Source organism: Anomaloglossus baeobatrachus, chromosome 2, assembly GCF_048569485.1.
Source record: "Anomaloglossus baeobatrachus isolate aAnoBae1 chromosome 2, aAnoBae1.hap1, whole genome shotgun sequence".
Classification (NCBI taxonomy): domain Eukaryota; kingdom Metazoa; phylum Chordata; class Amphibia; order Anura; family Aromobatidae; genus Anomaloglossus; species Anomaloglossus baeobatrachus.
Window position 1 is genome coordinate 695622925 of NC_134354.1, and position 72089 is coordinate 695695013.

General features: G+C 45.6%; 1 protein-coding gene across 1 annotated transcript; it reads left to right on the forward strand.

Moving 5' to 3' along the window:
* The first annotated feature begins 4834 nt into the window (after positions 1–4834).
* On the forward strand, positions 4835–57327 carry LOC142292125 (aquaporin-2-like). The gene is made up of 4 exons (XM_075337251.1): positions 4835–5245; positions 33428–33592; positions 51942–52022; positions 55372–57327. Exons 1-4 carry the CDS (start codon positions 4883–4885, stop codon positions 55570–55572), a joined length of 810 nt encoding a protein of 269 aa, XP_075193366.1. The 5' UTR covers positions 4835–4882; the 3' UTR covers positions 55573–57327.
* Positions 57328–72089: the final 14762 nt, after the last annotated feature.

The following is a 72089-nucleotide window of genomic DNA, read 5'->3' on the forward strand; positions in this document are numbered from 1 at the left end:
CCAGCACAGTAAGTAGGTGTGCAGGATTCCTTGTTCGCAGTTGCAACGCTGGTGGCCTGACCAGGCAGGCTTGGGTCGGAGGTGGACGACCCAGACGAGGTTGAGGAGGCAGAAGCAGTGGAGGAACTTCGAGATACAGAGGATTGACGCCCAAGTCGTGGGGAGGGCAAGACTTGTTTAGCAGACTCTTCTCCATCTATCACCATAGTTACCCAGTGCCCAGTCAGCGACATGTAACGCCCCTGTCCATGCTTACTTGTCCAAGTATCGGTGGTGAACTGCACCCGATCACACACAGAGTTTCTCAAGGAAGCGGTGATGTTGTGTGCGACATGCTGGTGTAGCGCAGGAACACCTTTCTTGGAGAAGTAGTGGTGACTGGGCATCTGGTACTGGGGCACTGCGACGGACATAAGGTCTCAAAAATCCGCTGTGTCCACTAGGTGGAAATGCAACGTTTCGGTAGCCAAGAGCTTACAGAGGGATAAAGTCAACCTCTTAGCTTTGTCATGGCTCGGAGGAAATGACATTTGTCCACATCTGAGGGACCGAGATCTGGCTGCTGTGTGGAGACGGTGGTGAGTAGGGTGTCCCTGAAAAACTGCAGGTCTGTGAGGAAACTGCTGGTGGAGACATGATGTTGCCTTCATCCAAAGTTGGTGCTCTCAGTGTCTGAGAGAGCTGTACACCAGCACTTGTTTCCCCTTCCAAACCAACTGACGACCTACCAAGCAAACTGCCTGTTGAGGTTAAAGTGGTGGAAGGTCTGCGTGGAAGAACAGGTCTGACAGCTGTCCCCACAGGCATATAAGATGAAGAGCGTGCGGATGCACTGGAAGGGGCAGGCGGTGTATGGCCCGCTCCGCTAGGACACATTGCAGCACGGTGAGCTTCCCACTGGGACATATGATATTTATTCATGTGACGATTCATGGAAGAAGTTGTTAAACTGCTGAGGTTTTGGCCTCTACTTATAGATTGCTGACAAATTTTACAGATCACATGATTTGGGAGATCCTTTGCAAGGTCAAGAAAGGACCAGGCTAGGCAAGGCTTAGAGGACATGTGACCTGCAGAGCCACCCCGACTTGTGCTCAGAGGCAGATTGGTGGCTGAGGATGCACTTGTTGACGTGCTTCTAGTACTCCGACTCTGTCCATGAAGGCAAAAGGTTACTTCGTCGTCAGTTGCATCCTCCTCCACTGCCTCTGGTGACCTCCTCCAGTGCTCGACTGAGGGTTGACAGTATGTGGGATCTAGAACTTCATCATCAAGTGTTGTGTTTGCACTCCCCTCGCACTCAGACCTAACCTCTTCCTGCCCTGACTGAATAGTTAAATTGTCATCCCAATCTGGTATCTGCGTCTCATTGTCATCAGTATGTTCCTCATTGTCTCCACCAACAGGTGTTACAGTTTGGGAATGAGGCTCTACATTATGCTCAGAAACTTGGTGATCAGGGCCTGAATCTGACTCACAAAGCTTCTGGGCATCACTGCAGACCATTTCTTGGTCTGTACTCACTGTAGCTTGGGAGCAGACCTCTGATCCCCAGCCTATAGTGTGACTGAACAGCTCTGCAGACTCAGCCATCTCTGTTACACCATACTCTGCAGGGTGGGTGGAGACTTGAGAGCTGGGAGAAAGCAAGTGTGATTGGGATGACAACTCAGAGGACTGTTGTTTTTTGGATTTTGAAGTTGAGCTGGAGGAGAGGCCACTCGTTGGAGCACTTGAGATCCATTCAAGCATGTGTTTTTTGTGTGCATTGTGTACCTTTGTTCCAGTTGTTTCGTTCCGTAAAAAAGGGAGCACATCGGATTGTCCATGGAAAGTAGTAGACATCTTACTTTTGCTGGAAGATGGCATATTTTCAGCAGATGTTAATGTACCTTTCCCACCTTCCCCACGGACACAAACTTTTTTTCCTTTTCCAACACGCCTGTTCCCCTTTCCACCAGCATCTGTCCTTTTGCCACTCATTTTGTTAGCGACAAGATTGGCCACTTAAAATGTGGTAGCAAATATTAAGAGGTAGTGTAGATTGCAGAGGTGGTCTAGCTTTATTGTCAGCTGAAGAACCAACACTGACTATCCCTGACAATGCAACTATGGCCCTAAAACTGGAAGAACTGTTTGCTATAAAAATAGCATAGCAAAATGTGCTGGAGGGTAGAATGCAGAGGTGGTGGAACTTGCTTGCGACTAGTGGGACACAAAATTAGTATAGCAGACACTTTGTGGATGCCACTTATGTTCAGCACTGTTTGCTATAAAATAGCATAGCAAAATGTGCTGGAGGGTAGAATGCAGAGGTGGTGGAACTTGCTTGCCACTAGTGGGACACAAAATTAGTATACCAGACACTTTTTGGATGCCACTAAGTGTCAGCACTGTTTGCTATAAAAATAGCGTAGCAAAATGTGCTGTAGGGTAGAATGCACAGGTGGTGGAACTTGCTTGCCACTAGTGGGACACAAAATTAGTACAGCAGACATTTTTTGGATGCCACTAAAGGGGGCTTTACACGCTGTGACATCGCTAATGCGAACTCGTTGGGGTCATGGAATTGGTGACGCACATCCGGCCGCATTAGCGATGCCATTGCGTGTGACACCTATGAGCGATTTTGCATCGTTGCAAAAACGTGCAAAATCGCTCATCGGTAACATGGGGGTCCATTCTCAAAAATCGTTACTGCAGCAGTAACAAAGTTGTTCCTCGTTCTTGCGGCAGCACACATCGCTCCGTGTGACACCGCAGGAATGAGGAAGCTCTCCTTACCTGCCTCCCGGCCGCTTTGCGGAAGGAAGGAGGTGGGCGGGATGTTACGTCCCGCTCATCTCTGCCCCTCTGCTTCTATTGGGCGGCAGTTCAGTGACGCAGCTGTGACGTCGCTGTGACGCTGAACGAACTGCCCCCTTAGAAAGGAGGCAGTCCGCCAGTCACAGCGACGTCGCTGGGCAGGTAAAGTATGTGTGACGGGTCTGGGCGATGTTGTGCGGCATGGGCAGCGATTTGCCTGTGTCGCACAACAGATGGGGGCGGGTACCCACGCTAGCGATATTGGTACCGATATCGCAGCGTGTAAAGCGGCCTTAAGTGTCAGCACTGTTTGCTATAAAAATAGCGTAGTAAAATGTGCTGGAGGGTAGAATGCAGAGGTGGTGGAACTTGCTTGTCACTAGTGGGACACAAAATTAGTATAGCAGACACTTTTTGGATGCCACTAAGTGTCAGCACTGTTTGCTATAAAAATAGCTTGACAAAAATGGGCAGGTGGGTACAGTGGGCTTCTGTGGGTACCAGGACAGGAAAGGAAGCCTCACTTTCTATCCCTCCTAATGATGAAATGCAGCAAGGAATTCCCTGAGCTGAGGTACACAGACGCTGTTATCTGAAGCTGTACACAGCGTTTGCACGGACCAGCCTGTCAGCTATGGCTCTGAGCACCTGGAAAGGGCTGAAGAAAACTGTAGTCCCCAATCTGTACAGTGCTGTGTGTATAGCGTACACAGCAGAAGCGGCGGCAGGAGGAGCGTGAGCGGTGACTGTCACCCACACGCAGAAAGCATATAATGGCGGCGTGAGGGAAAATGGCCGTATTTATAAGGCAAGGACATGTGACATTCACCACAGCCTATGACACATGCCCTTGCTTGTCTGGCAAAAAGTACACTTAGCTGTGTGTGTATCTGTGATTGGCTGACATCCTGGCCCACCCCACTGCACGCACGCTTAGGAAAAAATAAAAATGGCGATCAGCATTATCTTAGCACTCAGCTGCAGCACAGATCTAATCCCCGTCCCCTCCGCACACTATACGCTGAAATTTGGTAATAGTGTGAATCACAGTGACTCACACTATTACAGTGAAAAGCCAGCTAGTAAATAGCTAGGCTTTTTGCTGATCGAACCGTTCTCGAACGTAACTCAAGCTATCGAGCTTTTAGCAAAAAGCTCGAGTTCGATCTCGAGCACCCCTCAAAATCTCTCGAACATAAAATTGGCGAACCTCGAACATCGCTCATCTCTAATCACGATGCATTTTAGCTGAATGTGTGGCCTCCGACACACATCCAGGTAGAGCAGGGGCTGGGGCTGACGGGGCCCCTGTACCCCCGGATCCGGTTGCTGTCGAGATCCCTGTGACCACGATCGTTCTGCCCCTGTACAGTACCTAGTGAGGGAAAAATATAGTGAGCAAACCTCAATGGCCTAATGGCTTTATAACTGAACCATTTAATTAACAGACAGCACTGAGCTGTCTTCCAATTATAGTTATATAAGTCATCTCCAAACGCAGACAGCATAGGAATATCTTGGTAGTGTGTATATGTTTCGGTACTTCCTTACTGGACATTTTATTAGTCAGATCCATTTTCTAATTGTCTGTAATTGTCGAGCTCGTGCTCTCACTCAGCTCGTGTCTCAGCTGATGTACAATAGAAAATACAATGGTTAACATGGATGAATCACATAACAACATTCACTGTGTGGATAATGGCATGTGCTGAGAAATCTGCTTTTGGGACTTAGTGTAACCATAGTCATCGTCACAAAGTGTAAGGAGAGGATGTAGTTATATCACAAGGATGCAAATACTCATTTCTGTACCTAGGAGAGGAAGCGGTGAGTTATTAGAGCCATATATAAGAGGAGTGACTACTACAGCCTGAAGCTGGAAACTTTTCTGCCTGCAATAGATGGCAGCTATCATTTTCTGAGGACTGGGTGCCACCCCTTGTAACTCTGCAATCTTCCTGCCTTGTATATAATTTGTGCTGGATTCACGCACCTATCATTTATTGAAATCACAAGAAGGCAAACATTTGATAAAGGAACAACCAGGTTATCTTCCCTGTTTGTACATTAAGCACCCATGATGAAGGAGATGTGCACTGGGCCCTTTACAAGGGCATTTGCCGGGGAACTCATTGGTACTTCAATATTTGTCTTTTTTGGCTTGGGGTCTGCGATGAATTGGCAGTCCGCACTTCCATCAGTTCTGCAGATCGCCTTCACCTTTGGCTTAGGAATAGGAACTCTTGTTCAAACCTTAGGGCACATCAGTGGTGCCCATCTTAATCCAGCTGTGACTGTGGCTTTCCTAGTATCATCTCAAATCTCGCTCTTCCGTGCCGTTTGCTATGTTATTGCCCAAATGTTGGGAGCAGTGATTGGAGCTGCATTACTGTATGAATTCACCCCTGAAGAAGTTCATGGCAGCTTTGGCGTCAACATGGTAAGTTTTATGTTTATTTGTAACAATAAGGTGAACAAGGTTGGATAATTATAGCATCATGAAACCTAACATTGGCTTAAGTCATTATTATTATTATTATTATTATTATTATTATCATCATCTTGTCATCGTTGGTAAACCTTAACTGTATATTTAGGGGATCTTGGTAGATTTGTAGATAATGGATTTGCCTAGTATATTAAATTAATACAACATATTAATATGTAGATCATTTGGCCTAAATGTAGCTCCAGGAGCATTGGAAACTATTTTTTGTGAAAATATGATTCTTATTTTATTCCTCATTTCACCTCCTATTTTGGCCAAAGGTTTGTAGCTCCATCAGGTGTTTCATCTGAATCTCTGAAAAAAAACAGCAAACAGCATTTGGCAATACCCTTGACAGAGCCTTAGACTCCAAATGTCATATGGTGTCCAAAACATGCAACTCCATTTGAGCATTTTTGGATCTGTCTTTGAAGACAGAAACAATGTTGTAGAGTGGTCTACTGCTCTATTGTTTCCGACTTCAAAGATGGAAGCTGCAAAAAATGGCTCAGAGTCCAAAGCTGCATGTTTGGGACCCAGTGTGGTGAATGAAGGTGATGACTCTGTCATGGACATGTCCAGTTTTCGTCATGGACACGTTCAAATTCCGTTTTTTTTCAGAGGGACAAATTAAACCCTCAGGAATATGTGCCTAAGACGTAATATAGTAGAATGGATACACATGGCACTTCTAGTTTAGATTGAGCACAACTAGGTTCTAAAAAAAAGAAAATGTAGAAACTTGGCACTCAAGTGAATGAAATATATTGGCTTTATTGTAAATAAGTAGTAGGACAAGCATAAACACACGTTTTGGTCATACAACACCTTCATTAGTGTGCATAGCCTAGGTCCCAATGTGAGTCTGATAGCGTGAAGTGCAGTGCTGTGGGGTATCCGGTGGTCTTCACCGCTGTGAGATATCTTACACTGATGAAGGTCTTGTATAACCGAAACGTGTATGCTTATGCTGGTCCTACAATTTATCTACAATAAAGTCACTATTTTTCCTCCATTTGAGTGCCAAGTTTCTACATTTTCTTAAAACATAATATAAACTTGGGCTAAGGTTGCCCCATGGATGAGATACATGCATTGTATAATAACCTACGTAGATGACATTTTAGAACATATAATCCACCATTCAGCAGCAGATTGAGATTGAGGATCAGATTAATGCATTTTAGGAAGAGCACTTGTGGTCAATTAATCCTATCTGTATATTTTAGGCAGGTGTTGGCTCAAGGCTTGTATGGGTGAAAGCTATTTCTTCTAATCCTCATACACGTTTTCTTGGTTTGGTCAAGAATGCCAGTGTTTAGACTGGGAAGAATGGAGAAAAACACTTCCAGACACTTTCATTTTCTGAAAGCAAAAATATCTGGCATGCTGAAAATCTACAGGTTAATTCTCCCCCTCCATGTTTATAGCAAAATTACCAGTTTGACTACCATTAATTTAATGTGTATGGCCAGTTTTACATACAAACTGGCAGGCAAAAGTTAGTTCCAGAGAGGCTGCATGGGCGTTGGGTCCTATTTAGGTAACATATGGCTTATCTATGAAGATCACTCATGGACCAGATTTTACATCGAATTATATCTAGAACAACCTATATAGCTGGCAAATAAGTAAACATCCAAAAAGCACTGTCACCACAATTCCAAGAACGAGCAGCCTATTAGTGAATATGACATACTTGATTAATTATTAGAAAAACTAGAACAATTCTTGAGATAGTAAAATTTTAGGGCTACGTAGATCTTGTAACTATTGGGATCTGAGTCAAAGGAATTAGTGAAGTTGTGAAGAATGACTTTACTGCAACTCTGCTGATGGGCAAATCACTTTCTTTCATTTTCATTAGATATGGAGTCTGATAAGTTAATAGAGATCCCTATTTCAGTCTCCATTGCTCTATATGAGGGGAAACATGACACAATAAGGGCTCAGGGAGATGACCATGTTTACGGTTTAATAGAGATCAGATAAAACATCGGACCAGTGTTGTTCTATGGGGTTGTGCCCAAATCTGATTTTTTTCCCAGAGCCCATTAAAGGAAATTTCGCAGCATACCCAAGATATCTGTGTAAATTGGATCACACTCGGCCATGCAAGTTAATGGGTTCATGGAAAAAAAAAATCGGACTGCACTCAGATGACATCCAAGTGCAGTCCAATATTTATGGACCAACAGAATGGAGAAGATAGAGAAATGTATGTTTTCTATCTTCTGCATATCAGATCACACTCAGATCAAAGTAGATCAAAATGTGTTTAGCATAATTGATCTGATTTTTTCGGATGAGAAAAACATGGTCCTTGCACCGAGCCTAAAGGCCCATTTACACACAACGATATCACCAACGAGATATCGTTGGGGTCATGGTGTTGGTGACGCACATCTGGCCTCGTTAGCGATGTCGTTGTGTGTGACACCTTTTTGCGATCAGTAACGATCGCAAAAAGGTGTCAAATCATTCGTCGTCTACATCTCATTCATTTTTAAAAAATCGTTCCTCGTTTAGAACGCAGGCTGTTTGTCGTTCCTGCGGTAGCACACATCGCTATGTCTGACACCGCAGGAACGAGGAACAACATCGTACCTGCAGCCGCTGGCAATGAGGAAAGAAGGAGGTGGGCGGGATATTCCGGCCGCTTATCTCTGCCCCTCCGCTTCTATAGAGCGGCCGCTGTGACGCCGAACGAACCTCCCCCTTAAAGGAGAGATTGTTCGGCGGCCACAGTGACGTCGGTGAACAGGTAATTGCGTGTGACGCTGCCGTAACGTTATTGTTCGCTATGGCAGCGGTCACCCCGTGACACGCCATCGATGTGGGTGGGTGCTATCGCTTGCGACATCGCTAGCGATGTCACAGCGTGTAAAGCCCGCTTAAGAGAGGCTGATATTTGTAGAAATACCGGTGACCAGGGTTCAATAATCTGCTTCTCCCCTCTGGAGTCTCACTGATTATTAGTGATGAGCGAGTACTAAAAAGCTCGGGTGCTCGAAGCTCGGGCCGAGCCTCCCAAGATACTCGTGTACTCGGCCCGAGCAACGAGCCCAATGTTATCCTATGGGAGACCCGAGTATTTTTGTGAAATGACCCCCCGGCAGCATGGAGAAACCCTAAAAATGTCACAAAAGTCTCAGAAGAGTGCTCAAATGACATGGCAACAGCATGGGGAAGACCCCTTGAAGCATTTATCACTCAAAAGTCACAGCTGTGAACAATTTTGTCCGTGTTTCACGCCATTTTTACGGACTCACCAGAAAACCTTCCAAAATGACCCCAAAATGATTTTTCATGGCAGAAATGTTAAGGGCACATACCCTATAGTGAGATAGAGCTGGTGTATGTTACTTTTTGAGATTAATACATGAAAGATTTTACGTGAAAACATTGTGTGGCACTCCGATGTCCCTGAGAAGAGACGTACATGAAGGCCTCTTGAGTCTAATGTGCCCATTTTGAGGAAGTGAGTCTTTGTAGTATTTTCCTTTGCCAGGGCAGTCCAAAATTGTGAGGTTCACCAATGCCCCTGCATACAGACGTGCATGATGGCCTGTAAACCTGAAGTGCCCATTGTAAGGAAGTGGGTCTATTTCAGTATAGCCCTTTGCCAGGGCAGCCACAAATTGGGAGGCTCCACATTGTCCCTGGATAGAGACGTGCATGATGGCCTGTAAACCTGAAGTGCCCATTGTAAGGAAGTGGGTCTATTTCAGTATAGCCCTTTGCCAGGGCAGCCAAAAATTGGGAGGCTCCACATTGTCCCTGGATAGAGACGTGCATGATGGCCTGTAAACCTGAAGTGCCCATTGTAAGGAAGTGGGTCTATTTCAGTATAGCCCTTTGCCAGGGCAGCCAAAAATTGGGAGGCTCCACATTGTCCCTGGATAGAGACGTGCATGATGGCCTGTAAACCTGAAGTGCCCATTGTAAGGAAGTGGGTCTATTTCAGTATAGCCCTTTGCCAGGGCAGCCAAAAATTGGGAGGCTCCACATTGTCCCTGGATAGAGACGTGCATGATGGCCTGTAAACCTGAAGTGCCCATTGTAAGGAAGTGGGTCTATTTCAGTATAGCCCTTTGCCAGGGCAGCCAAAAATTGGGAGGCTCCACATTGTCCCTGGATAGAGAGGTGCATGATGGCCTGTAAACCTGAAGTGCCCATTGTAAGGAAGTGGGTCTATTTCAGTATAGCCCTTTGCCAGGGCAGCCAAAAATTGGGAGGCTCCACATTGTCCCTGGATAGAGACGTGCATGATGGCCTGTAAACCTGAAGTGCCCATTGTAAGGAAGTGGGTCTATTTCAGTATAGCCCTTTGCCAGGGCAGCCAAAAATTGGGAGGCTCCACATTGTCCCTGGATAGAGACGTGCATGATGGCCTGTAAACCTGAAGTGCCCATTGTAAGGAAGTGGGTCTATTTCAGTATAGCCCTTTGCCAGGGCAGCCAAAAATTGGGAGGCTCCACATTGTCCCTGGATAGAGACGTGCATGATGGCCTGTAAACCTGAAGTGCCCATTGTAAGGAAGTGGGTCTATTTCAGTATAGCCCTTTGCCAGGGCAGCCAAAAATTGGGAGGCTCCACATTGTCCCTGGATAGAGACGTGCATGATGGCCTGTAAACCTGAAGTGCCCATTGTAAGGAAGTGGGTCTATTTCAGTATAGCCCTTTGCCAGGGCAGCCAAAAATTGGGAGGCTCCACGTTGTCCCTGGGTAGAGACGTGCATGAGGGCCTCAAAACATTAAGTGTCCATTTTAAGGAAGTGGGTGTATTATAGTATAGCCCTTAGGCAGGGCAGCCAAAAATTGGGAGGCTCCACGTTGTCCCTGGGTAGAGACGTGCATGAGGGCCTCAAAACATTAAGTGTCCATTTTAAGGAAGTGGGTGTATTATAGTATAGCCCTTAGGCAGGGCAGCCAAAAATTGGGAGGCTCCACGTTGTCCCTGGGTAGAGACGTGCATGAGGGCCTCAAAACATTGTTCCCATTGCAAAGGAGCGGGTCTCCTGTCGTTGTAATGTCCATTCTGCAAAGAATGGGCGAAAAAATTTACCACTGGGGGTATACCTGAAACAAAGGCCTAAGTATTGCAATTTGTAACGGTTATCATCATGGTGGCGCATGAGGAGAAGGAGGAGCAGTCCAGCGATTATCCAAAGTCCAGAAGTGTGTACCCATGGGTGAGTGGAGGTACATGGCAAACTTTAAATTCCGCTCTCATTTGCTGGTGGTGTGGTGAAGTCTGGCCCAATCCAACCCTTGTTCATCTTGATCAGAGTCAGCCTGTCAGCATTTTCAGTTGACAGGCGGGTGCGTTTATCTGTAATGATTCCACCTGCGGCACTAAAAACACGCTCTGACAAAACGCTAGCAGCAGGGCAGGCCAGGACTTCCAAGGCGTAGAGAGCCAATTCATGCCACGTGTCCAGCTTGGATACCCAATAATTGTAAGGCACAGAGGAATGTCGGAGTACAGTTGTTCGATCTGCAAGGTACTCCTTCAGCATCTGGGCAAACTTAGGATTTCTTGTGGCACTACCCCGCACCTCAGGGGCTGTGGTACGTGAGGGGCTGAGAAAACTGTCCCACATCTTAAAGACTGTTCCCCTACCTCTGGCGGATTGGACTTGTGCCTCTCTCGGCTGTACGCCTCGGTTGTCCACTGATTCCTGACCTATGCCGCTAGCGTTTTGTGAGGGGAATGCTTTGCCTACTTCCGTGAGTATGGCCTTCCGGAACTGCTGCATTTTGGTTGACCTCTCCTCCACGGGAATAAGAGACAAAAAGTTCTCCTTGTAGCGTGGGTCTAACAGTGTTACCAACCAGTAATGATTGTCGGCCAAGATGTTCTTAACGCGAGGGTCACGAGACAGGCAGCTTACCATAAAGTCAGCCATGTGCGCCAGACTCTTAACAGCCAGGACTTCAGTAGCCTGACCAACAAGATGACTGAACATGCTGTCCTCCTCCTCCTCCTCCTCCTCCTCCTCATCTACCCTGTCCTCTGGCCAGCCACGCTGAACCGAGGATATGACTGGTGTGCATGTCATATCCTCAATTTGGCCGGAGAGTTGCTCCATGTCTTCATCCTCCTCCTCGTCATAGTCCTCCACTGCACGTTGTGATGAGACGAGGCTGGGCTGTGTGTTATCACCCACACCCACTACTGTTTCTTGCTGCAACTCATCGCGCTCCGCCTGCAATGCATCATGTTTGTTTTTCAGCAGAGACCGTTTTAGAAGGCAGAGTAGCGGTATGGTGACGCTAATAATGGCGTCATCACCACTCACCATCTTGGTGGAGTCCTCAAAGTTTTGGAGGATGGTACATAGGTCTGACATCCATCTCCACTCCTCAGGTGTTATGTGTGGAGTTTGACCCATTTCCCGACGGCTTAGGTGATGCAGGTACTCAACAACTGCCCTCTTCTGCTCACATATCCTGACCAACATGTGCAGAGTTGAATTCCAACGCGTGGGGACATCACACACCAGTCTGTGAGCCGGAAGATGCAAACGGCGCTGAAAGCCGGCAAGGCCGGCTGAAGCAGTAGGTGACTTTCGAAAATGTGCAGACAGGCGGCGAACTTTTACCAGCAGATCAGACAGCTCTGGGTATGACTTTATAAACCGCTGAACCACGAGGTTGAGCACATGGGCCACGCATGGAACATGTGTCAGCTGGCCTCGCCTCAAAGCCGCCACCAGGTTCCGGCCATTGTCACACACGACCTTTCCTGGCTTTAGGTTCAGAGGTGTGAGCCAGTGATCTGCCTGCTGTTTCAGAGCTGTCCACAGCTCTTCTGCATTGTGGGGTTTGTCACCTATGCAGATTAGCTTCAGCACAGCCTGTTGCCGCTTCGCCGAGGCAGTGCTGCAGTGCTTCCAGCTTGTGACTGGTGTGGAGGGCACAGTGGATGAGGATGTGCAGGAGGAGGAGGAGGCTGAAGAGCATGACATTCCGGAGCTGTAGAGTGTGGGTGAAACACTGACTGAGGTAGGGCCTGCAAACCTTGGTGTGGGAAGGACGTGTTCCGTCCCTCGCTCAGACTGGGTCCCAGCTTCCACAATATTAACCCAGTGTGCCATCAACGAGATGTAGCGGCCTTGCCCACAAGCACTTGTCCACGTGTCTGTGGTTAGGTGGACCTTGGGTGAAACAGCGTTGTTCAGGGCACGTGTGATGTTTTGTGACACGTGGTTATGCAACGCGGGGACGGCACACCGGGAGAAATAGTGGCGGCTGGGGACCGAGTAACGTGGGACAGCTGCCGCCATCAGGTCACGGAATGCTTCTGTCTCCACCAGCCTAAAAGGCAACATTTCCAGCGCAAGCAGTCACGAAATGTTAGCATTTAGAACTGTGGCATGTGGGGTGTTGGCAGTGTATTTGCGCCTGCGTTCAAAGGTTTGCTGAATGGATAACTGAACGCTGCGCTGGGACAAGGACGTGCTTGATGTTGGTGTTCTTTCTGCGTAGGCAACTGCAGGTGCAGGAGTGGAGGAGGCTTGTTCGCAGGCAGCATGGACAGGGGATTGGCTCGCATGCACAACCAGCGAAGACGTAGCAGTGACATCAGCAAGCACTGCTCCTCGACTCTGTTGTACTTCCCACAAAGTCGGGTGCTTGGCTGACATGTGCCTGATCATGCTGGTGGTGGTCAGGCTGCTAGTTTTGGTACCCCTGCTGATGCTGGCACGGCAGGTGTTGCAAATGTCCTTTTTTGAATCATCTGGATCCAACTTAAAAAACTGCCAGACTCGGGAAGACCTAACATTTGTACAGGCACCTTGTGTCGTCGTGTTGTTCCGGGGAACGGTTGCCTGACTTCTGCCTGGGGCCACCACCCTGCTTCTTACTGCCTGTTGTGATGCTACGCCTCCCTCCCCCTGTGCACTGCTGTCCTCGCTCTGCATATCCTCCTGCCAGGTTGGGTCAGTTACTGGATCATCCACCACGTCGTCTTCCTCTTCCGCACCCTGCTCCTCCTCCTGACTTCCTGACAATTGTGTCTCATCATCGTCCACCACTTGTTGAGACACGTTGCCAACTTCGTGAGAACGTGGCTGCTCAAATATTTGGCCATCTGTACAGACGATCTCCTCATGACCCACTTCAATATGAGCTGGCGAGAGGCCAGAATGTGTGAATGGAAACGTGAACAGCTCTTCCGAGTGTCCAAGTGTGGGATCATTAATGTCCGAGGAGGACGTGTACTCAGCCTGGTGGTAGGAAGGAGGATCAGGTTCAGAAATGTGCGGTGCAGTATCACGGCTACTGACACTTGACCGTGTGGAAGACAGAGTGTTTGTGGTGGTGCCAATCTGACTGGAAGCATTATCTGCTATCCAACTAACAACCTGTTGACACTGGTCTTGGTTCAAGAGCGGTGTACTGCTGCGGTCCCCAAGAATTTGGGACAGGACGTGCGAGCGACTAGATGTGGCCCTTTGTTGTGGCGAAATTAGAGCTTGCCCACGACCTCGGCCTCTGCCTGCACCACCATCACGTCCACTTCCTTGTTCCTTGCCAATGCCCTTGCGCATTTTGCAATGCTGTGCACTGCTGACGTGTATATTCACTACTTGTGCGTTATATCAAAGTTTCTGGAAATTGCACACAAGTGCACCTGTACGCTGCCACCAACAGGCACACACGTGCGGTTTTAAAAACCAAGCACGGACGCAATAAGAACCTAACAGGTTTTTTTGGGGAGCGACAATTACAGACAAGTCAGACACTATCTGGACTGTTTTACACTGTGTACACCAGCCCCAGATATGATGAAGGCTGGTATACGGTCACCACTACCCTGCCTGCCTGCCTGCCTGTATACTGGTACAATAGTCCTGACAAGGACTCTTTTGGTCACTAGCCTGTATTCAGACCTGGCTATACCCTGCCTGTATATAGCAACAGTAGTCCTGAGAAGGACTCTGCTACTGTACTCCGACCTGGCTATACCCTGCCTGCCTGTATACAACTAGAATAGTCCTGAGAAGGACTTTTGGTCACACTGTTTGCAGCCCTGCAACTGAAAAAGCTATAAAGGGCCGCAAAGCTTTCCCCTGAATCAGCGACACTCTCCCTGCACTGACAGTCTGGATAGCTGTGAGCAGAGCACAGCGCGCCGGCCGATATAAAGGCTCGGTCACGCTGTGCAGGCCGGCCAATCACTGCAATTCCACAACTAACAGGGCTGTGGCATTGCAGTGGTCTGCCAGCCAATCCCTGCATGAGGGCTGGCTCTCAAAAGAGCGCCAACATGCAGAAATGAAGACCACGAGTACAGCACGAGTATCGCGAGATTACTCGGTCCCCGCCGAGCAGCCCGAGTACAGCGATACTCGTGCGAGTACCGAGTAGTGACAAGCATGCTCGCTCATCACTACTGATTATGTAAAGGAGAAATTTACAATATATTTCCAATTATAAAATAGTGGTGAATTCTTATAGTCGTAAACCTGTGTCTAGAGGAATATATTATGGTGTGCTCTTACTGGAATATTACAAATGTATTTTTGACCTAGTTAATAAACTCAGCCCATGTACCTCTGATGTGTGTCTGGAGGTTGGAAATAATGTGATTTACTTCATAACTTAATGTCTGTGAAAATATTGTTAAACTAAGAAGAAATAATAAAAAGCTTCACTATAAAAGATGGAAAAGAAACATTGCCAGGAGCGCAGTCTGATTATATCTCACAGTTTGTAAGACAACACAATGAAATCTTATATTGCTGCGAGGATGAAAGACCGTTCTTAAATGCGGAAATAAAATGTGAATTATTTAACCACTTTTTACAGAAAAGAAGCAAAAATTTCTCTATACTTAGAAAGTCATTCATATTTATCCAGAGCAAAGTCCTACTTAAGGAAAATTAAGAATTAACTGATTGAATGAATTAAAGGGGTTTTCTGGTTTTAGAGTTTGTTTAAAGAAATAAATGCCTTACTCACCTTTCCCTGGTCCAGGGCTAAGTCACAGATGCTGCTCACTGCTTATTATGGTCTGCAGTGGTGACATCACATGGACAGTGCTGCAGCCAATCACTGAGCTCACAGACTCTTAGCAGCTTGTGCTGTCTACTGGAGCAGAGCTGCTGAGCTCACTGATTGGTTGTAGCACTGTCAAAGTGACATCAGCGCTGCAAACAATAATAGAGAACAGGAGCAGTGGCTGAGACTCAGTGCTGGACCCAGGGAGGGGGTGAAAAGCACATTTTGATTTTTTTAATTTGAACTGCGGCTGAATGACATGGGATTTCTGAAACTAGAAAACATCTGTAATTTTTTTAACCATCGACTTATAAGGCTCTATAATAGAGATGAGTGAACCTATGGAAGCTTGGTACAGATGGTACAGTCGAACTTTAGATAAGGTTCGGTTTCTGACCCCGACTTGACCCAAACCTCAATGGAAGTCAATAATTGCATAGTTCGTGTCTCTGGCCACATGCAGTCAGCCATAAGCTGAACACTTCCGGGGGAGGGTGGTTGGGGTTTTTCCATTTTTTTTTGTGTGCACACTACATCCGATCAGGCTGATTTTATCCCCAGTGTGAGCCGTTCAAACACTGCATGTAGCTTACACAGGGCTGAGCATCACTCATCCTCAAGGACCATATAATGCAAGGCATTTTGCTTCGTGATATAAGGCATAAAATGCAGCTATCGGCCATGGAAATTCATGCCATGAACCTCTAGGTGCACAGTTTTTCTGCTGATATTATAGCGGTTGTCCCCTACTTGCTGTTGTTCCTCTTCCTCTTAATGTCAATTATGCCGGAACAGTGATGGCACCGGAGGTGAGTACAGGCTGTTTTTATTTAACATGGGTGGCTATAGTTAGTGAGAAGGGCTTGTCCACTACTAATGTCAGAGGAGGTTTGGATTCGAAAGAGCGTCGGTGACTTTTATACATTATGCACTTCCACACTTGAAAACTCCGTTCTATAAATATATGTGTTCTCCACTTTTTGACTGGGTTGCTGTTGTTGATAAACACTTTCAGTTTTCCACAACACCACTCACACTAAATATTTAGGCTGGAGCCCTGATCATGGGCACGAGCAGCTACGATCTCCTGCGGAGGAGACCTACGAACCCACAGGTCAGGACTCGCCCATCCAGGATGCATCAGGTCCTGATCGTGTGCAGATACCCTTACATGCATCTGTCGGCCATGGAAACTTATGCCATGAACCTCTAGGTGCACAGTTTTTATGCTAATGTTATAGGAGTTGTCCCCTGCTTGCTGTTGTTCTCTGACTTCCTCTTAATGTCAATTATGCCGGAACTGTGACGGCACCGGAGGTGAGTACAGGCTGTTTTTATTTGACATGGGGGGATATAGTAAGTGAGAAGGGCTTGTCCACTACTAATGTCAGAGGAGGTTTGGAGTCGAAAGAACATGGGTGACTTTTATATATTATGCACCTCCACACTTGTCGACTCTGTTCTATAAATTTATGTGGCCTCCGCTTTGTGTCTGGTTTATTGCAGCTCATAAACATTCAGTTTTCCACAACACCACTCACACTGAATATTTAGGCTGGAGAAAATTTCACAACTTGATTTGTTGCAATGGAAACATTTCCTTACAGAACCACACTCCAATTCCGTGCGCTCCGGAGAATAAGCCATTCTTTCATACCTGTCTTTAGAAGCAGAAACTGCCGGATTTTATAAATTAAGGAAAATGCGACTGAATGAAATAAACTGAATTCAGCGATTATGAGGTGTGCCCCAATACCTTTGTCTTTATAGTGTTTCTGGAGCATATACTCGATGGCGCACATCAGAGCTATGTTGATACATGCACTGACTCTAGTGAATTTCCTTGTTTTTTTAGGGTTTTTTTTATTTTATTTCTTTTGCAGATTCCATTTTGAAGTAACTTTGTGTTCATTATATCCCTCATCCCTTTACTAGATATAAAACAGCTTCTAGGGATTTCCTGAAGGGTCTACCAGTTCCTCTCATACTTTGCTTTCATGGATTTGGAGTCCAAAGATTCGCAAATAGCAAAAGCGCATCATAGGGCAACACTGCCCAATAAATAGAAGAAGGTGGAGGTGATGGTACTGCTCCCATGGGGGGTTGTGTAAGACCCTATAATAGCCTTAAGGCCACGTCTCACTAAGCGACATCGCTGCTGAGTCACGGGTTTGGGGATGCAACAGTGATCTTGCTAGCGATGTCGCTATGTGTGACATCCAGCAACAACCTGGCCCCTGCTGTGAGGTCGCTTGTCGTTGCTGAATGTCCTGGACCTTTTTATTCAAAGGCGATGTCCTGCTGGGCAGGACACATCGCTATGTTTGACATTGTGACAGGGTCCCAATGACAGCAGAGACCGTTATACAGGTCGCTACTGTGACCTTATCGTTACTGAGTCGTTGTAAGATCTGACTGTGTGACATCTCACCAGCGACCTCCCAGCGACTTACTAGTGATCCTTATCAGGTCGCACCGTTTTCGGGATCACTGGTAAGTCGCTAAATGTGATGGGGGCTTTAGAATCTGCAGCTGCAGCCTGGACTTCTGCACTTTAGTGGAGATATCACGGTACTTGGGCTACGCAAAAGAAGGATTCTCAGTGGTTTAAAATAAAAGTTTTATTACACCAACATGTCTTGACACCAGACTGGCACCTTTTTCAAGGTAAAAAAAACCCCAAAGACTTTCACCTTGAAAGAGGCACAAATCGAGCGCCAAAACGCGTTGGTTAATAAAACTTAATTTTATACCATTGCGGATTCTTCATTCCCACCAGCGCAGCCCTTGTACCGTGATATCTCCACTAAAGTGAATGATTCACAAATAGAAATGCTCTCTTAGAAATACTCATCTGACTTTTTTGCAACAATACAAATTGTGAAAAGAGTATATGGAATTGATGCTGTAATGATTGATTGAATGACCAGAAAGAATTTAAAGATCATTACGACTGTTCACCTTCAGCTTTAACCTAAAAATGTATTTCAATTTCCTACTTTTAGGATGATTTTCCAGATTTGCATCATGACCTCATTCATAACTTTTGCCGTGTCACACATAGATTATTAATTATAGATCCTAATGGGCTGATGCTTGGTATTTAATGATATCTTTGATTTAACTTACTGCAACAACTCCCATTGATGATCACTTATGTGATAATTGGTTGAATGTAAGAGGGCGATTACCCTTGGAATGATATTCTTATGTACCATTTCAAGCATGGACATCATTTGTCACATCAAGGAAAATTACTACTCGTAAATGAGCTTCTATGCTTGTAATACTGTACAAATATAGTAGATCTGTTATATCTTCTGTGAAGGTACAAATCTAGATTACAAAGGAGATTAAGCAAACCTTCTTAAATCTTTGTTTAAAGCAGAGGTCCCCAACCTTGCTGACCTTGAGAGCCACATTTAGATCTGAAAGCGTGTCGGAAGCTACATTCAGCTCTGAGAGAGGGTTGCGAGCCACATCCAGCTCCCGAATGTGATATTTAGAGCCCCCATTACTGGTATAATGACAGTCAAAGCTTCTCCACAGATATAACACTGAGGGAGTATACCAAGTTCCAGGGGTACTTACCATACTCCCCTTTCCGATCTGCTCTTCTATGTGGGGCTACTCACAAAAGTCCCCATCTGTAGACCTGCTCTTCATAGCTGTTTGCTAGACCTGTGCTAACGCACTGAACTTGAAGACAGCCGCAAGCCACACATCACGGCTCTGCAAGACACATGTGGCACCCGAGCCACAGGTTAGGGACCCCTGGTTTAAAGGACTGAGCATCCAAAATATGCCGCCTCGTAACCATAACCATAAATGTTCTTAGTAGTTACTTGTTTTCCTTATGTCAGTTATATATACACTACGGAAAAAAATTAAGGGGACACTTGGACATCAATGTACAACCCCATGTAATTTATGCTTTAGAAATATCCACCTCTCCATAAAGAAAGCAGAGTCAATTATGAAGCAATTCCACCTGCTATGGTGTAAATGAAAGTGACAAGGGCACTGGAGAAGTAACAAGACAACCTCCGAAAAGGGACCGGCTTTGCAGGTAGTGGTCATAGATAATTAGACAAAAAAACTGACAGCACGCCCAACGTGCAGCCTAAACAGGTGCAAAACTAAACATGACATAATGACAAAAAGCACTAATGATAAAACATGCAAACCATGAAGGTAAGAATATAGATATGCATTACTGCTTAAGGAAATCTAAGAAAAATTCAGATATTTAGCAAAAATGGCCATTTCTATATCTGCCCAGTAGCCATGTCAAGGCATACCTTGTATACTGGGTACCTACTCTAACGCCTCTCTCTGGGTTAAAAACCTCCATGTGTATGGACAAATAGGAATCTGCTATTAGAGAATAAAATCACCTCTAGCTAATGGGTTAGGGGTGCACAGTCAAAGGGCATAACCCCATAATCTAGACAAAACATAGTGGACCACATTTTTGTGCTCACTTCAAAAAGGAGAACACTGCTGAAAATAACACATTAAATCTAGCTGAAGCAGTTCTCATTTCTAAGAGGTAACCTGTCACATGGAAAAATGCTGTTAACCTGCAGATATGGGGTTAATTTGCAGGTTAATAGCATTCTGAACCTGCCCGGAGCCTGCACATTAAACCCCACTTCTGGGAGGAAATAAACTTTAGTCCTCCCGTCAGCATTCTGATTTTAGTCACAGGTCAGCAGACTCAGTCATCGCTTAGTTTATGGAGAGCAATGTCTAATTTCTAATAACTCAAGTTTTTCGAGCTTGTCCTGTATATTATATTTCTTTAGAAAAGTCTGCTATCCATAATGGTGTTCTTATCCACTTCTGGGGGTAAGCCTGCACAGCGACACAAAATGACAGTAGTTTGCTTTCTGCTGCTTCGGCAATGTGTGATGATGATGATGAGGATTTTTGTTCTTTTTGCGAACCACAAATTGAATCTCAAAATGTTCGAATTTGCGTGAAACTGTGTTTTTCAGGAAAATCAACTAGAACTCGATTTTTCATAGATGGATCCGCTTATCTCTAGATTCCTGTTTTGTATTACATAGTTACATAGGTTGAAAAAAGACCTAGGTCCATCTAGTACAACCTTCCTCCACCAATTCTACATTTTGTCCCTAAGTCATTTATAACTAACAATGTTGTGTGTACTGAGGAATCATCCAGCCCTTTTTTAAAAGCTGTTATAGTATCGGCCATTACTACCTCTTGTGTTAGGGCATTCCACAGTCTGACTGCTCTAACTGTAAAGAACCCTTTCCTATTTAGCTGCCGGAATCGCTTTTCTTCCACTCGCAGTGTATGCCCCCTGGTCCTTAGTATTGTCTTTGGAAGAAATAAGTCATGTGCCAGTCCTTTATATTGACCACACATGTATTTATACATATGAATGATATCTCCTCTGAGACGTCTTTTTTCTAAGCTAAGCAAATCTAACTTTTTCAACCTGTCATCATAACGGAGGCCTCCATTCCTTGTAATAATCTAGTTGCCACCTTTGAACTGACTCTAACTTCTGAATGTCCTTCTTAAAATGCTTAGCCCAAAACTGGATCCCATATTCCAGATGTGGCCTTACAAGTGATTTATAGAGGGGTAACAAAACGTTGGGATCACGGGATCTAATCTCTCTTTTTATACACCCTAAAATCTTGTTTGCTTTAGCAGCTGCTGCTTGACATTGAGTGCTGCTGCTCAGCTTATTTGTAATGAGGATACCCAAGTCCTTCTCCTGTTCTGTAGTCCCGAGTTTACTTCCATTTAATGTATACGCAGCTATAGGATTACTCCGTCCTAGGTGCATTACTTTACATTTATCAACATTAAATCTCATTTGCCAAGTATCTGCCCATTCTGACATCTTATCCAGATCTTTTTGTAATATTGCACTATCAAGGTCAGTTTTTAATATCATACGTAGTTTGGTGTCATCAGCAAAGACTGACACTTTACTATCAATCCCATCCACAAGGTCATTAATAAAGAGACTAAAAAGAATCGGTCCTAGCACAGATCCCTGCGGTCCCCACTGCTGACTATAGCCCATTTAGAGAATGTACCATCTATGACTACTTTTTGTTTCCTATCTTTTAGCCAATTCCTTACCCAGTTGCATATAGTTTCCCCTAGTCCTTGCTTCTGGAGTTTAAGTATAAGGCTATTATGTGGTATAGTATCAAATACCTTTGCAAAGTCCAAATAAATCACATGAGCTGCATTACCAATATCCAGATTTGTACTTACTACCTCATAGAACTGAAACAGATTGGTTAGACACGACTTATCTTTCATGAATCCATGCTGTCTGTCAGTTATGATATTATTTTCTGCAATATATTTTTGCATGTCATCCCTTAAAATGCCCTCAAAAACTTTGCACCCTATAGATGTCAGGCTTACTGGATGGTAGTTGCCTGGATGTACCGTCTTACATTTCTTAAATATCGGTACCACATCAGCAATCCTCCAATCATGAGGCACCAACCCTGTTACAAGCGAGTCTAAAAAGATGAGATACAGCAGTCTGTCGATTGCGGAGCTCAATTCCCTCAATATTCATGTATGAATGATATCTGGCCCGGGGGATTTGTCAATGTTTAATTTATTCAGAAGTAGGCGTACTTCTTCTTGTGTTAAATTAAATGTATCGGGTGGTGAACTTTGATTTTTCACTTGCTGAATGATCCCTGGAACAGTCTGCCCCTTGGTTAACACTGATGAGAAGTGCCTGTTTAATATCTCAGTCTTTTGTTTGTCCTCTATAACTAACTAGTTATTATATTTTAAGAGGCCGATACTATCCTTTATTTTCTTTTTTGCATTAATGTATTTATAAAAGGTTTTGGGATTTATTTTAATGTCTTTAGCGATTTTTGTTTGCTTGCTTGATTTCTTTTTTGCTTGCTTTCTAATTTTGCTTGCTTGATTTATTTTTTGCATTTCCTATTGATATCTTTATACTTCTGAAATGCTATTTCTGTATTCTCAGCCTATAAGATTTTAAACGCCCTTTGTTTTTGTTTTATTACACTTTGTACAGTCTTAATTTTCCATAGTGGTTTCTTTTTATTCTTGGACATTTTATTACTAGAGGGTATAAGTTTTTTACAGGACTCTAGTAGTATATTCTTAAACTTACCCCATTTATGTTCAGTATCCCCAGTTATCATAACATTATCCTAATCTACACATTTAAGTATTATTATAATATTGTAGAATTGTGTACATATACTTGAACTGTAGAAATTATAATTTGTAATAAATTGTACTATACTGTAGTAGTTGTGAATAGATGTTTGAGTTCTCAGCATTTTGTCTTTTTTCCTGAAGCTGACATTATTCTAGATCTCTGTAGCAGGGTAATCTTATGTTATTCTGTAGTTGACTTATGCCGGCGTCACACGGTACGATCTATCATGCGATCACAAGAGCGATCGTACCTGCCTCCGTCATTTGTGCGTCACGGGCAATTAGTTGCCCGTGGTGCACAGTCGTTAACCCGCTGTCACACGCACTTACCTCCCAGACAACCTCGCTGTGGGCGGCAAACATCCACTTCCTGAAGGGGGAGGGACGTTCGGCGTCACAGCGACGTCACACAGCGGTCGGCTAATAGAAGCGGAGGACCGGAGATGAGCAGGACGTAACATCCTGCCCACCTCCTTCCTTCCACATTGCCGGCGGCCGCAGGTAAGCTGTGTTCATCGTTCCCGGGGTGTCACACAGAGCGACGTGTGCTGCCACGGGAATGATGAACAACCGGCACGCAGAAGAAGAAACGACTTTTTGAAAATGAGCGACGTGTCAACGAGCAACGATAAGGTGAGTATTTTTACTCGTTCACTGTCGCTCGTAGCTGTCACACGCTACGATATATCAAACGATGCCGGATGTGCGTCACTTACAACGTGACCCCGCCGACATATCGCCCGATATATCGTACCGGTTGACGCCGGCATTAGACTCTTCACTGGTTGCTGTGCTGTTTTGTCTGTGTTTCAAAAGATTTTTAGAAAAAAAAAAAACATAAAAAATATGGATTATCAGGGTTGTCCACTACTATTATATTGATAGCCAATCCTTAGGGTAAGTCACCAATGTCTGTTTGTCCGCGGTCCAACAACCCACACCCCCGTCAATCAGCTGTTATCAGTGCGGAAAGCCTGTGGCCGGAAATGTTCAGTTCCAGAGCTGCTCCATCTTCTGATGTGGCCGCGGCCAGGTACTGCACATCCACCTCCTATTCAGATCAACAGGAGGTAGTTGTGTAGTAACCGTCCATGGCCACTATCAGAAGAATGGGCAGCTCCAGAACTGAGCATTTCTGGCCACCTGCTGCCACTGCCGGCAACGAGAACAGCTGATTGGTGAGGGTGCTGGTTGTCGGCAGACATTGATGGCCTACTCTAAAGGGTGCTTTACACACTGCGACATCGCTAGCGATAGCTAGCGATGTTGTGCTTGATAGCACCCGCCCCCCGTCGTTCGTGCGACATTTGGTGCTCGCTGCCGTAGCGAACATTATCGCTACGGCAGCGTCACACGCACATACCTTGTCAACGACATCCCTGTGACCACCAAACAATCCCTGCCTCAAGGGAGAAGTGTGTTCGGCGTTATAGCAACGTCACTGCGGCGTCACTAAGCGGCCGGCCAATAGAAGCGGAGGGGCGGAGATGAGCGGGACCTAACATCTCGCCCACCTCATTCCTTCCGCATTGCCGGTGAATGCAGGTAAGGAGATGTTTTCGCTCCCACGGTGTCACATATAGCAGCAGCAACGACATTAAGGAAATGAGCGACGTGTCAACGATCATCGTTTTTGAATGATTTTGCGATCGTTGATCGTCGCTCCTTGCTGTCAAACTCTGCGATGTCGCTACCGGCGCCGGATGTGCGTCACTAACGACGTGACCCAGACGATATATTGGTAGCGATGTCGCAGCGTGTAAAGCACCCTTTAGGCTCAACTCAACTCAACTTAAAAGGAATGAGCAACCTCTTTAAAGAAAGATAAAGGATTCAAGGGGCCAAGTTAAAAAAATAAAGTACATTTTTTAGTAAAAGTTTCAGAATTCTGATCTGTGATTGGAATAACAATAATTTTTTTTTTTTCACCGTTTTCAAGAAGTTTTTGTGCTAAATCCAAAAGTAAAGGAAAAAAAAAGTTTAAGAAAAATGAAAGAAAAAACTAACACTTCTTATTACAGGATTAATTTTTGTGATTGGAGTCCAAAAGCATAACTAGTGATCCACTTCAAAATCTCTCAGGAAATGTTCTTCAAAATGTAAATTTAAGTATCAAATCTAAACTAATATTATTTGCAAGAACAGATATGTTAAGTGGCTTGAATATTTTACACAAATGGAATTACAAGCTCTTTTTCTGTTTTTAGAGGGAAATTTCTTGTTAACAATGTCCTTTGATTAGCAATTACACTGAGTCAGGGAGTCACAGACTTTCTCGCTCTCTTGTGTGAAAGGCTAAGTTCACATGTTCATTAATCATCCATTAGAACGGATCCCGCAGCAATTTGTTGACAAAAAAATTGTGCAGACAAAACTTTTTTCTCCTGCTATAAAAATAGTTGTCAATTATATCAGTTTTTAAACATTGAGGTCTATGGAAAACAGATCTGTTAAATAGCCATCTGTTTTCCTTTCATTTGAAAAGCATCCAATTTTTTGCTTATCGAATTAGTTTCAAATGGAGGAAAATTGATGGTTGCTTAAAAGATCCATTTTCCATAGACTTCAATGTTAGCAGATCTAGTCGAAATCGGGAGGGGGGGGGGTTCAGACGAAAAAAGTTGTGTCTGCACTATGTTTCAGTCAATGGATTGCTGCTTAATCAGTTCTAACTGATGAGTAATGCACGTGTCAACTTAAGAGGAGTGTGATCTCAGCAGTGCACTAATAAAAAAGAAGGTATAGTAACTACTGTATATAGTGAGCTAGTTGACTTGAGACTGTGGGATTTTTACTGGACTGAAGCTCAAACAGTAAAGACCGCTTTACACGCAATGACATTGCTAACGAGATGTCGTTGGGGTCCTCGTTAGCGACGTCGTCGCGTGTGAAATGCACGAACGACCGTTAACGATCAAAATTACTTACCTAATCATTGATCGTTGACGCGTCGTTCCTTTCCCGATTATCGTTGCTGTTGCAGGAGCAGGTTGTTCATCGTTCCTGCGGCAGCACACATCGCTATGTGTGACACCGAAGGAACAAGGAACATCAACTTACCTGCGGCCACCCGCAATGAGGAAGGAAGGAGGTGGGTGGGATGTTTGTCCTGCTCATCTTCGCCCCTCCGCTTCTATTGGGCGGCCATTTAGTGATGCAGCTGTGACGCCGCACGAACCGCCCCATTAGAAAGGAGGCGGTTCGCCGGTCACGTCGCTAGGCAGGTAAGTATATGTGACGGGTGTAAGCGATGTGCGCCACGGGCAGCAATTTGCACATGACGCACAACCGACGGGGGCGGGTACGCTCGCTAGTGATATCGATAGCAATATCGCTGCGTGTAAAGTGCCCTTTAGGCTATTAAGGAAAATGTTCCAGAAAGGCCATGAAGAAAAGTAACTAAGAGCGCGTCACTCATAATGTCACTGCACGTCACAGCCTGTGCTCTTGCGCTACTTGGTGTAAGAATCCGCCTCACCGCATGTCAATGCTTGTGGCAGGTCACACTACTGTGACCCACTGCTGTGACTTGGGATGACCTCATGAGGTCATCGCATTTCATAGCTGTGGTTCTCAAACAGCACAGAGTGTGAGAGCTGGCATTGGCTGCTGTTCCAGGCGCTAGGAAACATTTTGTTCTTCATAGGTTGGAACAGTGAGTTGGCAAGCATCGTGGGACCCCCTTATTGGATTATGGCAGACCTGGATTACAGTTTAAAAGGCTAATAAATTGGTGAATGAGGGTACCTCTTGACTTCTTTTCTTTTATATTTCTCTCTTTTAGGTTCGCTTTGCAGGAACATTGTGGGAATTCCTTATTGGATTATGGAGGACCTCAAACGATTTTTTTTTCTAATAAATTGGTTAATGAGGGCTGGTGTCACGGTTTTTTTTTATTATAAATAAAATGTTTTTGGTGTATTTTTTTCCTTTTACAAATACTGGGTTAGTAATAGAGGTGTCTGATAGACACCCACCCATTACTAATACCAAGGCTTGATGACAACTGGCAATAAACAGCTGGTATCATCCTCACATATTACCCCAGGATGAGTATAGGTGAAGCGCCAGTATTTGCTCATCGAATGGATACACCACGTCTGGAGCAGCTGCGCACTGCTTTTTTTTAGGCTGGGAAGGGCCCAATAACCATGGGCCTCCCCAGCCTGAGAATAAAAACAAGGATATACAACATGAAAGGCTCGTAAGGGTGGTTCGGTGGACAGAAAAGACAACCACTGAGTGCAGATTCAAGGATTCAAATCCAGATGCATGACAGGAACTGTTCGCCAGAGCACCTACATGTTAAGTTCCCAGGACAAGGGTTAGGTGTTATTTTTTTATTTTTCGAAGTATTCCCATGGACCGCTTCCCACCCAAAAAAGGGTATACAGTTCATGGTTTATTATTTTTCTTGTTCTCCTGTTCCACCATATAAACAGGGCCATCATGCAGCCCTTATTACAAATATTTAGAGGTCTATCAGGTGGCCCTTACTCATAAATTTTGGAGGGCCATCAGACGGACTTCACTCAACTTACAAAATTTTGAGGAATCAACCAAGAGGTGAGCGGCAATTACGCCATAAGCAGAGTAACCATCCCGCTTCTCTCTACTCAAATGCTCACTGCTCACAATTAAGGAGGAAGCTTTGCATGTGGACCTTGTGGAGATGGATAAAGTATGCAGGGTGCTATGTGCTTGCATATCCTGACTGCTTGCCCTGGAAATGCTGCCATTTAGGCTTGTGAACTCTGAAGCCTTATACAACATGATAGCTGTGGCCATCCTGCAGTATTTGATCCTCAGCCACCAATTAATTTCACGGTGTGCCATCTTTGAATTACACCAGCACATGTCCCATAACATCATCTGTGCCCTGACCAACATAGATTGCAGCAGCAGTATACCTATGGAAGGACTGCAAAGCAATACACCCTGATTATATGCCTCTAATCCATTTCTATCCACCCTCCAGCAGCTATCCCTACATTGAATGCAGATAATAGCAATATTGATATGGAATAGAAGAGATGTAGGACTAAAAAGCACTTTTGGTTTTAGATTGCGACATATAGGTCAATAGGAAAGGCTAGAATCCCTGCCTACAGGAGCTTATTACGCCATCCCTTCTCCAACAGCTTGTGCTCCATTAAGTGCAGCTAAGAGTGGTATTATTATAGAGCATAACAGATTTTTTTTATGTAGCAGCAGAAAGCTCTGTAAGACTAGAATCCCTGTCTACATGCCTCTAAAACAATATCCCTTCTCCAGCAACTTGCCCTACACTAAATGCAGCTAAGAGCAATTGTTTTATTATAGAATAGATTTTTACGTAGTAGTGGCAAGGTCTGTAGGGCTAGAATCCATTCCTGCATGCCTTTAATACACTATCCCTTCTCCAGCAGTTTTCCCTACACTAAATGCAGCTAAGAGCGGTATTATTATAGAATAGAATTGATTTTTTACATAGCAGAAGCAAGGTCCGGAAGGCTAGAATTCTTGCCTGCATGCCTCTAATAGACTATCCCTCCTACAGCTGCTGCCCTACACTAAAAGCAGCTAAGAGTAGTATTATTATGGAGTAGAATAGATGTGAATTAGCCCTAAAAAAGACCGGTGGTTTAATATTGCATCAGCAGGTATTGTGACAATATAACATACTGTCCCTTCTCCAGCAGAAACTCTCCCTACACTATAACCAGGTACAGTGCGCCGAACTTGGGGTCACTGGGTCTTATGTACACCTGATGACGCCATGAGGCCAGCCAATCACAATGACACAATGATGTTAGTTGCCAAGATGGCTACGGCATTACTGTGATTGAGAGGCAATCCCAGCCTGTTTAGTGGCTGAAAAAGAGCAGCAAAACATGCAGGGTGGGGACTCGAGCATGGCGCGCAAGTACCAGGATACTTGATCAAGCATCAAGTGTCTCCAGTAAATAGGGACTGGGTTGAAGAAAAATGTTAAGGATACAGAAGTAGGGATGAGTGGATCTGTGGAAGTTCGGATTCAGGTTCAGTCAGACTTTAGTTAAAAGATCGGTTCAGGACCCGTATTTGACCTGAACTTGACCCTTGACCTCAAACCTCATATAAGTCAATGGAATCATGAACTTCTGTCCTGTAAAATGGTTTTAAAATGGTCATAGTAAGGGCTAGGAGCCTGTAAAAGGAAGCAAAATGGGGGCAATTGCATACAAATGTCAGTAGTAGGGCATTAATTAAAAAGAAATTGCATGGGGTCCCACCTATTTTTTTTAACCAGAGCACGTAAGAAGACAAATGCGAACTGCGGCCCTCATCTTTACCTTGGCTGGTTATCAGAAATCTGAGACCAGCAAAATCTATTAGGAAAAACCCTGATTCCTGTGATAGGTCACTTGCTGGGCTGCTTAGTGTCGTTTAAAAAAAATAAAAAATAGAAGATTACCCCTAGAGGACTATTTGGCCTGCTGCCCTGTAGATCATTCCCGTCCCAACACTGATTAGCATATTTTTACTTATGCAAAGTGCTAATCAGTGATGTGGGTGGGGTTATATAGAGCTCAGAATCCAGAGAACTGGTAAATCTGCACCACATAAAACAGCTGGTAATCAAAACTGCAGCACTCGGTTGATTTATATCAAAACTACACCTAGTAGACTGGAAGGTGATACATCACTAGAATTATGAACTCTGCACCTAAATCATGCTGTTCTTAGAAGGAAGCCCCCCAAAAAACAGTCACAGATTTGCTTTAAAAGACAGCAAAACACATTGCCCCCCCATGCTCTCTTTTATTACACCTGCCATGATCCTCTGCTCCAGGACTGATGGTATGACCCTGTTGTCTCCCAACAGAGGTAAAACTATGGTGCAACCAAAGTTGAAGCTTTTACAGTCTACTTTGTTATTCTTATCTCTATGAGTGGTATGTAACTCCACAGGAACTGGCACAGATGGTGAGGTGGCGCATTTCCAAATTTTGTTGGTGGACTGTTTAAAAAACAGGTCCAACTCAGGTCATTTTGGCACCAAAATCCGATAACTCACTGTCTTTCCACCTGCCATGTACAAGGTTGCTTACTGTCCATGCTCCAGGTTTAGCACTGTTTCTGGTACCCCTCAGTACACATAACTCACTCTTCTTGCTGCCCCCCTAAACCAGGTGTCTCAGGGCACTTGCTTAAGGTGGACCCAAACTGTCTGAAGTACAGAATTAGAGGGTATCTTTACTTTTAAGAAAGTTTTTGGAATAAGCTGTCCTGTGTGTACATGAGGAATAACACTATATCTGGCTAGTATATGACTTAAATCATGCATTTCCCCTCTTCCACCTTTTAATTTGCAATCCATTTGCTTCAGTGATCTCTCTCATACAAAATTCAGTGTAAAAAGATGGATTCTTTCTGGTCAATGATTTATTAACACACAGAGAGAGCCAATAGCAACATAGAGGACAAAATACTGCAGAGCTGAGCTGTCGGGATGTGAATCAGCTCTGGGATGAGGTAAAAGACTTGTTAGAAGTTCACCACATTTTTTTTATTTCCCTCTGCCTGTTTCCTCTCCCCCTTCCTTATTTCTCTGCCTAACTCCCCTCTCCGTAGATTATAATGGGCTGTTTCACATGACACCTGCAGTCCATGACAAGTTCGGGAGGTGGTGAGGGGAGGAAGAATTGGATATAATTCAGGAAGAAAGCTGATTTATCTGATAAGATACAACACAAAATTTCTTACATTGCCTTGCGAAAGTATTCAACCCACTTGATTTTTTTTCAACCTTCTCCCACATTTCAGGCTTCAAACATAAAGATAAAAATTTTAATGTTATAGTGAAGAATCAACAACAAGTGGGACACAATTGTGAAGTTGAACTAAATGTATTGCTTATTTTAAACTTTTTTTTAAAAATAAATAACTGAAAAGTGGAGCATGCAATATTATTCGGCCCCTTTACTTTCAGGGCAGCAAACTCACTGCAGTTGATTGAGGATCTCTGAATGATCCAATGTTGTCCTAAATGACTGATGATGATAAATATAATCCACCTGTGTGTAATCAAGTCTCCGTATAAATGCACCTGCGCTGTGATAGTCTCAGTGTTCTATTTAAAGGACATACAGCATCATGATGACCAAGGAACACAACAGGCAGGTCCATCATACTGTTGTTGAGAAGTTTAAAGCTGGATTTGGTTACAAAAAGATATCCAAAACTTTAAACGTCCCAAGAAGCACTGTGCAAGCGATCATATTGAAATGGAAGGAGTATCATACCACTGCAAATCTACCAAGACCCGGCTGTCCATCCAAGAGATGCAGCCAAGAGGCCCATGAACACTCTGGATGAACTGCAGAGATCTACAGCTGAGGTGGGAGAGTCTGTCCATAGGACAACAATCAGTCGTACACTGCACAAATCTGGCCTTTATGGAAGAGTGGCAAGAAGAAAGTCATTTCTCAAAGATATCCATAAAAAGTGTCATTTAACCCCTTCACGACCGGCCGATTTTTCGCTTTCCGTTTTTTTTTTCGCCATTCTTTTTCTGAGACGTAACTTTTTTATTTTTCAGTCAATATGGTCATGTGAGGGCTCATTGTTTGCGGAACGAGCTGTACTTTTAAATGAAACCATAAGTTTTACCATATAGTGTACTGGAAAACAGCAAAAAAATTCCAAATGCAGAAAAATTGCAAAAAAAGTGCGATAGCACTATTGTTTTTGAGATATTTTATTCACTGTGTTCACTATATGGTAAAACTGATGTGTGGGTGTGATGCCTCAGGTCAGTGCAAGTTCGTAGACACCAAACATGTATAGGTTTACTTTTATATAAGGGGTTAAAAAAAATCGGAAGTTTGACCGAAAAAAGTGGTGCACATTTTACGCCATATTCCGTGACCCGTAGCGTTCTCATTTTTCGGGATCTATGGCTCAGTGACGGCTTATTTTTTGCGTCTCAAGCTGTCGTTTTTAACGGTATCATTTTTGCGCAGATGCTACGTTTTGATCACTTCTTATAGCATTTTGCGCAAAAGTTGTGGCGACAAAAAAACGTCGTTTTGGTGTTTGGAATTTTTTTGCCGCTACGCCGTATACTGATCAGATTAATTGATTTAATATTTTGATAGATCGGGCGTTTCTGAACGCGGCGATACCAAATGTGTGTATATTTTTTATTTTTTTAACCCTTTAATTTTCAATGGGGCGAATGTGGGATGATTTGAACTTTTAGGTTTTTTTGTTTTTTTTTTAAATTTTTTAAAACTTTTTTTTAACTTTTTTTTTTATTTTACTAGTCCCCCTAGGGGGCTATTGCGATCAGCATTCCGATCGCTCTGCACTATCTGCTGATCACAGCTATACAGCTGTAAACAGCAGATACGCTCTCTTTCTCTTTTGCTATGCCGCTGGCACAGCGAAAGTGAAAGCAATTCATGTGTAGTACAGGAGTCATCACATGACCCTGTGCTACCATGACAACTAACGGAAGTCACGTGATCACGTCACGTGACTTCCGGTATCGGGCGGTAAGTAAAAGTTTACTGCGATCGCGCTTATAATGGTGCTGTCACATATTGACAGCGCCATTTAAGGGGTTAAACGGCACGAGCAGATAACGATTCTGCTCGTGCCTAGCAGGCACACATCTCAGCTGTGAAAATCAGCTGAGAAGTGTGCAGATCTCGGGCAGTAACATTATGACCGCTAGGACGTAATTTTACGGCCCGCGGTCGTTAAGGGGTTAAAGTTTGCCACAAGCCACCTGGGAGACACACCAAACATGTGGAAGAAGGTGCTTTGGTCAGATGAAACCAAAATCGAACTTTTTGGGCACAATGCCAAACTATATGTTTGGCGTAAAAGCAACACAGCTCGTCAAACATGGTGGTGGCAGCATCATGGTTTGGGCCTGCTTTTCTTCAGCAGGGACAGGGAAAATGGTTAAAATTGATGGGAAGATGGATGGAGCCAATACAGGACCATTGTTGAAGAAAACCTGTTGGAGTCTGCAAAAGGCTTGAGACTGGGACAGAGATTTGTCTTCCAACAAGACACTGATCCCAAACATAAAGCAAAATCTACAATGGAACAGTTCACAAATACACGTATCCAGGTGTTAGAATGGCCAATTCCAGACCTGAATCCAATCGAGAATCTGTGGAAAGAGCTGAAAACTGCTGTTCACAAACACTCTCCATCCAACCTCACTCAGCTCCAGCTATTTACAAAGGAAGAATAGGCAAGAATTTCAGTGTCTCGATGTGCAAAACTGATAGACACATACCCCAAGAAACTTCAGCTGTAATTGCAGCAAAAGGTGTCGAATATTATTGTATGCCCCACTTTTCAGTTATTTATTTTTTTAAAAAGTTTAAAATAACCAATAAATTTCGTTCAACTTCACAATTGTGTCCCACTTGTTGTTGATTCTTCACCATAAAATTAAAATTGTTATCTTTATGTTTGAAGCCTGAAATGTGGGAAAAGGTTGAAAAATTCAAAGGGGACGAATACCTTCGCAAGGCACTTCGCCTGTTTGTTGAAATTACATTCTAATTATAAATACTTTCTTAAAGAAGTCATCATGTTGATATGAATTCAATATAGTTGAAAAGGAAATTGAATGTCTACAATCAGAGAAGATGCCACTTGTGAGTTATGGGATTTAATAGTTGTTTATTCTACTTTGCGTTGGATCAGAACTGTATAATAAGTAAAAATGATGTCTGCCCAGTGCATGTCCATGTAAGAATCAGATACTTCTCTGTCAAATAATACTACACTGTGGATACTATAATGAAAGCTGTTAAATAAAAATATCTTAGTGAAGCTCATTTCTCAGTACAGTAAGTAATATCATTATATCTGACTGCGTTCGGGGAACTTAAGTTCTTTTTATATCTGTTTTTCCAGCCTAGTAATAATGCAACCGAAGGACAGGCTGTGACTGTGGAAATCATCCTGACTCTGCAGCTGGTGCTCTGCATTTACGCCTCTACCGATGACAGACGGGATGACACTGTAGGGTCACCATCACTTTCCATCGGCCTTTCTGTGGTAGCGGGACACTTAATTGGGGTAAGTGCTTGCATATATTTTTAGTTATCCCCTTTATTGTATTATGCCTTTATTATAGTAAATTGCTGTGTATCATAGCATAAATAAAAGCTTATATATACTATAAAGATCTCAGCATTATACAGGTGGACACACAGAAGGTTTTCTAAAATAATGCATGATATTAATGTTCCTATAAAAAGGAAAAAGTTACTACTAGAGCAAAAACCTGCCACAATGTGACTGCAGTATAAAGAGGGACAGAGGGCTCCTATGCTGTACCTCACGCTAGGGGACCCTAGGCTATCTCTAACCTCAGGGATACCATTAATGGTGGAAATGCCTGAGTCCTGTGCTGGCTATTCTCCCTTCCAAATCTAATCTGTTATCCCTCTCATCGAAGGGAAGGAAGGGGCAGGTTATGTCATGGTAATACAGATTAAGAGTAGAGATGAGCCACCCTCTAAAGGCTTGAGTTCAGTTCGGTTCAACGAACCTCTCGAACCCCATTGAAACCAATGGCAGGCAAACACAAACACATAAAAACACATTATAAATGTACACAAACAGTTAATAAACATTGCCATAACACTTACAGGTCCCCGCGTCGCGTCCTGCACTCTGTCTCCCGCCGCTTTTCCTTCCGATATTCGCTGCGTCCTCCCGGTAACCAGCACTGATGATAGGACCTTCCGTGACGTCAAAAAAAGCATGTAACCAGTCACGTGTCTATTATCTCATTGGCTACAGACTGGTCACATGGCTAGATGTCATTGCTAGGTCCTGTCAGTGCATCTCTCCGGTACGCGGTGCTCGTTTGTGCATCCCCGTGTACCGGCGAGATGCTCTGGCACATGGTCGGCTCCCCGTTCTGATTCCCCATTCCGTTTTTCACCGGCTGCCACAGCCGGTCAATAACGGAGATCACCGTTGCTATAGCAACGCGCCTGTCAGAGGTGACGTCACCGCATAGCCTGTTGCCTCAGCTCACTGATTGAGTGATTAGACTACACGGAGCAGCAGTGTCTTCCTCCCCTGCAGCGCTGTCTGATGTAGCAGAGCTGCATGGGTTGAAGGAGAAAGAAGACAGAAGACCATGGATCGTGGAGGGATGTGAGGGAATAATGAACATGGAGTCTCTAAGTGTGTTTGTGTATTTATTTCTATTAAAGTATTTTTTCTCTGTGTGGTGTCTTTTTTTTAACCCTTTATTGGAGATTCTTAATGGCCGGGTCAAACTTGGCTGACATTAAGAATCTCTGACTTAATACTAGCTAGTAAAACAAAGCTAGTATTAACTCATTATTACCCAGCAAGCCACCCGTCACCAGGGCAGCTGGAAGAGTTGGATACAGCGCCAGATGATGGCACTTCTATGAAAGCGCTATTTTCTGGGGTGGCTGCGGACAGCAATTCGCAGCAGAGGGGCCCAGAAAGCTTGGGCTAACCTGTGCTGCGGATTCCAATCCCCAGCTGCCTAGTTGTACCTGGCTGGACACAAAAATGGGGCGAAGCTCATGGAGTTTTTTGCCCCCCCCAAAAAAATTATGTGGGCTTTGCCATGTTTTTGTATGCTAGCCAGGTACAGCAGGCAGCTACGGGCTGCCCCCAACCCCCAGCTGCCTATTTGTACCCGGCTGGGAACCAAAAATATAGGGAAGCCCTTTTTTTTTTTTAATTATTTCATGAATTTCATGAAATAATTTAAAAAAAAAAATGACATGGGCTTTGCCCAATTTTTGTGTTCAGCCAGGTACAACTAGGTGGCTGGGGATTGGAATCCGCAGCTCAGGGTGCCCAAGCTTTCTGGGCACCCATGCTGTGAATTGCAGTCCGCAGCCGCCCCAGAAAATGGCACTTTCATAAAAGCGCCATCTTCTGGTGCTGTATCAAACTCTTCCAACTGCCCTGGTGATGGGTGGCTCGCTGGGTAATAATGGGGTTAGGGCCACCTGTATATTATCAACTGGCCCTAAGCCCAAAACTCATGGTGTCATGCCAATATTAGACATAGCCACCATGAATTTCTAGTACAGATAAAAAAAACACAACACACAGAAAAATATTTTATTAGAAATAAAACACAACACAATTAGTGACTCCATCTTTATTGAAATAAAGAACCTCACTCCGCAGTAATCCTGGGTCAAGAGTCCCGTGCCGTCCAATCCGGATCCAATATCATCTGATCGGTTTGCTGGAAGGCAAAGCGATCAGATGATGTGTCAGGTTCAAGGGCCTGAATCACATGACACAGCAGCTGATTGTATAAACGGCTTTTATACAATCAGCTGATGCATCAGTGCAAAAAAAAAAAGCCAGCCACACCGCTCGACTTATAGTGTCAGCTGAGTCCGTCAGGTGACCGCATCAGCTGATCATTGCCAGGTCTGAGAAAGAGAGAGAGAAGATAGAAGAGAGAGAGAAGATAGAGAAAAGAGAGAGAAAAGAGAGAGAGGAGAGAGAGAGAGAAGCGAGAGAGGAGAGAGGAGAGAGAGAACGAGAGAGAGAATGGGAAAAAGAGAAAAAGAGAGACTAAGAAAAAGAGAGAGAGAAAAAGAGAGAGAGAAAAAGAGAGAGGAGAGAGAGGAGCGAGAGAGAAAAAAAAGAGAGAGAGAGAGAGAGAGAAAAGAGAGCGAAAGAGAGAGAGAGAGAGAAAAGGAGAAAAAGAGAGGCTGAAAAAAAGAGAAAGAGAGGAGAGAGAAAGAAAGAGAGAAAGCGAGAAAAAGAGAGAGCGAGAGAGGAGAGAAGGAGAGAGAGAAAGAGAGAGGAGAGAGAGAGGGAGAGAGAGAGCAAGAGAGAGAAAGAGAGAGACAGAGAGAGAGAGACAGACAGAGGGAAAGAGAGAGAGAGAGTAGAAAGAGAGGAGAGAGCAGGCTAGTGATAGGGGCGTGTTCAAAATACTATCACGTGACAAAAGGGATGTCATCCCTGGAAGCAGCCCATACAGTCTAGCATAAACCCTGAGCACAGTGTGACCGCTGGTGAGGTTTGCGCGCTCACGAGATTATGGGCGGGTACTTGCTGATAACAATCACAGTCCCGCCCATAATCACTTGCCTGCGCACACGTCACCAGCGGTCACACTGCTCAGTCCCGTGAGACTGGCACTGGGCATGCGCAGGGATGGCTGGAGCAGTGGGCGGTGCATCAGCTATGGAAAGAAGCGATGGGGGGTGGCATACAGGACCAGGGGGCAGAATAACGGATGCCAGAAAGCCCGCCCCCGTGTCACATTTACAGTATCTGAATACAAAAAGGTACCACTTTATAAACTCTTTATTTTGGTCTCACATGGGGCACAATAATAACAGGGACCTTTCTAGAATGCAGCCTAGGAGCTGCAGAGGGGGAATCTTTTAGGTTTTGGGCGAAATTTCTGCTGACAGGTTCCCTTTAAGCGAGCGCTCTATCCACTGAGCTACTGCCTCTAATGATAAAGATAGGCAGATTTGGTAATCTTGATGTCTGCATTGCAGAGTGAAGTGTCTGGTGACAGCGCGATTCACTTCATTCCTACGTAGAGCTGATACAGCGCAATCGTGTTCTATGGTGCTGCTGCATCTTCATGTTCTGCGACAGTGTCGTGTGGATTATGTCGGACCTGGATGTGTATTTGGGGATTAATAAACTGGTAAAAGAGGGTGTTTTTTTGTCTTATATTCCAAATAAAGGATTTTTCGTTGTGTGTGTTTATTTACTTTCACTTACAGTTTAATCATGGAAGGTTTCTCAGGGAGACGCCTGGCATGATTAAACTCATTATTACCCCGATTGCCACCGCACCAGGGCAATTCGTGATGAGCTGGGTGGAGTCCCGGGACTGTCGCATCTAATGGATGCGGTAATTCCGGGCGGCTGCTGGGTGATTTTGTTAGGGTGGTGGGCTCCCCATAATGTGGTGCTCTCCATCCTGACAACCGCAACCGATCATGGGCGCCGGTGTGCGGGGAAAGCACAGAATAACTGATTGAATAATGAAGCGGCAGCCATTTTCTAAAGAGGAAAAGACGCTGCAGATTTGTGACAGCCATGCAGCGAGATGCCTGTGATCGGTGAGTAGGAAAGAGAGAGGGATTGTGCTAGGGACGCAGGACGCATGCAGATAGCAATGTGTGCACATAGACTTACAGTGAAAAGCCACGTTTTTGTTGATCGAACCGTTCTCGAACCTAACCAGGTCGAACCTAACTGTCAGTTTTAGCAAAAAGTCGAGTTCGAGCTCGAGCTCGAGCTCGAACACCCCCCAAAATCACTCGAACATGAAATTGGTGAACCTCGAGCCTTGAACATCGCTCAACTCTAATTAAGAGGAAAAACACTGCAAACTCACATGAAAAAACAGTAAAACACTAAGGAGAAAAGAAAGAGCAGGAAGGTAGCAACAAAAAGACAACAAGGGTTAATACCACAACCGTTTACAGCAATAATGCACAACAACCACCAGTAAGTGTGGATCACAAAACCTCACCAGACCAGTATAGGTAATCTATAGCTGGCATTAATTAAATAGTCAAGCCAGAATAAATAGGAAGGGAGAGAATATGATTAGCACTCCCACACCATGTGATCAGAGACTAACAAACAGCCCAGCAGAGATTAACTCTTGCTAGCTTGCCAAAGCCTTTGGATTGACAGCATCTCCCTGTGCTAATAACAGACCTCAGAGAAGTTCGCAGGCAGAGTGCCAGAACTTTTAGTTTCCATAGATCCTGACACCACCATGGCAGTTGGCAATGCCTGAAAACATTTCTTTGTGGCAAAACCTTCTTGAAATTGCAAGTTAAATTGTGTTTCACTGTTTGGCCTGATATCCTGTGCATGCTCAAAATAGGGAAAATATAGCCTCTAGGAATGTCTGTTCTGCACCTGTACCGATACCGAGCTCAACTGAAGGCAGCGCTGTCTATCAATTATGGAGGGAGGCGCCAGGTGGGCAACTTGCCAGACTGCCCCCGATGCGCTGACCAGCTAACTAACATAGAAGATTAAAAATTGCTAAGTGGAAAGTAGACCACGTATTGTGACTAGAGATGAGCGAACCGGTCCCGGTTCGGCTCGAGGCCGGTTCGCTGAACGGGTGTCCCGTTCGAGTTCGGCTCGTCGAACGTTCGACGAACCGAACTCAAACGTATAGGCTACAATGGGAGGCAATCACAAACACATAAAAATGCATTATAAATGTACACAAACAGTTAATAAACATTGCCATAACACTTACCGGTCCCCGCGATCCCTTCTGCACTCTGTCTCCTGCCGCTATTCCATCCGATGATCGCTTAATCCTCCCGGTGACCTGCACTGCCAGCAGAGATGCAGGACCTATCGTGACGTCAAAATAGCCATGTGACCAGTCACGTGGCTATTATCTCATTGGCTACAGACTGGTCACATGACTATGACACGTCATGTAGGACCTGCGAGTGCATCTCTCCGGTACACGGTGCACATATGTGTATCGCCATGTACCGGTGACATGCTCTAGCACACGGTCAACTCCCCATTCCGTTAGGGACCGGCTGACACAGCCGGTCATTAACGGAGATCACCGTTGCCATAGCAACGCAGTTAGCGGTGACGTCACCGCTAACCACGGCTCCGAGAGCACCGTTGCTATGGTAACGCGTCTGTCAGCGTTACCGCTGTTACCGCTGACAGCCAGCACTGATCACTCACGGAGTGAAGGCTGCACGCTGCTGCACGATTGTAGTGAGGATTGTAGTGAGGATGAGGTTCCCCAGCCCCAAGTGATGAGCTGGTGAATCTCATCCTTCCTCACTACAATCATCACTACTACTACACTAGTGAGGATTGTAGTGAGGATGAGATGCCCCAGCCCCAAGTGATGAGCTGGTGCACCTTATCCTTCCTCACTACAATCGTCACTACTACTACACTAGTGAGGATTGTAGTGAGGATGAGATGCCCCAGGCCCAAGTGATGGGCTGGTGAACCTCATCCTCACTACAATCGTCACTACTACTACACTAGAAAGAAAGAAGACAGAAGAGCAGGATCGTGGAGGGGTGACAGGGGGTAATAAAGATGGAGTCTCTAATGTGTCTGTGTATTTATTTCTATTAAAGTATTTTTTCTCTGTGTGGTGTCTTTTTTTTAACCCTTTATTGGAGATTCGTAATGGCCGGGTCAAACGTGCCTGACATTAAAAATCTCTGGCTTAATACTGGCTAGTAAAACAAAGCCAGTATTAACTCATGATTACCCAACAAGCCACCCGGCTCCAGGGCTGTTGGAAGAGTTGGATACAGCGCCAGATGATGGCGCTTCTATGAGAGCGCCATTTTCTGGGGCGGCTGCGGACTGCAATTCGCAGCAGAGGCGCCCAGAAACCTCGGGCTAACCTGTGCTGCGGATTCCAATCCCCAGCTGCCTAGTTGTACCCGGCTGGACACAAAAATGGGGCGAAGCCCACGTCATTTGTTTTTTAATTATTTCATGAAATAAGTGAAATAATTAAAAAAAACGGGCTTCCCTATATTTTTGGTTCCCAGCCGGGTACAAATAGGCAACTGGGGGTTGGAGGCAGCCCGTGGCTGCCTGCTGTACCTGGCTAGCATACAAAAATATGGCGAAGCCCACGTCATTTTTTTGGTGGGCAAAAAAATTCTGCATACAGTCCTGGATGGAGTATGCTGAGCCTTGTAGTTCTGCAGCTGCTGTCTGCTCTTCTCCATACAGATAGACAGCAGCTGCAGAACTACAAGGCTCAGCATACTCCATCCAGCACTGTATGCAGAAGTTTTTTGCCCCCTGAAAAAATTATGTGGGCTTCGCCATATTTTTGTATGCTAGCCAGGTACAGCAGGCAGGTATGGCTGCCCCCAACCCCCAGTTGCCTATTTGTACCCGGCTGGGAACCAAAAATAAAGGGAAGACCTTTTTTTATTATTTCATGAATTTCATGAAATAATTAGAAAACAAATGACGTAGGCTTCGCCCCATTTTTGTGTCCAGCCAGGTACAACTAGGCAGCTGGGGATTGGAATCCGCAGCACAGGTTGGCCTGAGCTTTCTGGGCCCCACTGCTGCGAATTGCAGTCTGCAGCCGCCTCAGAAAATGGCATTTTCATAGAAGCGCCATATTCTGGCGCTGTATCCAACTCTTCCAGCACCTGCCTGCTATACCTGGCTAGCATACAAAAATATGGCGAAGCTCACGTCCTTTTTTTGTAGTTTTTTGGCAAAAAAAATAAAAAATGCTTCCCTGGATTTTCCATTGCCAGTGAAGGTAACCAAGCAGTGGGGGTTAGCAGCCAGTAGCTGCTTGGATTACCCTTAGCTAGCAATACAAAAAATGCAGCGGGAGCCCATATATATTTTTTTTAATTATTTATTTAAATAACTAAAAATAAAATGGGCTTCCCTGTATTTTGATTGCTGGACATCACAGTGCTGTAAAAATAAATCTTTAAAAAAATGACGTAGTGCTCCGCGGTATTTTTGATTCTCAGCGCAGATAAAGCAGACAGCTATGGGTTGCCAAACCCATCTGCCTGCCGTTACCTTGGTTGGCAATCAAAATACAGGGAAGCCCATTAATTTTTTCTATTTAAAAAATAGTTAAAAAAAAAAATGACGTTGGGTCCCCCCATTTTTGATAGCCAGCTAGGGTAAAGCAGACGGCTGTAGCCTGAAAACCACAGCTGGCAGCTTTACCGTGGTTGGGGATCCAATGTGGAGGTCCCCTCAGGCTCTTTTTTATAATTATTGTATAAATATTAATAATTACACACTAAAAGTAGGGTCCCCCCCAAATTGGATCACCAGCCAAGGTAAAGCGGACAGCTGTGGTCTGGTATTCTCAGGGTGGGAAGGTCCATAGTTATTGGGCCTTCACAGCCTAAAAATAGCAGGCCGCAGGCACCCCAGACGTGGCGCATCCACTAGATGCGCCAATCCTGGCGCTTCACCCCAGCTCATCCCGTGCCCTGGTGCAGTGGCAAACGGGGTAATAAATCGGGTTGATACTAGCTGTAAAGTAACCTGAGATCAAGCCCAGCAGTTTGTGATGTCATGGCGTCTATTAGATACTCAACATCATAAATTGTCAGTACTAACAAAAAAAAAAAAATCGACAAAAGAAATTTATTTGAAAAAACAGTCCCCAAAACATTTCCTCTTTCACCAATTTATTGTAAGAAAAAAAATAAAGGGGTCCCATGACGACTCTGGACCGTCTAGAATATGGGGGGGAGACACTCAGGGAATGTATCCCCCATTTTCTAGGAGTGCGGACCCTTCATGTGAGGAGTGTGGGTGCAATGAATCTGCACTCACTCTTCTCGGGTCCACAGCAGCAGAGTCCATGTCGTAATGGTTGCTACCAAAGCTGCAATGCCCTGCTCATGAGGTAAGGGCATGCCTAATCAGGAGAACTACTGTAGAGGAAGCTCTGCTCACTGGTATATAGGTGCTCAGAGGTAATAATAGATAAAATTAGTGAGTAACCTCGACACTCTAAATCTCCCAGACTAAGTCAGTAAGTCACAGCGGATAGTAATGCAAAATCACTCTTTATTGGTCCGTATTAAGAAAAAAAAATTTTTCATAAGCATATATGTTTTTGTCCAAAACAAGTTACAAATGACGTTTCGGCCTGAGCCTTCGTCAGATTGAACTTATCTGCATGTAATTATGAAAAATGACAATAATCAGTATCACATAAGAGTGAGAGAACAATAACATAAACTCGAACAATGTAGAGGTACAATTGGGATGCAGCAAAAAAATTGCAACACAGCAAGAAATGAAACACATGATACAAATGTCATAATACAGTACAAGGACAATATAGTAATGACAAATATGGGGTCAGAGTAGACTTAGACAGCTCTGGTACGAAAGAGATGTCAATCATAAAGTAACATGTGCAGTAGGTGTAGAGCTACAGTGTGCATGGCAGAGCTAATGGGTAGACCGACCATAGAAAAAGAACGGAGAAAAAGTGGAGAAAAAGTGGAGAAAAAGTGGAGAAAAAAGTGGAGAAAAAGTGGAGAAAAAGTGGAGAAAAAGTGGAGAAAAAGTGGAGAAAAAGTGGAGAAAAAAATGGAGAAAAAGTGGAGAAAAAGTGGAGAAAAAGTGGAGAAAAAGTGGAAAAAAATGGAGAAAAAGTGGAGAAAAAGTGGAGAAAAAGTGGAGAAAAAGTGGAGAAAAAATGTAGAAAAAGTGGAAAAAAAGTGGAGAAAAAATGGAGAAAAAGTGGAGCACCCTTTGGTGCCTTTCATGTGGCACTAAGGGGTGCTTAGCTTAGTATTTAGCCAAAAAAATGAAATAAAAAATGACGTAGGGTTCCCCCTAGTTTTGTAGCCAGCTAGGGTAAAGCAGACGGCTGCAGCCTGCAGACTACAGCTGGCAACCTCACCTTGGCTGGTAATCCAAAACTGAGGGCACCCCACGCTGTTATTTTAAATTAAATAAATAATTTAAAAAAAAAACACGTAGGGGTCCCCCAAAATTGGATCACCAGCCAAGGTAAAGCAGACAGCTGGGGCCTGATATTCTCAGACTAGGGAGGTCCATGGTTATTGGACTCTCCCCAGCCTAAAAATAGCAGGCCGCAGCCGCCCCAGAAGTGGCGCATACATTAGATGCGCCAATCCTGGTGCTTCGCCCCAGCTCATCCCGCGCCCTGGTGCGGTGGCAAACGGGGTAATATATGGGGTTAATACCAGATGTGTAAGTCACCTGGCATCAAGCCCTGGGGTTGGTGAGGTCAGGCGTCTATCAGATACCCGACATCACCAACCTAGTCAGTAATAAAAAAAAATAGACGACAAACACATTTTTATTTGAAAAAACACTCCCCAAAACATTCCCTCTTTAACCAATTTATTAGAATGAAAAACAAATCCAGGTCTGGTGTAATCCAAGGGGTTGCCATGACGATCCACACTGTCCCAGTCAATGAAGAGCAGGATGTTCCCCATTGGCTGGGAGAGCAATGCAGTGACCTGAGCTAACATCAATGGGTCAGCCCAGGTCACTGCAGGGCATGACAAGTGCTGCTGTCAGGAGCGAGGTACATTACCTGCGCTGATCTCCAGCACACTGACAGCCCCTGTCAATGAGTTCAATGACCGGCGCCTTCACACCAAGTATCGCGAGAGGCCCGTGACATCACCGCTAGTCAGTCTCGGGTCGGAAGCGAGAGGTGATGTGACAAGCGGCTGCCATGGAGGACAGTGACAGCGCTGAGGTCGGGATGGCGGGACTTCATCACCGCAGGTAAGCCGAGCGGGGGGGGGGGTGTGTGTGTGTGTGTGTGTGTGTGTGTGTATGTATGTGTACATGCCGTGGGCAGGAGGGGGCGGAGCGAGCTGAGCGGGGAAGTGTGGGCTTCCTGCACGTAACTAGGATAAACATCGGGTTACTAACCAAAGCGCTTTGCTTGGATACCCGATGTTTATCTTGGTTACCAGCTTCTGGCAGGCTGCCAGCGATGGCTCCTGCACACTGTAGCTGTAAAAAGCCCTGCTTTTTGCTGCTAGAACCGTTCTCGAACGTATCTAGAACTATCGAGCTTTTGCAAAAAGCTCGAGTTCTAGTTCGATCTCGAACAGCCCCCAAAATCACTCGAGCCCCGAACTGTAGAACCTCGAACCACGAACCGCGCTCAACTCTAATTGTGACAACACATGTGCAATGCTTCACTGGCCAACATGCTTTAAGGGTAGCTTCACACAATCATAAAATATCGGTCCAATTTCCATCCACAAAAGTGGAACAATTTTTTTCTCTCTTGTCACCTGCATACAATCTGTTTTGCTTTTTTTACCGGCCGGGTAGTACAGCTAGTTTGTAATAATTTACAAGAACGTTCACAGTTCCTTATGTTACAGAATTGCAATGTATCAGTAATATTCGGATGCCATACTGTGGCGGCTGATTTTTTTCTCTTCAAATACAATATCTGCAGTGCTGTTTTTCTGGATCCTAAATTCATTTTAAGTCGTCACATAAACCTTATCTATAACTTTTTAATTTATTATTATCATGTTGGTAAGGGTAGTATTTTTTACTGTTATGATGACGAGCGGCCATTTTTACTGCTGCCAAAAGAGGGGATATAAAAACCTCACATTAACTTGTATACATTTGTATACACACATTTATATATTTACATAGATGCATTCACTTTAATGCCAAATCTGTTATATTAATCCTACCCTGCCAGTATTTGACTTTAATATCTGCTACCAGAGATAGCACCAATAGCTAAAGGGGTTGTCGACTACTTTAATATTGATGGCCTATCCTCCGTTGTCTGATATCGGCCATGGCCGGACAAGTGATATCTGCCTCCCATTCAAATCATTAGGAGGAGGTTGTGCAGTACATGGCAACGACCGCTATCAGAAGATGGAGCAACTCCGGAACTGAGCATTTCCAGCCACCTGCTTCCATTACCGGCATTGAGAACAGCTGATTAATGGGGGTGTGGGGACCCCAGCTGATCAGACATTGATGGCCAATCCTAAGGATAAGCCATATGTCACAGGTGTGTCACGAGTGACAGACAGTACTATAGTGTCCAGCAAAAGAAGATCACAGCATTTGACTGCACAAAATACTCCCTGACTTTCTATTGTTCCTGCTGTCAGTATTCAGTATACTAGATAGCTCCTCTGCTGCGTTTTCATCTTTTTACCTTTAAGACCCAGTGGATCTCCTCTTCCCTTCAGCTGCTAATCATCTGTACTTCCCCTTGGTTTTAAATACTCTAATTTTCCCTGGACTGGTGCTGGTGATATTCAAACCATACAAGCTCTGGTTGCTAGCAGGTGGCTTGCACTCATCTGTGGTATTGTTGCTAAAACTTTGCTGAACTTCTACCTGAGTCACCTGTGTATAATTATTTCATGCATTTTCACCTGTGTGTCCTCCTTATGTCTTTTTTAGTTTTTAGTGGGATTGACAAAGAGCTCATTCCACCCATTCCCTATTTAGGGCCCAACACTAGGGATACCTAGGGTAACCGCGTAGGTGCCAAACCAATCTAGGGTGGTGAGGGTGTCCTCAGGGACCAGCAGTAGGTTTGTTCAGGGTTATCATCTCCCCTTCCCTAGACACAGGGCTTCCTTTTTGCCATTCCCTTGGTAGTTCCCAGTACCTAGTGTGACACCATCATTATTAAAGGTGTGGACAACCTCTTTAACCAACTTGCATGTTACTGTCAATCTCTGACAGCAGTATTTGAAGGGCACATTCATGGTGGTGAACCAATTCGGACGCCCACAACCTGATTGCGGACTACTGATGAGTTGCCATGCTAGCCGAGGCATGTTGTATATAGAGCAAGTGATAAACAATTGAGTTCAAGTTCTCACAAGAGGATTACAAAAATAAAGAAAAAGCTTAAAAAAAAGAGAAAAAATATAAAAAAATTAAAACACCCCTTTTACTCAGTTCAAAAATAATAGAATAATTTTAAAAAAAGCATATGTGATACTGCCACGTCTGTAAAAGTTCATCTATCAATATATCACATTAATTGACCTGAAAGGTAAAAATTGATTTGTGTGGTTGCCTCACCTCCCTCCGGAAATTAAAGAAAAATCTAATAACTACTCCTGAATGGTGTCAATATAAATGTCAGCTCACCTTCATACAGGCGCATCAATGGAAAAATAAAATATTACAATGGCACAATCCAAATAATATATACAAAGTTCTTAATATTTTTTAATAACTAAAAATAAAAAAAAAACTATGCAAGTTTGATATCGCTGTAATCATTCTGAACTGAAGAATAATGTTGTCAGGTCAATTTTACCACTCAATTAATGCCATAAAACAGTTTTGCACTATTTGGACCAATTCGGATTTTTCCTGATTTTCTGTACATTTTTTCAATAAAATGAATGATGTTATTCAAAACTACAATTTGTCTTTCAAAAAAAAATCCTTCAAAAGGGTAATTTGAAGGAAAAGAAAGTTATGGCTTTTGCAAGAAAATTATAAATGAATGAAAGTACAAAAAAAAATCACCCAGGAAGGCAAGGGATAAATCATGGCAAATAAACTTAAAGGGAATCTGTCAGCAGGTTTTTTTCTTCCTTATCTGACAGCAACATAATGTTGGCAAGGAGGTTCTGAATCCAATGGTGTATCACATAGATAACTGGCTGCAGCCGTTCTCACATAATCAATGAGTTGAGTTTTAAAGGAAACCTCTCACTGGATGTTCTTAATACTCCCCTAATGGTCGAGGCAGAGCAGACGGGTCGGTTGGGCGTCTCCATTCTCCGGGTTCCGCGCCTCCTCTTTCGGCCATCTTTGTCCTCTTTCTGAAGCTAGTGTGGATGACGCGTTCTATGTCATCCACACTTGCTAACAGTGAGGTCCTGCGCAGGCGCACTACAATACATTGGTCTGCCATCCTCAGAACATATCAAAGTGCTTCTGCGCAGGACCTCAATGTCAGCTAGTGTAGATGACGTAGAACGCGTCTTCCACAGTAGCTTCAGAAGGAGAACACAGATGGCCGAAAGAGGAGGCACGGGACCTGGAGAACGGACCCATCTGCTCTGCATTGACCGTTAGGTAAGTATTATGAACATCCGGTGACAGGTTCCCTTCAAGCATGTAGCTGAGCTGAGAGAGCTGTGCTGCCTATATCAGTCTCTCAATTGAGATAGTACATTGAATGTGAGGTGTCAATCACAGCAGGGGGCATGTTGGACTTGGACTTCTCTACACTTGCCAACTAGACCTAGCAATGTCAATCGCAGGGTAATAAAGTCACTAGTTTAAGCAAACAATAATACACACACACACACACACACACACACACCCGCACACACACACACACACACCCCCGCACACGCACACACGCCCACACGCACACGCACATGCACACGCACACAGATAAGGGAGGCATAGTTGCTTCTTTTTTTTAACCCCTGTCCTCAGCTTACATAGCAAAAAACCTGCAGACAGATTCCCTTAAATTTTGTCAGTAAGGTCAGGCCTTTTACAGACTCTTCCTTGTGCTTCCATTATCCAGCTTTCTCTACTGGCAAAACAATTCTAGAATTGCATTAAAGGGTTTGTGCATGAACAAAGTAATTTTAATCAATCAATCTTGGAATAATAATAAGTTCCACAATTGAATGCGTTCAAATAATGTTGCTCTGCTGAGATAATCCTATATATGTGCCCCTGCTGTGTACTGTGTAATGGCCATGTCTGACCGTACAGAAACATGGTCTGATCATACCACTGCTACTGGGAAGGGGAGGATGCAAAATAAATTTTACAGATCAGAGAGCGGATTTCTTCTGTGAGGTAAAACATTTCCCTTACTGTTTAAAAACATATTTTACCTCACAGAAAGAATCAGATGCAATCCCATGCAGGAGATGTGGTATGATTAGACCATGTCCCTGTACGATCAGACATGGCCATTACACAGTACATAGCAGGGGCACATATATAAGATTATCTCAGCACAGGAGCATTGTTTTAAAACATTTAATTGTGGAACGTATTATTATAGCAAGAACAATTGATTAAAATGTACTTTGTTCATTAGACAACTCCTACAGTAATTTTCCAGCTCACTACTGAGTCCTAATAGCTCAGACTGTGATCTCAGTAACCAAGTATTGACATCAGTATTGGTAAATCACGCACGTTCTAAGACCTCGGGCATGTGATTAAACATTCATTAATAGTGTGTAATTATTCCTGCATGTCGTTAATGACTATATAAAGTATTCTGTCCATGATACATCAAACAGTATGAGATCCGAGCAGATGGATTCCTCGAGCAGAGATGAAAATTTACATGTCAGATCTTCTTTGAAGCTGCCATTAACTTTTACAGCCCGTCATAACTTTACATTACTACGCTCAATATTTCCTGCTATTGATGGTATTATTCTAATAAATGCTACTATAATTCTATTTTATGAACGGGAAACTTAAAAATGTCAGTGTGTAGCTGAGCGTTAGTAATACTTATACTTTGTTAATGATCTTCTTGTTTGTTTCCAAGCTTTCAAAGAGCATTAAAAGTCGACAATCATTAATCCCTCCCGCAACTGCCAATTTTTGGTTTGCGGTATCATTTTTTTTCCAAAAGCCGTATTTTTTTTTACTTTTTCTATCCACATAGCCACATAAGGGTTATATCATATGTACTTTTAAATAACATTTTTCACTTGACCATAAAACGTACTGAGAAACTAAAAAAAAATACATATGTGGTAATAATGTATAAAAAAAATAATTCTACCAATTTTTTTTGTTTTGTTTTTTTTACGGTATTATGCCATAAAAATGCTCACGCATGATTATCCAGGTCAGCACGATTATGGTTTATCAAACTTCAAAAGTTTTTTTTCTAATGTAAGGGGTGAAAATAAATTTGTAAATTTGACAAAACTGGGCCGCCATTTTTCCACCAATGGAGCTGATTGTCTTTTGCGTGGCGAGCTATTGTTTTCATTGATACCAAGTTGTGGTATATATAATGTTTTGTTCGCTTTTGTTGTATTTTTTAAGGAAATGTGGTGACTCCAATTCTGGAGTTTCAATTTTTTTCTCTTTACGTCATTTATTGCAAAGGTTAAAGAGAACCTGCCAGGTCCAATATGTACCTAGAACCATGATCAGTTCTGGGTGCATATTTCTATTCCCTCCCTAACTGTCCCTGTGTACACTAGCATAGATAAAGAGATCTTTAGAAAAAGTATTTCTATAGATTGTTTATTATATGCTAATGAGGCCAAGAACTAGTCACAAGGGCGTTACTTCCCTTGGTTAGTCGGCCCACATGGCATGCTAGCACGCCCCTGTGGGTGTAGTAACATGCTAATGAATGCACAGCGATGCTGCATATACCTTACTCTTGATGGTGGCCGGCAGAGGATTTATGCACACTGGGCATGATTCGGAGTCCCCAGCACTTCCGGTCATGCGCACTATACCTCACTGAAGTCGGGAAGCTTACACCCGGCGTTAGTTCAATGCACATGATCAAAGGTCCCAGAGACGATGGATCATTCCCAGTGCGCATCCATCTGCCTCTGTCTGCCATCAAGTGTTAGGTATGTGCGGCGTCGCTGCACATTCATTAGCATGTTACTATACCCACAGGGTTGTACCAACATGCTATGTGAGGCGGATAGCCAAGGGAAGTAATGCCCATGTGGCTAGTCCCTGGCCTCATTAGCATATCATATAGGATCTTTAGATATACTTTTTCTAAAGATTTCTTTATCTATGCTACTAGATGCTGGGACAGTTAAGGCCCCGTCACACTAAGCAACATCGCTAGCAACATCGCTGCTGGTGGATAACTTTTGTGACGTTGCTAGCGATGTTGCTGTGTGTGACATCCAGCAACAACCTGGCCCCTGCTGTGAGGTCGTTGGTTGTTGCTGAATGTCCTGGGCCATTTTTTAGTTGTTGCTGTCCCGCTGTGAAGCACAGATCGCTGTGTGTGACGGCAAGAGAGCAACAACTAAATGTGCAGGCAGCAGGAGCCGGCTTCTGCGGAGGCTGGTAACCACAGTAAACATCGGGTAACCAAGAAGCCCTGTCCTTGGTTACCCGATATTTACCTTTGTTACCAGCCTCCACCACTCTCAGCTGTCAGTGCCGGCTCCTGCTCTGTGCACATGTAGCTGCAGGACACATCGGGTTAATTAACCCTATGTGTGCTGTAGCTAGGAGAGCAGGGAGCCAGCGCTAAGCATTGTGCGCTGCTCCCTGCTCTGTGCACATTTAGCTGCAGTACACATCGGGTAATTAACCCGATGTGTGCTGTAGCTAGGAGAGCAGGGAGCCAGCGCTAAGCATTGTGCGCTGCTCCCTGCTCTGTGCACATTTAGCTGCAGTACACATCGGGTAATTAACCCGATGTGTGCTGTAGCTAGGAGAGCAGGGAGCCAGCGCTAAGCATTGTGCGCTGCTCCCTGCTCTGTGCACATTTAGCTGCAGTACACATCGGGTAATTAACCCGATGTGTGCTGTAACTAGGAGAGCAGGGAGCCAGCTCTAAGCGGTGTGCGCTGCTCCCTGCTCTCTGCACATGTAGCTGCAGCACACATCGGGTAATTAACCCGATGTGTGCTGTAACTAGGAGAGCAGGGAGCCAGCGCTCAGTGTACGCTGCTCCCTGCTCTCTGCACGTGTAGCTGCGTGCGCTGGTAACCAAGGTAAATATCGGGTTAGTTACCCGATATTTACCTTAGTTACCAAGCGCAGCATCTTCCATGCGGCGCTGGGGGTTAGTCACTGGTTGCTGGTGAGCTCACCAGCAACTGGTGTAGCGACGCTCCAGCGATCCCTGACAGGTCAGGATGCTGGTGGGATCACTGGAGCGTCGCAGTGTGACATCTCACCAGCAACCTCCTAGCAACTTACCAGCGATTCCTATCGTTGTTGGGATCGCTGGTAAGTTGCTTAGTGTGACTGGACCTTTAGGCAGAGATTAGCAATATGCACCCGTTGATACACTCCACAAGGAGGATAAGCCATAAAAGGTCATTGCTAATGAAGCTGCCTGTTCACACAGTACTATATCCAAGCAAATCAATGGAAAGTCAAGTGGAAGGAAAAAATGTAGTAGAAAAAGGTGCACAAGCAACTGGGATAACCACAGCTTTTATAGGCTGCTGGAGTCAGTGCTTCAAGAGCCACCACACACAGAAGTACATTTACTATGCAGACTTTTCAGTAGGATAACATTTCTGAGTTAAAAATTATTTTTTCAGTTGGTCTTATATAATATTCTAATTTTCCGAGATAATTACTTTTGGGTTTTCATTGGCTGTAAGCCATAATCATCAACATTAACAGAAATAAACACTTGACATAGATCACTCTGTGTGTAATGACTCTATATAATGTGTTTCCCTTTTTGTATTGAATTACGGAAATAAGTTAACTTTTTGAGGATATTCTATTTTATTGAGATGCACTGTATCATTTCACTGAATGAGAAATCTTTAAAAGTCTTAGAACCATAGTTTTGAAAAATACGATAATGTGTTAACCATCTATGGTGACAACTAGCCTGGTTTTAAACTAGTTAATCAGCTTATTGTTGAAGAATTATTAATTTAGTGCTAAAGACAATTCCTTTAAGTATTTTTTTAGACATAATAAAATAAAACATTTGATTTGAATTGGCTTATGAAATAAAAATAAACTACTTTCATCTACTTGATCACATTGGGTTACATGTTTATCTATGTGAGTAATGGTAATGGGCTATTTGTGATAATCTGTTGTAATGATTGAGTTGCCACACTACTTGCAGACAATAATAACCTTAATATATTTCTCACTAGATGATGCAATATCCCAATATAAACTGTTCTTTTGTCCTTGAGTTTAGATTTATTTCACCGGCTGTTCCATGAATCCCGCTCGCTCGTTCGGACCGGCTCTGGTAGTTGGAAATTTCAACACACATTGGGTAAGACAAATGAAGAGACCTCTAATATGCCGAAAAACCATAACAATATCACAAAGGTAGCAATTATTAAGTTATTAATTATGATCCTGAATGTTAAAAAAGCATCTATACAAGGCATTGCTCCAATTTACTGAATACTTAAAAGAAATAGATGGAAATGATAAAATAAAGCATGTTGCTTTTTAATTCTTGCGCAACAATGCTCAACTCCTTATCAGTTTACATACCAGAATTATGCCAGTGAATGATGGTAATGATAGAGTAGTAGTCTATCTACATTCATGGCCGAAAGTGTTGGCACCCTTGAAATTGTTCCAGATAATGAAGTATTTCTCCCAGAAAATTCTTGCAATTATATGTTTTGTTATCGACATGTTTTTTTACTTTGAAGAAGCAGAAAAAAGGAGACAAAATGAACATAATATCACACAAACCTCCAAAAATGACAAAATTGTTGGCACCCTCAACTTAATATTTGGTTGCACACCCTTTGGAATAAATAATTGCAATCGCTTTTTATAAACATCAACAAGTTTCTTACACTTCTCAATTGGATTTTTTTCTATAGCAAACTGCTCCCGATCTCTCATATTTGAAGGCGCCTTCACCCAACAGCAATTTTCAGATCTCCCCACAGGTGTCAATGGTATTTAGATCCGGACTCATTGCTGCCCCTTCAGAAGTGTCCAGCTTTTGGTTTCCTTCCATTTCTGGGGGCTTCTTGAAGTTTGTTTGGGGTCATTGTCCTGGTGGAAGACCCATGCCCTAGGACACAAATCCACCTTACTGACACTGGGCACTACATTGTGACTCAAAACTCTTTTGAAATCTTTGGATTTCATGATGCCTTGCACACAGTAAAGGCACCCAGTACCAGAGGCTGCAAAACAAATCCAAAACATCTTTGAACTTCCACCATATTTGACTGTAGGTACTGTGCACTTTTCTTTGTAGGCCTCATTCCGTTTTTGCTAAACAGTAGCTTTATGTGCTTTATTAAAAAGCTATATCTTGGTCTCATCTGCCCACAAGATCCTTTCCCAGAAGGATTTTGGCTTATTTACATACATTTTGGCAAACTGCACTCTATCTTTTTTATGTCTTTGTGTCAGCAATGGGGTTCTCCTGGATCTCCTATAATAGCATTTCATTTCAGTTCGCACTGACACTGATGCACTCTGAGCCTGTGGACAGCCTGAATTTCTTTGCAACTTGATTGAGGCTGCTTATCGAACATCAGGACAATCATGCATTGCAAACTTTTGATCAATTTTTTTTCTGCCATCCATGTCCAGTGAGATTTGGTACAGTACCATGAATTGTAAACCTCTTGATTATGTTGCACACCGAGAACAAAGGAACAAAAAGATCTCTGAAGATAGACTTGTAACTTTGAGATTGTTGATATTTTTCAGTTTTGGTTCCCAAGTCCTCAGACTGTTCTCTTCTCCTCCTTTTGTTCTCCACACTAAGGGCTACTTTGCACACTACGACATCGCAAGCCGATGCTTGCGATGCCGAGCGCGATAGTCCCCACCCCCGTCGCACATACGATATTGTATTATAGCTGCCGTAGCGAACATTATCACTACGGCAGCTTCACACGGACTTACCTGCCCTGCGACGTCGCTCTGTCCGGTGAACCGCCTCCTTACTAAGTGGGCGGGTTGTGCGGCGTCACAGCGACGTCACACGGCAGGCGGCCAATAGAAGCGAAGGGGAGGAGATGAGCGGGACGTAAACATCCCGCCCACCTCCTTCCTTCCGCATAGCTGTGAGCCGCAAGACGCAGGTAGATGCTCCTCGCTCCTGCGGCTTCACACACAGCGATGTGTGCTGCCGCAGGAACAAGGAACAACATCGTAACATCGGTCCTTCCGAAATTATGGAAATGACCAACGCTACACCGATGATACGATTTCGACGCTTTTGCGCTCATTAATCGTATCAAAAATGATTTACACACTCCGATATCGACAGCGACGCCGGATGTGCGTCACTTTCGATTTGATCCCACTGACATCGCAGCTGCGATGTCGTAGTGTGCAAGTACCCCTTAGAGTGGTACACACAGACACACAATTCAAAGATTGAGTCAATTTCTCCCCTTTTTATCTGATTTTAGGTGTGATTTTCATACAGTATTGCCCACACGTATTACTTGCCACAGGTGAATTTGAACATGCATAACATGCTTGAAATAAAAGTTGTTTATCCACAATTTTGAAAAGGTGCCAACAATTTTGTCTAGTTTTTTGGGGGTTTTCTATAAAATTTTGGCCAATTTTCCCCTTTTCTCTGTTTTTTTTTATGTTGTTCCAATACATACAAAGGAAATAAACATGTGTATAACAAAACGTGTAATTGCAATAATTTACTGGGAAAAATACTTTAGTTCATGGGTGCGAACACTTTCAGCCATGACTGTATCTATATCGATATTTAAAAATGTTGCTTCTTTAACCATTTCGAACACATATGCTGATAATTCTTTAAAACAATACTTTTAATACGCACAATGGTTATTGTAGTGGTAATCTCTCAAGGCCCCCAATTTTCATGGGTTATTAATATTGTTGGTCTTTCAACTCTTGTCATATTGGGCCTTTACCTTTTGCCTGCTTCTGAGGTTAGATGTAATAGAAGCCCTTGCACCCACTATAGTTACGATCCTGGTTATGGTTCTCTATGCCATATATAGTAACAATGGTTTTACCACTGTGCACTTATCCAGCCTGATCATTATATCTGACTATATGTGCTAACCATATATCTTCTGTTTAGTTGATATACAAAGCCACTGAATTATCAGTTGCTTTTCTTTCTAATGATATTGTATAATAAATTACATGAAATTAAAGAAATTGTCCAGTACTTTAACATTGATGTCCTATCTCAATCACCCTTTCTCGGTGCTTCCGGCGGTAGCAGTTGTCCAGAAATGCTTAGTTCTGGAGCTGCACCGACTTCTGATAGTGGCCGCAGCTGGGTACTGTACATCTCTGCCTCATGGTGATTTGAATAGGAGGTGGATATGGCAGTACCCGGCCACGGCAGCTACCAGAAGATGGAGTAGTTCCAGAATTGAGCATTTCCGGCCACTGGCTGTCGCCACCAACACCGAGAACAGCTGATCGGTGGGGGTGCTGTGTGTTTGACCCCGGCCGATCAGACATTGATGACCTATCTTAAGGAAAGGCTGTCAATGTTAAAGCAGTGGTCAACCTCTTTAAAACAAATCTGGCACTTCCACCCTATATATATATATATATATATATATATATATAATCCTCTTTCTCATGTCGGGACATTTAGTACCCTCATCTTAACATATTATTTGTCTCTGCAGATCTTCTGGATTGGACCGATGGTAGGGGCTATCCTAGCTTCCTTAATCTACAATTATGTCCTATGTCCCCAAGAGCAAAGCTTCTCTGAGAAGTTGTCTATGCTCCTAGGAAGAATGCCAACTTTGCGAGAAGTAGAAGAGGATTGGGAAGAAAGACAGGAACAGCCCAGGAGAAAATCAATGGAACTTCAGACATTGTAACATCTTCTTTATTGGATTGGTGGAACAAAAACCTGTGGTGTCACTCTAACTTGTCATATTGTATAGGAAACTATAAGGAAAATATAAGATTGGTTAGAAAATCTTAAAACAATGAAGGATATATAGTATTTAACAAAACATACAGACTTTTACCAAATCATTACCTATTATATAAAGTTGTTAAAGTCAGTGTGTGGTGGGAAAATAACTGCAAATGAATGTGTCTTCTTGGTAACAGGACAGGCTACAAATAAATCATGTGTGGTCTGATGCAGAAGCCACAATACCTTTACCTGCTCTACAGTTTTTGTTAACCTACCAAATGTATGACAGGAAGCAATTAAAATTCCAACGTTGCTTCATTTTTCATTTTTGATACATTAGAGCAATTGAAATTATATTAGTGCCTTCAGACTTTTTTAGCAAATTGAATCACACAACTCTACTGTGAATCCATTCTAAGAATCAAATTCATAAAATAATAGAATATTTGCTGGACCTGGCAAATTCCAACAATATGCTTTTCAAGTCATACAAATTATTAAAACAAAAATGCTCACCACCATTTTACACAAAGCGGACGAGATATAAGCAATAGAAAGCTGATATGACCTCAGGCACTGCCATCTGGGCTTCCCTATAATGCTTCATAGCTATCACATCACACGGAATAACATAGCCAATCAGTAGGGACAATCATGACTTCTATAAAAGTACAGGCAGGGAATGCAGCAGCAGCTTGGTAGTGAATCTGGATACTGAGAGGAGGTCACAGTTCACAGCTTAGCAATACTGATGAGGACAGAGTGAGCTTTAAAATATCAGACAGTATTTGGTGACCATCAAGTAGATTGGAATGGGTATTCCTGGTCTTCTATCAGGAGACAAACAAAGACACACACCAGGTTGGGAGGGACCTCTTGAAGTGCAATCCATGTAGCAAGAAACAGCTGTCGTCCACATGCTCCTTGCATCTCAGAGCTACTTGTGTTTTTAAGGAACCATGAATAAAGTTTGAATTTTTCTAAGGAAGGTCAAGTGCCAACTTTTTTTTTCTTTTGCTGCATCAAAGACACACACCAGGCTGTCTTACAGAGAGTTACATAGGCTCATATTTTTATAGGGGCCTGATTACACAATAGACTACATAACAGTTGCCTAAGTATTGGTAAAGACAATGATTTGGTAGAGATACTGATTTATGATATGATGGATTGTTTTTATGGAGTCTATGTGGCACCTAAACTACATCCCAAAAACCACCGTAAATACCACTCCAGGCTCTCTATATACAATGTCTATAAACAGTGAGCTGCTTATCACAGCAGGGAGCGTGGGCTAACTAGAATCATAGAATGGTAGAGTTGGAAGGGACCTCCTGGGTCATCTAGTCCAACCCCCTGCTCACAGCAGGATTCAATAAATCATCCTAGACAGATGTCTGTCCAACCTCTTTTTAAAGACTTCCATTGAAGGAGAACTCACAACCTCTCGTTGCAGCCTGTTCCACTCGTTGATCACCCTCACTGTCAAAAAGTTTTTTTCTAATATCTAATCTGTGTCTCCTTCCCATCAGTTTCATCCCATTGTTTCTAGTCTTTCCTTGTGAAAATGAGAATAAAACTGCTCCCTCTACAGTGTGACAGCCTTTAAGATATTTGTAGACAGCTATTAGGTCTCACTACTATTAGGTTTCACTGCTGCTGTAGCTTCTGTAATTCAGAAATGATAAGATCATGGTGCTAAAACAATCATTGCAGGTAAACAACTGAATGTACTTTGACTAGAGACATCTCTGAATTCTGTGTTTTAACTCCTACAGCATGCTCTCTTATGATTACATAGAAAACCTGCTGACAGATTTCCTTTAACCTGTAGCTATTTGTGTTGAGGTCACTTGCAGATCAGTGAATCTGTGCTTGCAATAGAGATTGAAAAAAGTTCAATACATTTCCAAGAGACCATGTGATTTCTGGAAAATTGGAAGCTTTGCTTTGGTTGCATACGATCTGCTATATGACACTACAAGGTCATCCCATGCTGTCTCGATAAATACAATCCAGTTTACTGGTTCAGTTTCCCATTCCTAACCATGCCATGCCCTTTGATTTGTAGTGGTGCCACTGGTCACTGTTCTTATTTTTGGCTATTTGGGGGGTTAGATTATCTACTTAACACAATCTTTTGCATGGAAGAATAAATGTCATGCTGGCTCTCAAAACCAGAACAATATGCAATGGCATAAATAGCTGGAGCACTACAAGACACTATCACTCCTTTAGACTAAATACTGATACCGACTAACAGTATAAAGATAGATTTTTCCATTAGACCAGGAAAAATGAGTGTGTAATGTGTTGTAAATGCAATTTGTTAATAAACATTGAAAACATAGTTGTTTGGTGACATTCCAAACCTCCTATCCTGGAGTAACACCACTACATTATTATGTCCTTTCTTAACCATCCATTTTTGAAAACTATTTTATACCATTGTATTTTTTCTAAGTTTCGTACATTTTCTAATAATAATGGCTTATTGGCTTGAAGTTCTTAGTTTCCCTTTGGTTGGGGATCTCCTACAAAACTTTCTCACTTTTCGGCTTATAAAAATTGAACATTCTCTTCTAATTTGGAAAAAACAAATCCAAAAGTTCCATTACAGGGGCGGTCCGGCACCTAAAATGTATTTTCTAGCTATCCATCTTTACCCCCTAACTACTTTTTTAATTTTCTTTATTATACAATTCCCTACACTTCTCTCTATCTAATCCCTAAATATGTTTTTTTTTGTTTTGTTTTTTTTACTGTACTACATTTTGAGATGAGTCTCAAACTTGACGTCACAGGAGGCTGGAGCTGCAATCACTCCCCACAGCGTCCATCACCCCTCCTGGAATAGGACGTCACAAGGGGGCAGCGCTGCAGTTTCTTAAATCGTCGCCCTCTAAGAATGTCCTGGGTCCTAGATGGTGGGTGATGGACGCTGTGGCCGAGGTGAATGGAGCGCCAGAATGCTGCTCTTCTCTCTGCCAGAGCTTCCATTGCTTATGTGAAAGATATTGGCTGGGGTTAGTGCTAGATGCAGTGAATGACACCAGCGCCATCCCACAGGCTCTAGCACCACATTCAAACAAAGCATCATCAGGGCGTTAGTGCTGGTGTCACTCACTGCTTCTAGCACCAGCCTCAAATGAATTGTTATGAGGTTGCAGTGCTAGAAGTAGTGAGTGAGTGACACCAGCGCTGCCCCCTGGTGATGCTTCATTTAAGGGCAGTGCTAGAGGCTATGGGGCAGCACTGGTGTCACTCACTGCATCTAGCATCACCTCCTGCTGACATCTTTCACACATGCAATGGAAGTGTCGCAGGCGGAGGAGGGGACACTGCGCTCTCCCACTGTTCGGGTCTGGCACGGCTACTGCTGCTGCTGCTCGGTGGTGGCTCGAGCGGCGGGCCCGATCCCGGGGACTCGAGCGGCGTTCCTCGCCCGTGAGTGAAAGGGGGGATTGATTGTGGGGATTTGGATATTGTCCGTGACGCCACCCACGGTTGCGGTGATTTAGGTGACACCACCGCTGCTCTGGACGGGGATCCCGGGAGCGGTGACAGGGAGCAGCTGAGTTGTTAGTTCTCCCCTCCGTGGGTAGGGGGTTTTGTTGTCCCGGGGCCCAGTGATGGGGTAGGAATGGATGATGGCAGGCGGGTTGCGGGGCCTGGTGAGGTGCAGGGTCGCAGGGGCAGTGCTGTGCCACACGGCACGGTGGTACTCACTCAGCCTGAGACGATGACACAGTTCTTGGTAAAACACACGGCTGGAAAGACAGGTCCCACGGACGGCTGCTGTTGCTTTTCCTCGGCAGGTTGACGGTGACTGCCCTTCCCTGCACCTAAGTACGGTAAACGGTTCCAATGGGTTCCCACCGGTAACCCGCTCCCCGGCTTGGATATGGGCCGGAGGAGCCCCTTTTGCCCGCAGGCGCTGGCCCTGAGAAACGGTTGCCTTGGCGGTGGCGGTGTCTCTCTCACTGGGTTGGACTGTTGCCTTCTGTCGGGACTTGACTGTTTGGAAACCCAGGAGGTCCCCTTCACTAACGGATTCGGCAATTTCACGGCGACTCCTAGCCTTGCCAGGGTCCGAAAAGCCCCTGCCAATGGTGCTGGCTTCTCCTTGTGTACCGGTCCGGTACCGCCGGGCCACCACCCGTCCACGGTCCTTACGGTAAACTCCGATAGGCCACTCCTGCAGACGGTCACCACCGTCTGCCAACCTTGCTGCTCCGTCCGGGCCACACACCCGGACTAACTTCAGATCACTCAACTACCACTTTGCTCCTCACACTTGCTCCTCCACAACTAATCTGTCTGTCGTTCCCTCCTCCAGGACTGTGAACTCCTCGGTGGGTGGAGACCAACCGCCTGGCTCCACCCCCTGGTGTGGACATCAGCCCCTGAAGGAAGGCAACAAGGGTTTTGTGTCTGGCTTAGATGTGCCTAACCGGGGTGTAGGGTGTGATGGTGTAATTACCTGTGGCCCCTGGCTTGTCCAGGGCGCCACATTCCCCCTTAGCAAAATGCAGACCGTCCGCGGGCTGCCCGTCCATCACCGGTTTTATTTTCACCAACTGAAAAATATGAAAAACGGTAACACACATACAATTAAAATAACATCTTCCCACATCGGGAGGTACTCTTACTTAAACGTTGCAACGGTTACGGCTTCCGCTCTCTCCCACCCAAGCAACCTGGCCCTGATGCTGCCCCTAAGCAAATGGGCAGCACCCCTTGACCCCAGTCCTGCACAAATTACCCGAGCGGGTTCTGTCCTTTTCAGGGGACCCACGTCCATGGGGAACCCCTGAAACCCCCAGAGGATTGCCACCGGTTCCGGTGGTGGCTGGGCCCCAGCCTACTCCACTGCGGGCCCTTCCTCCAATCTGCCTCTCCGGAGGCGGCAACGGTGGGAGCTGTAACAAACATTTTTATTTACAGGCCACAAGTTTGTGGTTGCCTTGCAAGTTCTCAGGCATGTTCATACTAGTTTCTATGTAAAACTGTAGACGGTCCCCACGGGGACAACGGTGCCGGCAACGACCGGTTTCAATCAGCAATGGACAATCACGTAACTTTCTTCGGTTTCATTTACTTATCATTCATTTATCATTTTTGCAAAAACTTTCAAACTTCATTTTTAACACTCAATGTTCCCCCCCCCTTTAAATAGTAGTTTCCCTGTACCTAAGTGGGGGTCTACCTAGGTTGGGACGAGTGGACCTCCGGGGTCCGGTGTCAGTGGTGACAGGCAGTGGGGGAGAGGGAACAATCAGTTCCTCTTCCCTGTCATCGTGTGGGGCAGGCGGAGGCATAGGGGAGCTGGGCACAGGTTCATCCCTGGGCACTGGCACTGGCTCACGGTTGACCGCCTCCATCACTTCTTCATCCACGGGTTGTGGGAACAGTATCACTGGAAGAATCACTGCGCCGTTCTGTGTAGGCCAGTCCGCTGGGAAGTCACCCATCACGGTGTGGATTACCTCTTTTGCCTTTTCTGTCGGTTTAGGAATCGGAACTTCAGCCGCTGCCCTCAATGCTGGTGGGCACCTCTTTAGATGGTCCCGGGAAACCGTGGGTAACGTGCCCCCTTGGTCTCGACTGATCTGGTAGGCCTTCCCATCTTCCCATCCTGTGGGCTGTATGACATATGGGGTTTGCTCCCATTGATCATCCAGCTTGTGGGTCCTCCTCTTCCGCTTCAACACTACATCTCCAGGCTGGAAAGGGCCAGCAGACACCTTCTGGTTGAAGCGCTGCTCCTGTTGTTCCCGACTCCGACTGAAGTTCTTCTCAACATATTCCTGAATCTGTCGGTACTGCACCCTCCGCCGGGTGTCCCATTCAGCTGTCGAAGGGAGTGCTTCTGGGGCTTCCAATCCCATTTCCAGATCCACCGGCAGCCGGCCGGGGCGAGCCCTCATCAGGTATGCTGGGGTGCACTTCGTTGAGCTGGAAGGGATATTGTTGTACATATCGACCAAGTCAGGTAGCTTCTCCGGCCACAGGTTCCGCTCTTCTAGCAGCAACGTCTTGAGGAGGCCAAGGACCAAATGGTTCATCTTCTCACACATGCCATTGGTTTGGGCATGGTAAGGCGTGGTCTGGATCTTCTTGCAGCCGTACAACTGACAAAACTCATGGAACACCTCCGCTTCAAAGGCCGGGCCTTGGTCAGCAAGCACCTTCTCAGGGTATCCATGTGGTCGACAGAAATAAGCCTGGAACACTCTAGCGGCGGTACGGCCAGTTAGGTCTTTGACTGGAACAACCACCATGAACCTTGAATAGTGGTCTACTATGGTGAGAGTGTAGGTGTACCCACTTCGGCTGGGGGTGAGCTTTACATGGTCCAGGGCGACCAGCTCCAGCGGTTGATGTGTAACGATCAGGTGTAGGGGCGCCTTCTGGCTGGCCTCGTCCTTTCTTCTCAGCGTGCAAGGGCCACACTCTCGGCACCAGGCCTCTACAGACTCCCGCATCCCGCTCCAATAGAACCGCTCTCTCAACAGCATTTCCAGTTTCTTCCATCCGAAGTGTCCGGCACCGTCATGGTACGCTTGTAGAAAGGTGGGCACATTAGCTTGGGGAATCACCAACTGGCGGATTTTCTCATGAGTCTTTGGGTTAATCAGCTCACGGTACAACTTCCCTTGGTGTAGATACAGCCGGGTCCGTTCTCTCCACAGGCGTTGGGCTGGCTGGGTCTATTCCAGCAGCGCCTTGCTCCACCAGGATCTTGACTAGGCGGACAGCGGGCGCCTGGTTTTGAGCTTCCTGCCACTCCTGACTGGGCAGCGGTTCCAGGTTCACCCGTTGTTGGTGGACATGCACCTTCTCAGTTGGTGGCTGGTGAAATGCAGGCAACTCGATCTCTTCGAGGTCGTCATCCTCGCACCCTTCTTCCGACAAGTGGGGCATCCGAGAGAGTGCATCAGCATTAACAATGGCACGACCAGCCCTGTATTTCATGGTGAAGTCGTAGTTGGCTAGCCTGGCCACCCACCGCTGTTCTAACGCGCCCAATTTGGCCGTGTCCAGGTGGGTCAGCGGATTGTTATCCGTGAAAGCGGTGAATTTTGCTGTGGCCAGGTAATGGCGGAACCGCTCGGTGATAGCCCACACCAGCGCCAGGAGCTCAAGCTTGAAAGAGCTGTAATTCTCAGGATTCCTTTCAGTCGGTCGGAGCTTTCGGCTAGCGTAAGCAATCACTTTTTCCTTCCCGTCTTGGACCTGGGATAAGACTGCCCCCAAGCCCACATTGCTGGCATCGGTGTAGAGGATGAACGGGTGGCTGTAATCAGGATACGCTAGGATCTCCTCTCCGGTCAAGGCCGCTTTCAGCTGGCGGAAGGATTCCTCATGCCTCTCTTCCCACACCAGCGGGGCTCCGAGGGGTCTACCACCTTTGGTCTGTCCCACAAGGAGGTCTTGCATGGGGGCACCCATCTTCGTGTACCCCTTGATGAAGCGACGATAGTGCCCCACCAGACCCAGAAACTGCCTTACTTCTCTCACTGTGGTTGGTCTCGGCCAGTCTTGGATGGCAGTGATCTTCTCAGGGTCAGGGGCGACACCTTCTGCACCCACCACATGCCCCAGGTACTGCACTCTGGGTTTCAGCAGATGACACTTGGAGGGCTTCAACTTCATCCCGTATTTGGCAAGGGACGCGAACACCTCGGCCAGGTGCTCAAGGTGGGCTTCATATGTCTGGTGTCTGGGAGTACACAATCACATCATCCAGGTATAACAGGACGGTCTCGAAATTTAGATGCCCCAGACAGCATTCCATCAGCCGTTGGAAGGGTCCAGGGGCGTTGCACAGCCCGAACGGCATACTATTGAATTCACAGAGCCCCATTGGGGTGGTGAAGGCAGTTTTCTCCCGGTCCTCGGGTGCCACGGCCACTTGCCAGTACCCGCTGGTGAGGTCAAGGGTAGAGAAGTAGTTTGCGGTTCTCAGTGCGGCCAAGGACTCTTCAATACGGGGCAGTGGGTAAGCATCTTTATGCGTTATCTGGTTAATCTTCCGGTAATCTACACACATCCGCATGGTGCCGTCCTTCTTTTTAACCAGTACCAACGGGGCGGCCCAGGGACTACAGCTGTCCCTGATAACCCCTGCTTCCTTCATGTTCCTCAACATGTCCTTGGCACATTGGTAGTGTGCAGGGGGAATAGGCCTATACCTCTCTTTGATAGGGGGGTGTTCACCGGTGGGGATATGGTGTTGGACCCCTTTAATCTGCCCAAAGTCTAGGGGGTGTTTGCTAAAAACTTGCTCATACTCCCGTACCACCCGGTATACCCCTTCTTTGTGATGTGTAGGGGTATCGTGAGTGCCTACATGTAACTGTCGGTGCCACTCATCTAACTCCCCTTGGGGCGGGTGAGTGCTGGCAGTCGGTGGTGAGGTTGGGGGAACTGTCTCGCGGATGGTGTGGGGATCCAGAGTGAGCAACTTGGCAAGTGTAGCATACCGGGGAAGCCTGACTTCTTCCTCCCCACAGTTCAGCACCCTCACAGGCACTCTCCCCTTCTTTACATCTACCACCCCTCGGGCGGCCATTACTGTGGGCCAGTGCTCAGAGGGCATGGGCTCTATCATGGCGGGGTAGTCACGCCCCTGGGGCCCTACTGCTGCCCTACACCAAATCATCATCTCGCTCCTGGGAGGCACAATCAACGGGGCAACATCCATCACTCTCACCCCACCAATCTCTCCTCCTGTCGAGTTCACATGTTGGCGGTACATCAAGGCTTGGATCTCACGCTGCACAGCTCTCTGTCGGCTCCCCGCCGCCGTGGCGGCCAGCTGCTGCAGTAGGGTCAACACATCACTCATACAGTGCTCCATCACATTGGTTCCTAGCACTATCTTCGGGTTATGATCACTGGGTTCATTCATTATTACAATCTTACCCTGGTGTTGCAGTTCAGCTCGCCCCACGGTCATGGCCACTTGTTTGTATCCCACTTGGGTCAATGGGAGTCCATCAGCAGCATCAGTGTTATACTAGCATCTGGGGGAGCCAGCTCGTCTGTCCCCCAATACCGTTGATACAGAGTGTATGGTATGGTGGTTACCTGTGATCCAGTGTCCAGGAGAGCCATCACCAGTATGCCGTCCAGAGCCACGGGGATTATGGGCCGGGCCCCGATGTACCGGTCCCGCCAGTCTGGGGGGCCATGGGGTTCTACTCCTGAGGATTGGCCCGTGGCCCCAGGGGTTGCTCGTTTAACGGACACCGTCGGGAGTAGTGGCCGGGTTTGCTGCACCTGTAACAGATTGGGGGCCCATTCCGGGAGTCATTGGCCCTTCTCCGCTGCATCCAGGGGACGTCCTCCGGGCTGTCGGTGAGCTGCATCTTCACTGGTGCCTGGGATCTGGTTGGAGGCTGGAGTGCGGCGAGAATCTTAGCAAGGTCCCCATCCATGCGGCGAACTCGAGCAGCGAGTTCTTCCATCTTCCCGCTTGGGGCTACAGGCTTTGGGGGTGCCGGTGGGGTAGGAGCCACCACAATGGGAGCAGTCTCAACTGGCCACGGGGTTGGCTCAGGAGCTTCCAATGCTGGGGGTTGCAGAGCTTTGATGGCCCGTTCCTTTAATACGGCAAAGTCCACGTCAGGGTGTTCTAGGGCCCACAGCCGAAGCTGCTTACGGTCCTCTGAGGACCTCATCCCCTGCACAAACTGCTCACTTAACATCTTGTTACTGTCCACACTGCTGATAGTGTCCACCCGCTTCAGTGTGCGGAGTGCGGTTTGCAGGCGCAGAGCATAGTCCCGAATGCTATCTGCGGGCCGTTGTCGGCATTGATAGAACTGCATCCGCAACTCTGCCTTGGTACGGGTCTCAAATGCAGTCTGCAGCTTTTCAAATATTGTGGCCACAGAGGACCGGTCCCCCTCGGCCCAGGTCTCCGCCTCTTGCTCAGCCGCGCCGGTTAGCTGCCCCAGCACTAGCGCTGCACGTTGCTTATCAGTCAGGGGGTACAGTTCCAGCAGCCGACTAAGTTTTTTCCGGAAAACCTGCAAGGCATCAGGTTTCCCATCGTACTGCGGTAGCCAGGCAGCTCCGGGCACATAGGGCAAAGAGAGCGGCATCACCTGAGCGAGAGCTAGGGCCGCGGCGCCCCCCGCCAACGCGGCCGGGACCTGGGCAGGCCCATTCCCATTTACGGGTGCTCCTGCGGCTGCGTCCGCCGCTCCTCCAGCGGCTTCGCCGGGCGCAGACATCTTGTTTCCGTCCCCCTTAGCCTCTTTCCGGCTCCTCCTCTATCGGGGCGGGATTTAGGCCTTCGCGCCTCTACTACTCGAGGAGACGCTCGAGCGGGAACTCTTCGCGCCTAAGATGGCGGCTTTTCAAATTTTCCGGCCGGACACCTCCGGCGGTCACACAAGGCGCACCTCCACCAGTTGGTAGAACGGTAGGATCCTGTTCGTGACGCCAAGTTGTCGCGGGCGGAGGAGGGGACGCTGCGCTCTCCCACTGCTCGGGTCTGGCACGGCTACTGCTGCTGCTGCTCGGTGGTGGCTCAAGCGGCGGGCCGGATCCCGGGGACTCGAGCGGCGTTCCTCGCCCGTGAGTGAAAGGGGGGATTGATTGTGGGGATTTGGAAATTGTCCGTGATGCCACCCACGGTTGTGGTGATTTAGGTGACACCACCGCTGCTCTGGACAGGGATCCCGGGAGCGGTGACAGGGAGCAGCTGAGTTGTTAGTTCTCCCCTCCGTGGGTAGGGGGTTTTGTTGTCCCGGGGCCCGGTGATGGAGTAGGAATGGATGATGGCAGGCGGGTTGCGGGGCCTGGTGAGGTGCAGGGTCACAGGGGCAGCGCTGTGCCGCACGGCACAGTGGTACTCACTCAGCCTAAGACGATGACATAGTTCACAGGCTGCTGTTGCTTTTCCCCGGCAGGTTGACGGTGACTGCCCTTCCCTGCACCTAAGTACGGTAAACAGTTCCAATGGGTTCCCACCGATAACCCGCTCCCCGGCTTGGATATGGGCCGGAGGAGCCCCTTTTGCCCGCAGGCGCTGGCCCTGAGAAACGGTTGCCTTGGCGGTGGCGGTGTCTCTCTCACTGGGTTGGACTGTTGCCTTCTGTCGGGACTTGACTGTTTGGAAACCCAGGAGGTCCCCTTCACTAACGGATTCGGCAATTTCACGGCGACTCCTAGCCTTGCCAGGGTCCGAAAAGCCCCTGCCAATGGTGCTGGCTTCTCCTTGTGTACCGGTCCGGTACCGCCGGGCCACCACCCGTCCACGGTCCTTACGGTAAACTCCGATAGGCCACTCCTGCAGACGGTCACCACCGTCTGCCAACCTTGCTGCTCCGTCCGGGCCACACACCCGGACTAACTTCAGATCACTCAACTACCACTTTGCTCCTCACACTTGCTCCTCCACAACTAATCTGTCTGTCGTTCCCTCCTCCAGGACTGTGAACTCCTCGGTGGGTGGAGACCAACCGCCTGGCTCCACCCCCTGGTGTGGACATCAGCCCCTGAAGGAAGGCAACAAGGGTTTTGTGTCTGGCTTAGATGTGCCTAACCGGGGTGTAGGGTGTGGTGGTGTAATTACCTGTGGCCCCTGGCTTGTGCAGGGCGCCACAGAAGCTGTAGCAGAGAGAGGAGCAGCATGCCGGTGCTTCACTCACCTCAGCCAAAGCGTTCATCACCCATCATCCTGGACATTCTCAGAGGGTGGCCATGCAATAAAAAAGTAAGTAACTGCAGCGTTGCCTTCTGGTGATATCCTGCTTCAGGATGGACGCTGTTGGGATTGAGTGCAGCCCAAGCCTCCTATGACATCACGTTTGAGACTCCTCTCAAATGTAACGTCCTAGGAAGTGCAGTGCAAAAAACATCTCTGGGATTTATATAGATAGAAGTGTAGGGAATTGAATAATAAAGATAATTACAAAAGTGGCTAGGGGGTAGAGATAGATTGTTAGTAAATATATTTTAGGTCTTGAACCACCCCTTTAAAGGAAGCCTGTCAGCTAATATACATTGCCAAAACCAAAGGCAGTGTAATCTCGGACCACCCCTTTAAGGGCAACCAGTCAGCTAATATATATTGCCCGAACAAAAGGCAGTGTAAATCAGTGGAAAACATAGTCAACGAAGAAGTGACTAGTCCTAAAAACAAGGTTCACCCTGATTTGCTAGACTGACAGGTGTTTCTCTCTTTCTCTATGTGTGTTTGTGTATAGGAAAAATTCTGTCAGTCTAGCTGAGTGGCCATGGATAAGTCAGTGGGGACCTGCATTTAGGACTAGTCACCGTATTCCATCTGTGCTTTTCCAACTATGTTTTTCTGGGAAATGCCATAGTATTTCAGAGGGAATCATAGATATTTAGAATGAAGGAGCTGGTTAGCGTAGCATAAATTAGCTGTTTCCTTTTAATGATGATAAACTATCCTGGCTCTGTGGCATCACCGTAACCATAAGTCATGATACTACCATGGTTCTTTTTAGTCCTTAAAATTGTTGCCAGTTACATGATAAATATTGGTAACATTTTACCACTAAAAAAAGTTATAAAGTCAACTATGAGCGAAATGTTAGTTACAGAAACATTTTAGATATCAATATATATAGTCGGGGCCAAAAGTGTTGGCAACCTTGAATTGTTCCAGAATCTGAAGTATTTCTCCCCAAAAAGTATTGCAATTAGACATGTTTTGTTATACACATTTATTTCCTTTGAGAGTTTTAGAATAACAAACAAAAAGAACAGAAAAAAAGTCAAATTGGACATAATTTTGCACAAAACCCCAAAAATGGGCCTCAAACAATTGATTGCACCCTTCCAAAATTATGGTGAAACAACTTTGTTTCAAGCATGTGATGCTTATTCACACACCCCTGTGGCAGGTAACAGGTGTTGACAACATGAAAATTACACCTGAAACCAGATAAAAGGGGAGAAGTTGACTTAATTTTTGCATTGTGTGTCTATGTGCCACAGTAAGTGTGGAGAACACAAAGAGGATAACTGTCTGAAAACTTGAGAACCAAAATTATTGAAAAATTGTCATCAATCTCAGGGTTACAAGTCATCTCCAGAGATATTGATGTTCATTTTTCTATGGTGTGTCACATAATCAATAAGTTTATAACCTATGGCACTGTAGCTAATCTTCCTAGATGTGGACGGCAGAGAGTAATTGATAAAAGGTTACATTGCAGGATAGTCTGGATGGTGGATAAGGAGCCACATTCAAGTTCAATTCAAGCTTTCCTGCAGGCTCAGGGTGCATGAGAGTCAGCGCTAGTTATCAGTCGACATTTGGATGAAATGAAAAGATATGACAGAAGACCCAGGGGGACCCCACTGCTGATACAGAGACAGAAAAAAGCCAAACTGCAGTTTGCCAAAATGTAAATAAATAAATTTGTGTATACTGTATATATATATATATATATATATATATATTTGAAACCAGAAGTTTACATACACTGTCAAAAAAGACACATATGCATGTTTTTCTCATTATCTGAAAATAAATCAGAATAAACCTTTCTCATTTTAGGTCGATTAGCAACCAAACATTATTCTAGCAAAATGCTATAATAATGAGAAAGAGATAAGGCATTTTAAGGCATTTTGATTACTTTCTGCAAAGTTAAAAGTATTTATACATTTCATATACATTTCATTAGTATTCGGTCGAATTGCCCTTAAACTGTATGGCTTGGGAGAAACATTTTGGATCTCCTTTCACAAGCTTCTCACGATAGTTGGTAGGAATTTGGGCCCATTCCTCCTTACAGAAGTGTTGTAACTGAGCCATACTTTGTAGGTTGCCTTGCTAGCACCTGCCTTTTCAGCTTTACCCATAAATTGTCAGTTGGATTGAGATCAGGGTTTTATGATGGCCACTCCAAAACATTGACTTTGTTAATGTTTAGGAAGTGCCATGAGTCTTTTTCTTAGATTATAGGGTCAAAGCTTTTGATTGAGCTATCATGCTCTTCAGCCTTAGGCGATTTTAATTCTACATTTGCAGGTTCCTGTCCCCTCATAAATTTGGAGGGCTTTTTTTTTTATCCAAAGAGAGGCATTAGTTTGATAGGGACCCAACAATAAGGTCTCCTTGGCGTTGGCTGTTGGGTTCACATAAAACTCGCCATTTGTGTGTGCTAAGTATCTCAGTTTTACATGTTTTCCATAGCAGTACTGCATGTCTATCTAATATATAAAGCTGAGTGTATGTATGTATGTGTTACATCTCGTGGCTCTCCTGAGGCAGTCTCCCATTCCTTGCCTGCCACGAGCACTCCTGCTCAGCAGCGCCGAAGGTCTGCCAGACTGCGCAGTGTGCAGGAGATACCTTCTCAGAGAGGCAGCAGAAGGGTGACACCTAGTGGTTCTCCTGTTACAAGGAGTGAAGCGGTCTCCCATTCCTGGCCTGCCGCAGACTCTCCTGCTCAGCAGCCCTGCAGGTCTGCGAGGCTGCGCAATGTGCAGAGGTTTACTGCTCAGGGAAGCAGTGAGATTCCCGTTATCTCTGCACATTGTGAGACCGAGGATCCCGCCTCTATTTCCCAGAGGCAGGAGGGTGAGCATGTGCAATGCGTGGTGGGTCCTGATTCGCTCACTGACATCACACGGCTTGATGACAAGGCTGGTGACGTGGTCAATCCTGACTGGCCAGGCTGGGACGTCGTGGACCCTGATTGGGTCAAGTCCGTCATCTCCGCCTCGCGCCCGCCCTCGGGTGGAGCTGCACCTCCTTAAAAGCTCCCCCTGCCATCATGGCGGCGCGCGACCGTCCTTCTATGTTTGGATGTCTGGCAGCGTGCTGCCACGCCACTGCTCAGGCATTACTGTCTCTTGTGGGCTTGGCCCTTGCTGCTCTGGCAGTACCTCGTTTGCAGGCCGTGTTCCTGCCTTGCTGCTCCGGCAGTACCCCCGTCAACAGGCCGTGTTCCTGTCCCAGGTGAGCTCCTCAAGTCTCCATTGGACTAACCTGCTTATTGAAAGCACACGTGCGTGGGCACCTCTGTGCTACCCTCGTGCCATATTCTCGTGACTTCCACTGGCACACGTGCGTGGGCACCTCTGTGCTTCCCCGTGCAACAGGTACACCGAGACGTGAGATCTGTGCCATACAACCCTCACGGGTTAGGGCAGATCAGTGTACATAGATCGTCTGTGACATTCCAGACGATCGCTAGCAGCAACCCGCTCACTCTTCACCCACCATAGCGGCGGTCCCTTACACCGCACAATGGACCTTGACCGGCGGAAGCAGTCCATTTCCCATCTTGGCACGCTTCCCCGGGTCCCCCTCGTAACATTACGGTCGCGCCAAAGGTCTGGCTATGGCTGAAGAGCAGCAGCAGTTGCTGCGTTATGTGCAGCAGTTGGAGTCACGATTGGCAGCAGTGGAGCAGTCTTCCTCCGATAAGACTACTCTGACGACAGTCGCCACCCAGGCGGCTACCCAGGCTGTGCTATTGGGCGGAAGGTCTCCTCGCCTTGCGCTTCCAGAGCGCTTTAGCGGCAACAGCTCTGAGTGCCGTGGTTTTATAAACCAGGTTACCACCTACTTAGAGCTGTCCGCGACTCTTTACGCTACCGAGAAGGCGAGGGTAGCCTTCGTCCAGTCCCTGCTCACAGGGAGAGCGCTGAAGTGGTCCACGCCGTTGTGGGAGCGCGGAGATCGTGTGGTGAATAACTTAGCAGCTTATCTTGGGGCCATGAGAATGGTGTTCCTCGGGCCTCAAGTCACCCACGATTCCGCGCTGCGCCTCCTACGACTTCGGCAAGGGTCTGCTTCAGTCGGGGACTTTGCTGTACACTTTAGGACACTGGCCGCAGAGCTGGACTGGCCGGATAAGGTCCTTGCTCCTGTGTTTTGGGAGGGCCTGGCAGGGTTTGTCAAAGACGCACTGGCCACACGTGAGGTGCCTGCCACTTTAGAGTCCTTGATTCAGGTTGCCTCTCGCATAGACATTCGCCAGGCGGAGCGAAGGCTCGAGGTCTCTTCAGCACCCACGTCTTCTCGGCCTAAAAAGCGTCTGACTCCCGTCTTCCATCAGACAGGTCCCCCAGCCAGTCCTGTAGGCGACTCCGTGGAGTCAATGGAGGTGTCCAAGGTGGTCTCCTCTGCCCCAGGTTCTCGGTCTTGTGTCATCTGCTTTTCCTGTGGGCAGAGGGGACACATAGCTACCCGATGTCCCAAACCGTCGGGAAAAGACAGCGTCTAGTTTCTATCAGAGGGGGGACTCTAGACGCTACTTCTCCCTCTAGGTTGACTATCAGCGCCCAGTTGCAGTTCGGCACTACTCTCTTCTCTGCCCTGGCTTGCTTGGACTCAGGCGCTGAAGGCAATTTCATCTCGACCTCCCTGGCAACCCGATACTCAGTTCCCCTGGTTCTGTTGCCCAAGCCACTCGGGGTCCGGGTAGTCGACGGGTCCATACTACTCGATCCTATCACCCAGAT

Bases quoted from the DNA above. Each gene is read 5' to 3' on its own strand.
- LOC142292125 (XM_075337251.1), top strand. From the start codon at position 4,883: ATGATGAAGGAGATGTGCACTGGGCCCTTTACAAGGGCATTTGCCGGG. The intron at 5,246-33,427 runs GTAAGTTTTATG...CTGTTTTTCCAG, and splicing joins GCAGCTTTGGCGTCAACATG to CCTAGTAATAATGCAACCGA. The intron at 33,593-51,941 runs GTAAGTGCTTGC...CCTTGAGTTTAG, and splicing joins TAGCGGGACACTTAATTGGG to ATTTATTTCACCGGCTGTTC.